General features: G+C 36.7%; 1 protein-coding gene and 1 long non-coding RNA gene across 3 annotated transcripts; one reads left to right on the top strand and one right to left on the bottom strand.

Moving 5' to 3' along the window:
- Window positions 1-18199: 18199 nt before the first annotated feature.
- On the top strand, window positions 18200-37240 carry LOC141608474 (uncharacterized). 2 transcript variants are annotated; one of them, XR_012527004.1, is made up of 4 exons: window positions 18200-18375; window positions 34407-34541; window positions 34624-34697; window positions 36968-37240. It is a non-coding gene; the product is annotated as an uncharacterized LOC141608474 (long non-coding RNA). The 2 variants fall into 2 exon arrangements; XR_012527005.1 differs by lacking the exon at window positions 34407-34541 and having other exon boundaries at window positions 18214-18375; window positions 36968-37196.
- A 19581-nt stretch (window positions 37241-56821) lies between these two features.
- Window positions 56822-57208, bottom strand: LOC141653206 (uncharacterized). Its single transcript, XM_074460896.1, has one exon. It carries the CDS (start codon window positions 57206-57208, stop codon window positions 56822-56824), a length of 387 nt encoding a protein of 128 aa, XP_074316997.1.
- Between the last annotated feature and the right edge of the window lie 14881 nt (window positions 57209-72089).

Here is a 72089-nt window from a genome sequence, read left to right as displayed (position 1 = left end):
GGAGACGAATTTATGGATTTCTATGAGAGCGATGAATCACAAGCGCAATGGGATAGTGATCTTGGAGGAGATGATAGTAACCAATGAAGATGTTTATAGGCTTGGTGGAGCGGGCATGAGGAATCCACTATGGCTTTGGTAAATCTCTTTATTTCCCCCTCATTTTTCTTGTCAAAAATTTCATGCTTTTCTAACTTGGTTAATGATTAATTGTTTCAAACTCTAGAGGTGTCCTTGTAAAAATTAAGGACTATTTTCCCACCTTAGCAACATCAAGGTGATGATAAATTTATTGTTCCCGCTTTGAAAATCCAAAATGACAATTAGGATTCATGCATTTCATCCTTTCCTTGTGCATGAACTCCCCATATTTTTTAACTATAAATAGTGTCATACTTGGTTTGGGGAAGTTCAAACACAAGGGATGCGAGTTAATTCAAATTAGCTTTCCGAACAATAGAAAGCATGCATCATATAGAATAGATTAGAATACATCACTTATGTATATATGTCATATAGCTTGCATATTAGTGTAGAAATCATGCATATTCATTTAGCTTGCATTGCATAATTTGCTATCGTTTTGGCCATTGAGGACAATGCCCATACTAGTGTGGGGATGGGAAATTCTAACTTAACTTTTAAAATTAAAAATGATAAAAATTGAAATTTTTTGAAAAAATCAAAAACATGTTCTTTCATTTAACAAAAACAAAAACCATAAAAATTTGAAAATTTTAAAAATACCAAAAACACGTCCTTTCCTTTATAGTATAGAATTGTATATTGTGTATATACTTGTGTTTGTTTGTCCTTTTATCACATTGGATCGACTACGCCATATCCGAGGCATGAGGAATATGAAGACCACATGGTATGATCTTTCCAATTTCCTTTTTCCTCTCTATGTTAATGACTATGTGGCTTTATTTTGATTGATGCGGTACAAACCAATGTGATCTTAGGAGTTGCATGAAATTTATATGGCATACCAGTTGATAGAAGCATATGCATTAGGTTGTATAAATGTTAGTTGCATCATGGCATGTAGTTGCATTTTAGAAAAATTTTGTGAAAACATCTATTTGAGAAACTTGACAAGTGTATATAAGGCCCTTGTAGATACTTTTTCTTCTTGAGACTTTGCTTATTAGAATATATCTAAAACACCCTAGGATGTGTCATGCTAGTATCCTATGACCCATGGAATAACGCCTAGTCAAGAGTACCTTGTAATGTGATGACTCCTTGACTACCATTTATTCCAAGGTGACCCTTGAAACCATGCAACCATGTTCCACTTATATCATCATTTTTTTCAACAAAAAGGGAATGGGCACAAAAATTATCAACTTGAGTTCAAGTACCAAAATGAAAAACAAGAAGTTTGCACAAATTTGCATCAAAGAAAAGAGGAGTACAAAAATAAGAACTCTTATGCTTCAAATAAAAGCACCCTTGTTACAAATTAGAGTGACTTTAAAAATGTTCAAAAAAAATGCAAAAGTTGAAAATTGTCAAGCCTCAAATTGCCAAACATCAAAGAAATGGCAAAGAAAATTGTTCTAAAAAATGTCAAATGCCACAAGAATTTGGGGGGAATAACAAAACCAAAATCAAACTCCCCTTACGAAACTCAAACTACACTGATCCCTTTTTCCATTGAACCCACTTTTGTGCATGGTAGAGAGGGGACGACCCTTCTTCTTGTCTAGGTAAGAGGGGGAATTCCGTGATCCTACAGTGTTTCTAACATCATAAGGAGTCTACTCTTGACGAAAGCATTTAGCAATTGAGGACGAAGGTACCCTAGCTTGACACAACTTGGATGTGATTTATTGGTATCCTTCTAGGCTTAGTAACTTGAAGAAACCATATCTATAATGGACTGTTTACCCTTAGATTGCTTCCCTTCTAGATAATTTCCGCCACTTACATGAGGAAAGTGGCTATTCTTTTGTATATGCATCCATTACCTTCTTTTGTATGCTTAATGAATGGATGTATCGCCATTTTGGCAAGCCCCACCTTACCTTGCAAGGAGGCATCTTACCTCATGGATGTCTTGTTGTGAGTTGAAGAGGCGGAGTGAGACCCGCCAATTGTCTAATATCGGCTATATAAGTAGGTTAGTTTAAATAAAGGTCATAGTTTTAGTCACCTATTTACTCGGTATGAGCAAAGGTTTGGTTTGGGAATGTTTGATGTGACTCATATTTGAGCACATTTAGTCCTCTAATTAACCTCGTACGCATGATTTCTAGCATATTTTAGGGCCATTTCTTATCTTTAGTTTCCCATTTTGCATATTCTTTGAGGTTTGTGTCCTTCGTAGGAGAGGATCGCTAACCTTGCATTTATGAGGTGAAATGGAGCTAAATGGATCGCATCTAATAACCAAGCATCCAACAGGAGACCAACACTAGAGGCCTAAGCAAATAAATAGAGTGAAATGGGAAATGACGAAAAGATCCTTGCATCCCCAACACAATCCTCGCGGATTATTAAGGAGCCAAACAAGAGAACAACTCTGTCACACGAACCCAGCGGCCCGAGCTCAGGACGAGCAGACTAGAGCAATGATCCGAGCATCCCTGAGCATGATCCGAGCGGACCAGAGCAATGATACGAACGTCCCGACTTCCAGGACGAGCGGATCCTCTTATAGGACAACCCGTGCTTCAGGTGATCCGAGCGGATCCTGGTGAGAGTTGCAAGCATGATCCGCGCATGTCCCTCGGGAGTTGCATATTCTCAAGCTTCTCTTAGGGTCTTAATAGTCATTTAAGCCCTTAGTAACCCTAATCCTTGTACTTAATTTTAGTATAAATACCCCTTTGTACTACCTAAATTGGAATCAAGTTTGACTTAAGCTTTAGTCTCATTTTAATCAACTCTTAATCCTCTCTTAATTTAGTTGTAATACATTTTCCAATATTAATCACATCTTAATCTTTCCTTAATTTCTCAATTGTTCTTAGTTTTATTTGGGTAATTAGAAGATCATTTGGGTTTATTGGAGGATTGACAACCTTCCATCAATCATCAAGTACTTATATTATTCTTTACTTAATTATTTGGATCATCTCCATAGGTATAATTCCTTTTTGCCCTTGTTTAATTATTGTTAATCACATCATTTATTCATCATGTTTTGCTTTATTAGTATGATTGACAACCTTATTAGCATGCTAAATTTGATCATGAGTGAGTAGTTCTTTAGCTAGGGTTAATGGGGAATTAGGGAAAACAAACATGGGAATTAATCTATGCTTAATCTAATATGTTCATAATTAATTTGCTTGCTTGTTGTGATTTCAACCTATGCACATGTTATGTTTGATTAAATGGGAGCCTATGAATCCTTGCATTTTTTACCCATCTCCTGTCTTTTCAATGAGGCTTGTAAGACATAAACCAACTCGAGCGTCATTAGACCATGCATAAGAGTTGAATAGGAGGAGACTAAGTCGACTTGTAGGTGTTGTACTGTCTAGACGACTCGGCTCTGGGACCTAAATTCTCCCAGGGATTGTAAGATATACACTAACTCGATCCCATCACAACAATAAGTGCTTGCATCTATTTGAGAACATGTTTGTATAATCTATTCCCATGAATCCTCTATGAACCCATGACACCCTAGTGCTTTTAATCAATTGTTTACAACCCCTTTAATTGCTTTACTTAATTTACATTCATCTTGTTCATTAGTTTAGACCACATCTCATCTCAACTCAATTTGTGACACCCTAAGACATAGCTACTTGCAATTGAAAATCCTACATCAATGCCCGTCCCTTGGGATCCGACCTTTACTTACCTCTTTGCTAAGAGTAGTTTGTGAAGTTATAAATATTGTTTTGGTTGGTAGCTTTTGACGACGAGTTTTAGACCACACCACATGACTAAGCTTAAATGTACTAACATGACTATTCAATTGGCTGACAGGTCCATTAAGCACCCAATGGGTATTTTAGAGGATGTCCCAGTTAAGATAGGGAAATTTTTCATTCAAGTCGACTTTGTAGTGATAGATATAGCTGAAGATTCTCGTGTTCCTATTATTCTAGGACGGCCATTCTTGCATACTGCAGGGGCGGTTATAGATGTTAGACATGGGAGTCTTACGTTCAATATTGGGGAAGATGCTATCACTTTTGGTCTTAACAAAGCACCACGTCCTCCTGATTTAAAAGCTTCTTGTCATATGATTAATGCTCTTGATCCTACTTATGATGATTGTTTTGCTTTATGTTTTGACAGGAATCCATCTGATGCCCCTGCTGCTGCGTCATATCCATAGAGCAAGGAAGTTGATAAAATAGAGAGGTTGATTTATGGAGATGATCCTCCTCCTGAGATGATCTATAGCTGTGATAGGGATGTTGACATAGAAGCTGAGTTGGATGCTTTAGAGGCAGAAATATTGAAAGAGGAGTCAGTCAAAGTCCTTGATGAAGCTCCTATGACGGATGAACTGCCCTATCTTCTACCAAGTCAAGATGACATGGAAAACAATGAATATTGCTCTTATTTTACTTTAGATTTTGAGTTTTATGAGCAAGAACTTTATTTGTCATTTATTTTCTCTTGGACTATTTATTGGTGCTACTTATGCTTGTGTGTAGCACATGCGCTACTTTTTGATTTACTGTTACGAGTTTTAACTTGTATTGATTATGATTTGTGTGCACATTTATTTTAAATGAAGAATTCTTGCTCGACAGTAGGTTCCTCGATCGAGTGTCATGGGGCTCGATCGAGTAACCAGGCTTTTGGGTCAGTAACGTAGCCAGACAATGATAGGATTTGCGCGGTTGATATTTTCCCCTGTATTGCAGCTGGTTTGGGGGATTTCTAAGTTCTTACCCGATATTCTCTTCCCTTGTACCTTCTTTTATTGTATTGTCTATTTTTTTCCCATTCCTCTTGTTAGTTGTGTCCTCTAGGTTGCTGGATTTGTGTGTGATTGCTATGCTGTAGGCGTCACAATGAGGACACTGTGACATTTAGGTTTGGGGGAGGAGTTTAATTATGTTGTGTGATTTAATGTTGTTGTGTACTTTTATATCAAAAATCCATAAAAATTAAAAATTTCAAAATACAAAAAACATGTTTTTCCTTTGTTTTTAGGTCAAGTCTTTGTGAATTTTAATAACAATGATGTTAAATTGCATTGTTTTTTGCATTTGAATCCCAAATGGTTGTCCATGTACATTGTTTTGACTCATTCGCCATGAAAACAAAGCTCATAATTCAAGTCTTAACCGTATTGACATGCTTTATATTGATTAGATTTGACAAATTATGTTGGTAAACTACTTAAATTCTGAGGTCTATAAAGCTTCCAAGGCCAGGAACATCAATAAACTGGTCTTATTTGTCAATTAGGCTTGAGTGTGGTTTCTCCTTGTGGAATATGTTATATCGAATTGCATAAGTGTGACATTGCTTTCTTGATACTTTTATTGCTTTCATTTGACTAAGTACATGTGGATAGGCGGTTCTTACTGATACCCGTCGTTGTGAGTACCAAAGATAAAATTTATAATCTCCTATTAAGACTAACCTAGGCTAGTGGTAACAGGGTCGAACCACAAGGAGGCAGTTGTAAACTTTAGTTGATTTATGTTCAGTCTGAGGTAACTATTATGGGGGTTGATTTGAATTGGTCTATAGCTAATAACAATAAAAAGAAAATAAACTAAAAATATGATTTAAACAGATAAAAGAAGGGTACTAGGATGGTCGGGTCATTATAGCTTCGGCAAAGACAAACTAAGTCGGTCTGAATCAAACACAGGTAAGGCGGGAAATAAGAGGTCCTCTCGGTCCACTCCTAACAAATAGCATCTCTCGATCTCGCTATAGGTCCCTAATGTCACTAATACTAACTTTCGTCCTGAAAAGTGACTAATGATCTAAACTATACCTATCTTTCGATCTTAGCACAGTTTAGTCGATTCAATTGATGGTCAAACAACCTTCCCTATCTTTCGATCTAATGGGTCGGTCACAAAATAGGTATCTAACTGGTCGCATGCATTCGATTTGTTAAATACGAGATTAAAACCAATTAAAACGAAGGATAACCTTACAAGGTCAGTCGATCGACCAACAATGTCAGTCGATCGACTGACACGCGGGTTCAGTCCGTGTTCAATCTAGTGCCGCCTATGCCATAAATCGCCTACATCCTAGCACTATAGATTTAGCTACTCATGCTAAGGGCAGAAACAACAACATAAACGATAAAACTAGCTACTGAATTCATGCTTAAAACAGGAAAGGAAACAATTAACATGCAATAATCAAGACGGTTTCGGGAATCTACTAGCAATTCTAATCTATTAGCAAAATAAATAAACTGAAAATAAACAGGAAAAATACCGAATTGCAGGGGAAAGATTGATTATTAAGAACCGAAATTCCGATGCTCACAATAAACCCAAACCCTAACTATTCGATAGAGAACTTCAATGAAAACTTAATGTAAAACTTGATGTCTAATTCGATAAAAGCTAGATGGAAACTAGATACCTATTCTGATGTTTCTAGGTTACGTTATATAGCAAACTAACGTAACAATTATTTCCTAAACCTAAACTTCACGGGCTTCAAGTTTCTCAAACTTTTAATTCCCGTCTGGAGTAGCGATGTGGTCGATCGACTAAGCAGGGCGGTCGATCGACTGGATCTCAAGCAAAGTAGCACGGATCCCGATAGTTGGTCGATCGACTGATGGGACTAGTCGATCGACTGCTTGAGCTGCTAATTGACTTCTTTAAACTCGTGGATTCGTCCTTTGGGCCTCGGATTGCGCACCAAGCTCGTTCCTTAAGCAGTTCCTTTACGTCATTTGCAATGCAGATTACTCGGGGGCGGATTTGGCTTGATTTCCCGTCGAATTCTTCACATTTCTGCAATAAAGTACAAAATACGGAAGTAGACGGAAATAGGGAGAAATGTAGCATAAACTAAACAAATGAGCTCTGAAATGCGTGTAAAAAGAGATGTAAAACATCATATAAATGACACGCATCACTTACCGTTCAAATAAGCCTTACATTACCTTTTTTTAGCCCGTTTGAACCTTTGTAGCGGTTCTCTATCCTAGATACAATCCAAGAATTTGCCTACCTTATCGGGACAGTCGCAGTTGCTTGTTTATCATGTTTATTCTGCTATTATGGTTGGGTTGGGACCTATTATTGTCTATTGTGGGTGTAGTAGAATTATTTAGCAATTGTGTTGTATCCTTGTGTTGGAAAAAGAAAAAATATGAAGCAAAATAAAAAGAAGAAAAGAAATGAAAAAGAGAAAAAAAAATCAAAAAAGAATTGAAAAATAAGAAAAAGAAAAGAAAATTGATTGCTTCATTTGGTTTTATCAAGGTTCAAAAGGATGTTTTTTGGAGTCTATTGCATATTTGGAGAGTACTTCATTCGCTCTCATGTGTTGTAAAGTTGAGATCATTTCTCGAAGTTGGGTTCATTTGTTATTTTAAGATTTGGTTTTGGTATTGGTTTAGCGCTGCGACTACCGTCTTAGCTCCACATATCCATAACGTGCTCTTGCTCAAACCATTTCTATCCCTTTAACCCATTTACCACCCTTAATGTCCTTGATACATGTAATTTTGTCTACATATGGTGATTGCATATTAGTTGGGGAAATCCCTATCACATTAGATTGCATGCATGTTTCATAAGTCGAGTGAGTGTTTCTACTTCTTTCTATCTTCACATATAACTCACCCTTACATACTTATGAGTGCATGAGTGAATCCGCGAGAATCCGACTAATTTGTCCTGCAAAGATCGAAAGGTATTTGGCATTTGTCTATAGCATGGTGACTTGAAACTTGAGTTGCGTTTTCTATTTCCCGTGCCTTTGAATTTGTTTTATTGGTACACCTTGGTCATTGCTTTGTTACAGATATGGATAGCTTGGGATTTGTATGTGCATCAACATTAGCTCTGAGTTGTTTATTCGCCATTTGTATGATTGCCTTATTTATTGTGTGATGCTTTGCTTGAGGACAAGCAAAGAGATGGTTTGGGGGAGTTTGATGAGTCATAAATATATGCATATTTATGCCTCCCCTTAATTGCTTTTGATACGGTTTTCGTGCTAATTTATATTATTTACATGCCTTTTATGTTAGAATGTCGATACATTCGCTTTTTGATGATTAATGCAGGAATGATGCATTTGAGGAGCAAAGGAATGAAATGGGCATCGCAGAGTAGGCATGAAGGAACACACGAAGCATGACACGGAAATCCATAAGAATGAAGGAAGAGAAGTTAAGAAGAAACCACGAAAAAAGAGCTATAAAGAGTTGATGCCTCGATCGAGCCTGTTCTTACTCGATCGAGGAAGTTGGTGACTCGATCGAGTAACCCCAGGCTCGATTGAGGAACCAATATAATCTATAATTTCCGCAATTTCCTTAAGTCGGTTATGTTTTACTATAAATACCTAAAATCGTACCCTAGGTTAATTAATTACGCTTTATTATGCTTTTATTTCCGTACTTTAATATAGCTACCTTAGAAAACTCTCTCAAATACTTAGTTTAGTTTAATTATTGTTCTTATTTTCGGATCTAGCTATTTACGGTATTGTTCTTAATCTTTCCTCGTTAATTATTAATTCAATTCATGCTATTATTTCTTTGTTCTTATTTATTGTCTTCAATTATGTCTTTCATTCATATTATTGTTGTTATTCTCTTTAATATGAGTAGATAAATTCTTAATCTAGGGTGAAAGGAGATCTAGGTTGTTAGAAAAGGGATTTATTATGAATTGTTTGTTAAATCGCTTTCTATTGTTGTTTAATTATCGTTTTACATCTAGTTAATTGATTACTGATCAAAATTGATTAATTTAGTCTAGCATAAACTAAGATTTTCACCGACCGGGTTAACAGTAGTATAGGCCACGATAATTAAATAGAGATAATTTAATGCTAGCGACAGCATGTTAAATTAGATCTAAAAGAAATATTGAATCGACTGATCATATGACTTTCAACAATATAAATTGCTCAATCAATGAATTAATTCTTACCCTTGGATGACGACCTAGTGAACCCGATCCCTAGACTCTTTAATATTATTGTTTATCATCTTTATTTAAATTGCTATTAGTTGTTAGAAAACAAACTCAATCATACCCCATAAAATTGTTACCTTTAAGACAGATTTAAATAAAAACAAACAAGATATTCACCGCCTCCCTTTGGATTCGACCCTGACTTACCACTAGCTATATTGTTAGTACTAGTATAGGAATTATTTTGATTAAGGCCAACGACTGAAAAGAACATTTTCACAGTCGACTATTAAGGACTCACTCGACCGAATGCTCGACATACTTGGTCGAGTAACCACAAATCAGAACAAGGCTCGAACGCCAACTCACTCCGTCAATCGCCCTCGCCCGATTACGACCCACGACCGAGTACCTAACCCAGAAATACGGAGTATTATAGTCCCCCCTCCTTAAAAATGAACTTTATCCTCGAAGTTCGCATCTGCCTTTACATAACTCAAACTCTTTTCCTGCATTCTCAACAGCAACTCAACCAACAACGCCTACCTCAACAACATAACCCACAATATTGCATCAACCAGAGCTAATTGAATGCACCAAGCAAGAACAACTACCAAAATGAAATGTTCCATTCTACCACCCTTAAAATGAACTTCGTCTTCGAAGTTTGCTTACACTCATAACCATCACTACCCTAAATCGTCAACACTATGGCAATCATAATATATACAACATTACTTTATATCCATTCATTTCAAATACATAATACCAGTAGCACAACCATTACTTTTAACGATATCAAACCACAAGTCCACCCTTAATTCTACAATGAACACTTAAAACCTCAAAATATACTGCAACATGTAGAACTATCAAACTCTCTTTCTCGCATCCTACTCCTCTTAATATAAATGTTACGTCCTCGTATCCTAACCAATACAAGATCTTTAGCTATTCCTTTCCATTATTATCATTTCGTGTCACCAATAACTGGTTATCGCCTTACCATCAACACTGATAACTACTACATATCCAATACTCTCTCTAAAAATTTCCATGTCTCCCACCACCTAAGATTTACCATATAATTTTAAATATAATCCACTAATTTAACTCTTCAACATTACCGCACAACAATATCCTCCGCAATTCATGCACCTATCCAAAATACATAACACACGGCCCAAAATTCTTACACACCAGTGAGATCCTCAAAAGTTCTTCTATCGCTACCAAACTCGTCCATACGCTAACTTGGTATTCATCCCCAACACCCCATCCCTACTGCGCCAAAAAAGATTACGCACCACTTATAGCTTCTAACTCAATATGACACAATACTCCGCTAACTACTTGTCATTACTAAGTCTATAAATGATTCATCCATTCAAGCTCGAAAGTACTCCCACAACTATGCCTCATTAACACAATATCTAAGGAAATATGAAAACAAAACCACCGCAGCTGAAATTCCCATCCATTATATACTCTACTCTCTCACCCACAAGTCAAAAATTAAAGGAAATAACAGTATTAAAACCCCAAAACAATCCATATGCCAAAAATAGAAGGAACATAATATTTCAAAACTCGTTTCTCAACTATTCTCTCTCCCCCACCACAACCGATGATGGCATCACAACATCGCCACCAACAGCCGCACCGCAGCACGAAGGTATATGTACCACAACACAGAATACCGTGCCCAGAACGCAACCCGGAACAAAATATCACATCTGTTCATTACACCCTATACAGTCTCATAAGCACTATCCCAGTACAACATCCTTGACAAGGAATAATAACAATCCGACAACTCATCCCAACCATCCATTACACCTTCTTAATATCGCCTTACTAGATCACAATACACAACATTGGTATTACACACAACAATGAGATGACCACCTCATGAACAACATCCTATACTACGATCCACAAGGTCGAAATCCCACACAATCACGTATATACATCATAAATAAGAACTCGAATTAGGCGATCATTATAGATAACATAAGTAATTAATTACTATATCTCTAAGAAGAAGATTAAACTCATATTCATTCGATATTCTCTAATTCACGTAATTATCACCAACAAACTAATGTGGCTACATAACTAATACTCAAATCACTACCAAACGGCTTCTATTTTAACATCTTATGGTTCCTCGCACTCATGAATTCCAATCCCCACCTCCACATAATTAACCTCTTTAGAACGATTGACTTTTCATTTGACGACATTACACTGAGCCCCTAACGGAAACACCACGACACATCCATCATTCATATAAATTCCCTCTTACACTCACCTTTAAATATAACAATCTCCTTTTCTATATTAAGTTACCATCCCAAATAACGAACTCCACTAGATAAACCAACGAAATTATCTCAATATCTATTCCAATTCCGCCTTTGATTACTCTGCCACCTAAGCCATGCTAATAACAATCACAAGTCACCAAGCACTTATAACCATACCTCATATCGCTACCAAAATAGCGCTGAAAGTCCTTAAACACCTCACATGATTCTCCTCCTAGCTTACCACCAAAGTCCTCATACTATGTCATTACTCTCTTAAATCCTTACTCCTTTAATTACTCGAATCTCCTTACTAACATGCCATCTCACATAACTTATATAACCTTTAACTCACCTCCTCTTTATAGCACCTACATCACCATACTTCCTTATCTTTTTTTTTTGAAGAAAAAACGCCGGTGAACAATCACTTAGCTCATATCAATCTTTCTGTTACCATTACACTTGCGCACACTATTTAACAACCCAAGTCATCACTCTTACTACTTAGCCCTTCGGTAATTCAGTTATCCTCTTATTGCTCCAAAAGTCAAATCCCATTAATTCGTATAAATAACTTCTCATTCACTCTTATCAATAATCTCATGTAACATTCAACTCAATCTCACTCCTTATCAACAAGTCCAAACAACCAATGATTACTCTTTAATTAATTACCTTTAACACCTTCGGAACACAAAAATCAACCTCCTACCGTTACCTTCCCAAAGAATGACACAAACTAGGTTCACCTCTTAGTAATTGATACGTGCATTTTATATAGTCTTTTAAAGCCTTTTATGCACGTATTTCTATGCTATTCTCGTAGTTTTATATTACGAAATGCCCCGAATAGTCTACTTTGGTTTGTTTGGCTTTGCTTGCAGGAATGGACCCAAAAGTAGCAGAATCATGCCTTTTATTGCCCCTTTAGCTTGCATTTATGGAGATGGAAGAATCGAAGCGGAATTACTACTGCCTCGAGAAGCGTGAAGTGATCTCAGAAGCTAAATCAATGAAGCAAGGAGCTGGTTCAGTGGTGATTGACTCGATCGAAGGCTTTTGTTAGCCTAACTGTTCGATCGACTGCCTAGGGTGAAGAGAAGACCTCGATCGAAGGGTTTACTGTCCTCGATCGAGAGGTGCTATAATGGAGGTCCTCGATCGAGTAGTCTAAGTACTCGGCCGAGAGGTATTTGTTAGGAAGTGTTCGATCGAGAAGAATCAAGTTGCTCGATCGACCACTTTTCTATCTGAACGCGAGATTTTATCTTTTAAGTTGTGTGTTTAATAAATATCTTTCCTATATAAAGGAAAGACATCATTAGGTTTAGGTTATCTTTTAATCACATACTTTACTCTTAATCATTCAGTTTTCCAGCGTTAATCTTGTTCGACGTTACTTTGCTCTATATTTCCGGATCTCAACTTTTGTAATCTTCTTACTCTCTTTATTCAATTTAATTCTCCTTTTTCATACCTTTAATTCTTGCTTTTAATTTCTGTTTAATTAGTGTTGTTATTAAGTTTATGTTATTTCATCTTATTCATCTTTATATCATGTTTTCTATTGCTTTATCATCTGTTATCGTTTTATTTACCGTAATGAGTAGCTAAATCCCTTAGTGCTAGGATTAAGGGAGCCATGATAGTAAAATGATGATGTTATAATTAGATTAGGAGGTTTATTTGTGAGAATTGATTTATAGCAATTTAATTGTAATTAGTTAGTTGAGTGCATGCTTCTAAATTAATTAACTCGATTAAGTTCAGACCTAGATCGGAAGATTGGAATGAATATACCTGCTATGAATGATAGATTACTCTAATGAGGGAGGAAGCTAAGTTAGTAGTATTTTAGGGCAGATAGCGGACCGGAAGAACCTTTCCTTTACCCTTCTCACATCAGACCGACTGACCTACCCTTAACAGAATTGTGTGATATAATGGTGAACCGACATCCTAGCATCTTTCTCTCTATTTGATTACATCTTATTTCACTCTTACTAGGTTTTTTTGTTATTTCTCTTATTGCTTTATTTTCAGTTCAGTAGTTTAGAAATCAAATCAAAACACCCCAATTTTTTACCGTGACAGACTAGAATTACAAGTAGATACAATAGCCTCCCTGTGGAGTACGATACCCGACTTACCTCTACTGCATTAGTTAGAGCCAGATAGGTTTATTTTTGACAGGGTTGCGACAGCCATCTTATTGGGGTTGTGTTACGACGGTGGCGGGTTGGGTTGTTATACTTAGAGGACATACCTGTCAAGAACGGGAAGATCTTTATTCACGTTGACTTCGCAGTCTTAGATATCCCCGAAGACTCATATACTCCTATTATTTTAGGACAACTATTTCTATTTACCGCTCGTGCAGTAATAGATGTCGGGGGGCATACGTTGACTTTTCAGGTAGGCGATGAGGAATTGACCTTTTACCATTCCAGTATTCGCAGGGCGCCTGTGCAAGTTAAGCCCTGCAATGCCATTCCCTCTAAAGACCCTAATACGGAATCTCCATATGCTGATATAGAGTCATATATTGCCGTATTGACACCTCCGCCCCAAATTGGGAGCAAAATGGAGGACCATTCTGTCATTTCCGCCCCAGTACCTTAGAACGCGAGCTCATTACTAAAGACGGAGTCAAAGACAAAGACATTCAAGAAGAAGAGAAGGACAGGCCCGACAAAGTAAAGAATAAAGTAAAGGCATATGTAGATGCGGACTACTCTCATTTGATCAATTCAAGTGTAGGGAGGCATAAAGAGATGGTCCGCGATGCTGAAGGGACCTCCTACAGTCAGAAGCCCTCTTTCGGGCTGTTCAAGTATTTTAAAGGATGAGGCGTAGTGTTATTCGGCTTGTAAAAACAATTTGTAATTTGGGATTTGTTAGACAATTTTTCTTGCTTTCAGACATTTAGGAATAGTTTAATTAATTTCACTAACTTAGACTGAATATTGACTGCGGATTCTTGGTTTGCTGCTGGTATTCTTGTGGGATATATTTTGTATGCCTTGCAGTTTGTGGTGGACAAAAGGAGATGCGTGCCATAGAGAGGAAGTTCTCGATCGAGCTATTACTATTGCTCGATCGAGAGGATTGCTCAAGGGAAGCTCTTGATCGAGCCATTACTGTTGCTCGATCGAGCAGATTGCACACGAAAAGACCTCGATCGAGCTATTACTGTTGCTCGATCGAGCATTTACTACACGCCACAGGGAAACCGGACTCGAGAAGCTTCCTGTCATCACTGCCGCTGCTTCTTCGACCCCTTCTTCAAAAGTGGTCCCTGCTGCCGCCGCTATTGCTCATGCTGTTACTGCTAAAGCTATTACTTCGGTAGTGTCGACTCCTCCTGTGTCGACACCCAACACTGCCTCTGTACCCCTACTGGTGATGAGTAGTGTGCTGGCTACTCACTTCCCCAGTCTGCTGACTGTTTGGGGAAGTTCGTCTTGTAAGTATTTTTGCTTTATTTCTTTTTATCTCCTTTAATTTTATTTCATTTGTTTGCATTTGAGTTTGTATTTTCCCTTTCCCCTATTATTCTGCTGGTGTATGCTGGGGGACAATGAGGGCATTGTCTGTTTGGGTTTGGGGAGGGTAATGCATCCTTTGAGTCTGCATTTGCATTTGTTTTGCATTCATGTTTATTGCATTTTCTGTTTGCAATGTTTTTATTTTCAAAAATGAAAAATTCCAAAAATATTCAATAAAATATTCACATTTACTTTTGCATATAGGTTGAGTCAGAACGGTAGATTTCAATGATGAAATTGCACTTCTTTTTGTCCTTTTTACTTAAGCCTTGCAAAAATTAATATCTTTTAGCTTTGTCTTTCTGCGTATCTACGAGTTAATGTTAAAATTTAGCTGAACGAATAGACTTGACCTGAAATTTTGGCAATCTACTCATATTTTCTAAGTTTTAGAGCCTTAAAACTAGTGTCATTCATGACCAGTTCATGTAGGATTGTGAGTAGTATACTCCACATGTATCATTAATTTGCACAAGTATGAAATTCAATTGCTTATTGCCTGCATACATTCGGGTTAGTGGTTGGTGTCACATGCAGGGAGGTGCTTATATTTCCCTTTTCTTCCATTTTACCCATTAACTCCACAATTAGCCAAATTTGCCATTTGACCCCTTAACTACATCCCAAACATAGCCTGCCTTGTCAAGCTAGTTAGTGATTGTTTTGCGGTATATTGTCTATTGCACCGAATTTGGTTTGTATTTGATAATCAGAGTTGGTAATATATGGAGAAGGAGGATGAAATGATGAAAAAAAAAAGAAGTTGAAAAATGAAAAAAAGAAAGAAAAAAACCGAGAAAGAAGAAAAAAAATAAAAAAAATTGAAAAATTGAAAAAAGATTGAATAAAGTCGGTTTTACTCCCATGCTCTTATCTTTATCTTATGAGGAGTTGTTTGTGTTCGGTTAAGTGAGCTTTTATGCCAAATTAAGGGCGTTGTGCTTAATTTTGATGGATTAAAAGCGGATATTGTTTAATTTGGTTCTGTTTAGGTAGCTAGCTTGGCTTATTACCTCACATATCTAAAAATGTTTTGCCCTTCTTACCCATTACCTCACTTTTACATGCTTTTGTAAGCCCACCTTGTTTGGTTGGAATGTATGTACGGTAGTCAGAATTGTCTATCATATTAGTTGGATGCATGTTTATGTCGGTCGTAGTTTAGGTGAGCGGCTATATTTCTTTCTCTCTTACATTCATATGCTTACCCTTTGCTTTATGAGAGAAGAGTGACCCGTGAGAGTCCATTTTTAAAGGTCCTGCAAGGTCGCGGTTCAGCTTTATTATAAACATCTTACAACTCATTTGCATTTGACAAATTTGCTATAAGTGTCAGTTTGTTTGCATTAAACCAGTTTAAGTGGACAACTAGTAGCTAGCTCTGAGTTTTATATTCCGTTCCATTAGTTAGTTGCATATAGTTTGCTTGGGGACAAACAAAGGTTTGATTTGGGGAGATTTGATACGTGCATTTTATATAGTCTTTTTAAGCCTTTTATGCACGTATTTCTATGCAATTCTCGTAGTTTTATATTACGAAATGCCCCGAATAGTCTACTTTGGGTTGTTTGGCTTTACTTGCAGGAATGGACCCGAAAGTAGCGGAATCATGTCTTTTATTGGCCTTTTAGCTTGCATTTATGGAGATGGAAGAATCGGAGCGGAATTACTACTCCCTCGAGAAGCGTGAAGTGATCTCGGAAGCTAAATCAACGAAGCAAGGAGCTGGTTCAGTGGTGATTGACTCGATCGAAGGCTTTTGTTGGCCTAACTGTTCGATCGAGTGCCTAGGGTGAAGAGTTGACCTCGATCGAAGGGTTTACTGTCCTCGATCGAGAGGTGCTATAATAGAGGTCCTCGATCGAGTAGTTTAAGTACTCGACCGAGAGGTATTTGTTGGGAAGTGTTCGATCGAGAAGAATCAAGTTGCTTGATCGACTACTTTTCTATCTGAACGCGAGATTTTATCTTTTAAGTTGTGTGTTTAATAAATATCTTTCCTATATAAAGGAAAGACGTCATTAGGTTTAGGTTATCTTTTAATCACATACTTTACTCTTAATCATTCAGTTTTCCAGCGTTAATCTTGTTCGACGTTACTTTGCTCTATATTTCCGGATCTCAACTTTTGTAATCTTCTTACTCTCTTTATTCAATTTAATTCTCCTTTTTCATACCTTTAATTCTTGCTTTTAATTTCTGTTTAATTAGTGTTGTTATTAAGTTTATGTTATTTCATTTTATTCATCTTTATATCATGTTTTCTATTGCTTTATCATCTGTTATCGTTTTACTTACCGTAATGAGTAGCTAAATCCCTTAGTGCTAGGATTAGGGGAGGCATGATAGTAAAATGATGATGTTATAATTAGATTAGGAGGTTTATTTGTGAGAATTGATTCATAGCAATTTAATTGTAATTCTTTAGTTGAGTGCACGCTTCTAAATTAATTAACCCGGGTAAGTTCAGACCTAAATCGGAAGATTAGAATGAATAGACCTGCTATGAACGATATATTATTCTAATGAGGGCGGAAGCTAAGTTAGTAGTATTTTAGGGCGGATAGCAGACAGGAAGGACCTTTCCTTTACCCTTCTCACATCAGACCGACTGACCTACCCTTAATAGAATTGTGTGATATCATGGTGAACCGACATTCTAACATCTTTCTCTCTATTTGATTACATCTTATTTCACTCTTACTAGGTTTATCTGTTATTTCTCTTATTGCTTTATTTTCAGTTCAGTAGTTTAGAAATCAAATCAAAACACTCCAATTTGTTACCGTGACAGACTAGAATAACAAGTAGATACAATAGCCTTCCTGTGGAGTACGATACCCGACCTACCTCTACTGCATTAGTTAGAGCCGGTTAGGTTTATTTTTGATAGGGTTGCGACAGCCGTGTCAGTAATCCAAATTTCTAAAGACAACAACTATGTACAAACCCATGTTGCGGCATAAATTGATCTACGCTCATCAGATACCATTCTTTTCCATTCTTCTATAACGACTTTCCATTACATATATCCTTAGCCAACATAGATATAACCATTTCTGTAATACCTCGCATTTTTAGTGATGTTCAACGTGGTCAAAGGTCAAGTCAACAGTAGAAATATGCATTTTTAATAAATATTGATATGGGTTAATTATGAGTCGAAAAAATTCCGGACAGTTTAGGCGTGGAAAGGGGGATAACAAGAGAAGGGAGTAGTTGTCTAGGGAAGGCTTATTCCACTACATATTTTAATAAAGAAACTAATATAATAAGGTGACTTCCTCGAAACTTCCTACATCTCACCTAATTTTATATATAAATCTCCACCACCCTTCACATATTGGTTATTTGCCTCATACAAACTCACATAAAATCTGAGAGAGAAACTAGGAGAGAAAAGAGAAGGAATTAGAAGAGCATTCATCTTTTTCATCTTAAGACCAATTGGTAAGTCCTTTAATGACATCTTAGAAATCAAGTGTTTATGCTTTAATTATCAAGCACCGCTGACCGCCATGACCTCACTGTTGTCGAAGTCCGAGACCGAGGTACACAACTCTGACGTCCCACCAACTCCTGGCCAAGGGATAAACAATAATGATATCCCATTCCGAGATTGAGGATAACTCATCAAAATCAACAGTAACCACTACAGGTTTAACATGATAACTGATTCAAGAGAACAATATACCAATTTTAATTAAACTTTCACAATAATCATAAGAGTATATGCATATCAACTCATCTTATAAAACCGTCTGAATAAATTAACAAATCACTTTAAGATGCCAATTACTCATCCAACATATCAATTCGAGACAATAACGAATAAGAGGCATAAAGATTGAGTTGTTATTCTACCTTGTAAGGAAATCTCACAATTCAAGCAAATAAGAATTAAAAATGCTCCTCTTCAAATCCTTCACCTAAACAATTAAAATATTGCATATAATTACTAACCAACCCTATAACATAATTTAAGATGCGAAACTACCCAAATCCATCACCAAAAACCGTCCCAAACTCACGGCAACCCCAAGGTCAATGCCGGTCAACGGCTCCGATCAGTCACGGTGGTGGTCGGTCAACGTCATTATTGGTTTTCCCCGGGCCAGGAGTTGGCGGGATGTCGGAGTAGTGGAGCCTTGGTCTTGAACCGGGACGACATAATGGTTATTTAATCATGTTTTATAGATTATTCATTGCACTTGTTATTTTATTGAGTTGGTATTATTATTGTTTAGAGTTATTCTACTAAACAATTGGTTGAGGGTGTTGTATTTCTCATGACAAAATAAAATTTGTCGCCTGCTTTAATTGATGGTCACTGACTCGGTGAAACTAGGTGTCGTAATATACTAGAATTAACCTATCAAATTAACAATTTATAAACCAAACTCAACTCTACACTATGCTATTAAGGATAGTAGTAAAGGGAAGTAAGGGTCGAACCCAAGAGAAGGGATTTCAGACTAAAAACTTGAATTGTAAACTATTGACTACTAAGTAGGTCTCTACTACTAATCAAGATCCTAATAACAATTTAAACTTAACAAAAGGCAATAATCACAAACAATGGGTATTAACAAAGATCAACTAGTAGGAAACATAGATGGAAAACGATTGGTTTTGGGAAACAAACATGGGAATATGAGTGAAAATTGAAGATCTTCCTATTGAGACAATTCCACAAACAACTAGTATGCAAGATTTAATATAGAGGGGAAAACTTGATGTAATTCTCTCTTAGTAACCCAAAAATGGTAAAGCTTGACTTTTTTTACTCTCTCACAAATATCTACCCAATACTATCACCTCAAGTTGTTGATACATGTAAATTAAACCATCTACATATACCCTTCAAGCTTAAGCAACAAATCATTAAACCATGAAAAGAGACTAAGCATGAGCATTAAGACTTTACCAAAAGATGAAGCTAGGATCAATTCCTCATAAGATTAAACCATACAAATGAGCAAAAGACATGGACTTTCCTATTTGTTGTATGAATCCTTTAAACCAAATCAACAAACAACAAAATTGCTTCAACAATCCCAACTAAATTAAACCATTTCCTTAGGATTTGCACTAGTCAAGTAAATAACATGTAAGGATGCTCAAACAAAACATTCAATTACTCAACATAAGAAATTAAGCCCAAGAAAAGAGCATTAGATAAATTAAGAGAGGTTTAAGAGTCTTACAATATCAAAGTTGGATACTTTTATCACATTACATCAAGCAAAGGAAAGATTAGCCTTCCATCTTCTTAGAAAAACTAAAGAAATGAGGAAAGATTAACATCCAAAGCCAAAAGATTACAACTTTTACCCAAAACAAAGTGTTCTTGCTACTACAAGTTTCTAGAGATTATTCAATAATTAGGTGATAACTAGGTCTTCAAAATGAGGAGTATATATAGGGGTGCACTCCTTTCTAGGTTAAACCCTCCAAAAACAAGCCCAAAAAACACGGTTTGCTTAACTAAGCCCGTGTTTAAACCAGACTTGCGCAGGATACTCTGATGGTGGTGCAGGCTGCACAAGGTGCGCAGGCTGCGCCCCAGTTCGGGACTCCCCTATAAACTTCCAAGTTTTGCTTGCTTCTTTACTTTCCAAACTTCACTCGTCATTGCTTGCTTGAGACGGACTTCTTGTCTTGGTTGAAACAACATGAAATCTTCATCTTGACTCTTTGATATGGTCGCTTCCTTTGCCTCAAAAGGTGATCAATCCAAGACTAAGTCCTTTGTGACCCAAACTACAAAGAAATAGAGTAAGCAGGTATGTCCGAGATTAACGTATAATTTGGCTCCAACATTTGAATAAACAACCTAAAATTATCATACTAGACACGACATATTTGATACTATCAAATACCCCCCACACTTAGACTTTTGCTCGTCCCAAGCAAAACCCGAAACAAGCAATTGCACAAGCCCAAAGGTGAGTATGAGGGTAAATGACCGCTCTTCCCTCACCACGACCTCCTTATGTCTCCCTCATTGACAACAACCTATGAAAAGAAAAACAAAGACTCAAATTTTACACACTCTCTCTTCTCTCACACGCCCTCCTTATGTCATCCCTCTAAACAAGACACAACACACCTCCAACTCCGACTCATCAACTTCACCCCCTTCTTGTCTCTCCAAAATAGCAATGGTCACCCTTGCCTTATCCCAAGGCAAAAGCAAGGTGACCTACACAATCCTCTAAATCATTCATCCTCCCCTTATATCACCCCCTTATCACTCCAAGCAATGCAAGTCATGCTACTAAGTTGGCCAAACACCAATAAAGATCAACAACTTAGTAGCCAACACGAAAACCACCAATTTGAAACAATTTTCTTTGACTCAAAAAGAAATTAAATCCTAAATCTAGCCTCCTTCCTAAATCCTCCTTATCGCTCCCTTCTTATCTCTCCATCTTTTTGGTGGTGCATTTTTTCAATTTTTCAATTTGTTTGGTGAAAATTCCTCATTTTGCCTAAGGTGCCCTTTCGGATTTTCACCTTAGCTTTTCCTTTCCTCTCATCGGTGGCTCGCAACTCGATTCTTCATTTTGCCCGGAATGCCCTTTCGGGTTTTCATTCCGTCCTCGGCCACCTTTCCCAATCTTGCCTAGGCGCCCACCCTTGTGGGTTTTCACGTAGCCGGGATTTTCATTTTCATTTTTTTTTTTTTTCAAGCACACATTCAATGGAAACGTAAGGAAATGTACATATATTACAAATTCAATCATCTTACTCCCCCACACTTAGATTCCACATTGCCCTCAATGTGGAGGAGTACTCTCATTCTCTCATGGTTGGTAGTTGGAGGGACCCGAGCCTTCCCCTTGCTCATATGTCCCTTGATTCCTCCTTCTCCTTTCTCTTGCTTGCCTTACTCTCTTGGCCCTCTCATAGGCCTCCTCCACTTGTGGCTCGGTGATGGTTGGTTCGTAGTGGGGGTCATTTTGGTGGAGGGTCATGCCGAAAAGGCCACGGATGAGCCCAAAAGAATCCTCTTGAGCTTGAGCATCTTCAAAGGAGTCTTCAACATATTGGTGGTGCCTCTCATTTTGCACCTCGAATTGTTGAGTTGCTTGCTCTCTCCATGCATTTTGGGCCCTCCACATGGCTTGGTTTTCTTCCATGTACTTGGCTTGTTGTTGTTGCCAAGCATAGGCCTCATCTTGCCTTTTAGCCATCTCTTGAAGCATCTTCATTTGGGCCCTTTCGGCCTCCGCACTCAATCTTTGGTGCTCCATGCTAGCTACCCTCCATTAATCTAAACTCTCAAGTCTTGGCGTTTGTTGTTGTTGCCAAGCATGAGAGCTATCAACTCTCCCACTAATTGCCTCCAAAGTCCCTCGGGTCTCCGTGAAGTAATCAACCATTTGTTGTTGCCATGGGGCGATTGGTGGATTAGAGCTTCCCCCCGCCTCAAACATCGGTCTGTCATGGATGGGTGGGTCACGCTCTATATTCCCTATCTCCCTCTCCTCTTCACTATCAAGATGGACAACCGAGGGTGTTTCTACCCTTCTCCTTTGTACCCCTCTTTGCTCCGGCGTGTCGGCCGGGCAATAAAAGTGAATGGCATGGGTACCATGAGGAATCGGGCCATTCTTTGGTAGAATCATGTAAGGAGCTTTCCCCACTCCCAACCAATTGCATCGAAAATTCATGTTATCAAGGACTTTGATCATGTGTGTTTCCTCAAGTCCTTGGGTGTTGTAAAAATGATTTCCCCAAACGGGGAGTTGGTCATCCGACGTCGAGCCCACAAACTTCTCCACAAAAAGGGTGATTAAACCCCCACTATTGATGTTACCTCCCCTCCTCTTCTTATGCTTCAAACAAGAATCAACAAAAAGTCTTGCCCAATCCGGCACACCACTCCCTTCCGGGAGCATGGTCCAAATGCACTCCCTCACCGCATCACTAACTTTTGTTGGCTCTCCCATGGAGAAGAATCAACAAGCCAAACTTCTTGTCAAAAGACGGATCGCGGGATTGGTGATGGCGGAAAGTTTGTCATTATGATCTTGTGCTCGCCTCCCCGTGAGATGACACCACACCTCATTTAGCTTGCCCTTGGGTGGGTTAACCGGGGAAGGCAATTTTGTGATTCGTAAAATCTCTCTCACCTCATCAAAAGAAATAGAGTGCCACACTTTATGAAGACGGAAATTCACTCTCTCATTTGCCCCCTCCTCCGTTTTTGAGATGGTGGACAAGAATTCATATGTGAAAGATCGGTAGGTGTCATCATAAAGGTCCATGTATTGCTCTAACCCTACCCGACTCAAAAGTTGAAAGGTGAGTTCCTCTATTCCTAGTTCTTGAAGGGTGTCACGGTGGAGGAATTTTGTGATGGGGACGGGGTTTTCTTTTTCAAGTTTTGAAAAAATTTTCTTTTGTTCGGCATTGAGTCCCTCGTTCCCATTAAACACTTTGGGGTTACTTCCCTCCCCTTGTTGAGTTTTCCTCTTTCCAAAAACCATGGTACCTAGCAAGCAAGAGTACAAATAGACCAACAAAAACACTCAAAACAGTTTTGATCTCTTTGAGGCAATTCAACAAACACCTTCTAGGCACAAACTCAAGAAGGTAGAATTGAGTGATGTTTGTTGAATACCTTTCCCCTTTCTCAGAAAATAAGTTTATCCCAGCAATTTTAGACTACAATCAATCAATAATATCCAAAAGTTCAATGTATAACCACCAAAATTTCGGATAAATGCAAGGTAATTAAAGAGAAAGATTGGAAAAGTTGTTATACCTCCCCGAATCCACTTAAAATGCTTGGTGATCGAAGTATAATGCTAAAAACCCCTCCAAGAATGCTCCAATGGCCCAGAAATCTCTTGAAATGACTTGAATCCAAAGCTTGGAATGTTAGGGTTTGGGATGAAATTTGGGAAAATCAGATTTTTGAAGGGTAAAGTGAGTATTTGAGTTGTTGTGTTGGGTTGAGAGATGAATTTGATGATGGAAAAGGAGTTTGTTGAAGGTTTGAATGTAGTGTGATGGGGTTTGGGATGGTTTGGGGGAAGTTGGATGGTGGAGATGTCGAAATAATGAAGAAGGGAGAATGAATTGTTCTTTGTAAATAGCCCTTTTACTACCCCGTAGCTGCTAACTGCGCAGGCTGCGCCAAATTGTGCAGGCTGCGCTTTTTGGCGCAGGCTGCGCTTCCTGGCGGGTTGTCGTGTAAAATGCTTGCTCTCAACTTCTTTCTTGTTGGGATTTTTGGCCGTCTTTTAGTGCTTTTCCTTCATTTGACTCGTGTAGATGGTGTCCCGAGTCATTTTACCTCCCATTACGACTTGTGGCACGCTTCCCAAGGAACTTCATCCTACTTCCTTCAAACACTTCAACAAACTATCAAAAGAGTCCATAATGTATGCTTCTAAAACATGTTAAAGGTAATTAAATTGACAAGAAAGCAGTAAATTCTATGCTACAAAGAGAGAATATTTACAAAGGTTGCCGTATGTTTAACGTCGATGGCTCGACTTAGTGCTTCTCATGATCATGCTTGGTAAATGGGGTCTTCCAAATTGACTTGTTCAACGATTTGTGCTTCCATGCCTTCATGATACTCTTTAAGTCATTGTCCATTCACCTTAATTGTCTTTCCCGTGCTTGGGTTCTCAACTTCGACCGCTCCATGGGGGTGGACTTTGCTTACAATGAACGGTCCAACCCATCTTGATCTTAGCTTCCCGGAGAACAACTTTAAACGGTTTTGAAAAACAAGAACCTTGGTGCCTTCCTTGAAAACTCGTCGGCTTATCATTCGATCATGCCATATTATAGCTTTCTCTTTGTATATGGCGGCATTGTCATAAGAGTCAAGACGGATTTCTTCAATTTCTTGAAGTTGAAGCTTCCGATGGAGGCCTGCATCATCTATGCTTTGGTTGAAGGATTTGATGGCCCAATAGGCTCTATGCTCCACTTCCAAAGAAAGATGACATGCCTTTCCATAAATGAGTCGGTACGGGGACATACCAATTGGTGTCTTGTAAGCGGTGCGGTACGCCCAAAGAGCGTCATTTAACCTTTGACTCCAATCTTTCCTATCGGGGTTCACTGTTTTTTGTAAGATGTTCTTGATCTCCCGATTGGATACTTCCGCTTGCCCATTGGTTTGTGGGTAGTAGGCGGTGGAGACTTTGTGCACGACCCCGTACTTCTTTAACAACCCTTCCAAAATCCGATTACAAAAATGAGACCCTCGATCGCTTATTAACGCCCTAGGATAGCCAAACCTTGAGAAGATATTGTTGTGAACAAAGCTTGAGACCGTCCTTGCGTCATCATTCCTAGTTGGTATAGCCTCGACCCATTTTGAAACATAGTCCATCGCCAATAAGATATAAAGATACCCATCCGACTTGGGGAATGGACCCATGAAATCTATCCCCCATACATCAAAAACCTCCAAATAAAGCTTCGGTTGTTGGGGCATTTCGTTCCGTCGTGAGATGTTGCCAACCCGTTGGCATTTGTCACAAGTATTGACGAAAACGTGAGCATCTTTGAACAACTTTGGCCAATAGAACCCGCACTCAAGGATCTTACGTGCCGTTCTATGAGGCCCAAAGTGACCCCCACAAGCGTACTCGTGGCAATGTTTGAGGGTAGACGGGATTTCTACATCCGGCACACAACGTCGAATGACTTGATCTTGACACATTTTCCATAGATATGGGTCATCCCATATGTAGAATCTAGAATCGGCCTTTACCTTGTTTCTTTGACTTGATGAGAGTGAGGTGGGAAACTTCTTTGTTACCATGTAGTTGACAAGGTTAGCATACCAAGGCTCAACGGCCTTCATGGAATATAGAGATTCATGTGGTAAGCTACCGTCCACTACTCCCATGGTCTTCACTAGATCCTCATTGATGTGAAGCCTACTCAAATGGTCGGCTACCACATTAGCACTCCCTTGCTTGTCCTCGATCTCGATATCAAACTCGCTCAACAAAAGAACCCATCTCATTAGCCTTGCTTTGGTGTCTTTCTTGTCTACAAGTTGTCTTATAGACTTGTGGTCGGCATAAATGATGACCTTGGCACCCAAGAGATAAGCCCGGAACTTTTCAATGGCATACACCACCGCCAAGAATTCCTTTTCCGTGGTTGTGTAATTCCGTTGAGCATCATTCAAAAGTGAGGAAGCATATTGTATCACATGAGCAACCTTCCTTTCCCTTTGGCCTAAAACCGCGCCAAGGGCATAATCACTACCATCGGTCATGATTTCAAACGGCATGTCCCATTTTGGAGCTTGAATTATCGGGGCCGTCACAAGCTTTTCCTTCAAAGAATCGAATGCCAACCTACAAGCATCATCAAAAACAAACTCCATATCCTTGTGCAAAAGCTTGCACAAGGGGTAAGCAATCTTGGAAAAGTCCTTAATAAATCGACGGTAGAAGCCCGCGTGTCCTAGGAACGACCTTATCTCTCGAGTATTAGTGGGATATGGCAAGGTTTTTTATTACTTCAACCTTAGCCACATCCACCTCAATCCCTCTCTTTGAGACTATGTGACCTAACACGATGCCGCTTTTAACCATAAAGTGACATTATTCGGAATTCAACACAAGGTGTGACTCCGTACATCGTGATAGGACCATAGTTAGGTGGTCCAAGCAAGCTTCAAAATTGTCTCCATGGACGGTGAAGTCGTCCATGAAGACCTCTAAGACTCTTTCTACTAGATCCGAGAAAAGACTCACCATGCAACGTTGAAATGTACCCGGAGCGTTACACAAACCGAAGGGCATCCTTCGGTATGCATATGTTCCGAAAGGGCATGTGAATGTTGTCTTGGATTGATCCTCCGGATGTATGGGAATTTGAAAGTATCCGGAATATCCGTCCAAGAAACAATAGAATTCCTTCCCCCCTAGCCTCTCTAGCATTTGGTTTGATAAGGGTAAAGGGAAATGGTCTTTGAATGTCACGGTATTTAGGCGGCGATAATCGATGCAAACTCGCCACCCGGTTTGAATCCGGGTGGGAATTAAAGCTCCTTCTTTGCCCTCGATTACCGTCACACCACCCTTTTTAGGTACACATTGAGTGGGACTTACCCATTGAGAATCGCTAATGGGGTAGATGATTCCCATTTGAAGCAATTTGATGATCTCTTCCTTCACGACCTCCATCATTAGTGGGTTCAATCTTCTTTGTGGTTGCCTCACCGGTTTTGCCTCTCCCTCCAACCGGATCTTATGCATGCAAATGCTTGGGCTTATCCCTTTGAGATCCGCAATGCTCCACCCAAAAGCTTCGTTGTATTTGTGCAATACACCCACCAATTTCCCTCATTTCTTCCTCTTCCTTGAATTCTTCCAAGGGTTCTTCCTTCTCCAATTTTTCTATACTTTCCTGCACATCATGAGACAACAAAAACCGCAACCCTCTTTCTAGACATTGTTAGTGAGGGCCACTTCAAGTGGGTCCCTATGATTCAATTGGTAAACTCGGTTTGCCAAAGGTTCAATTTTATCAAGAAAGTAGCAACAGCTCAAATCATCGGCCTTTTTCATCGTCTCATACACATTATACTTCAAAACTTTCCCTTCAAATTCCATGGTCAAAGTTCCATCATACATGTCAAGTTTGGTTTTGGAGGTTCTCATAAAAGGCCTCCTTAGCAAGAGGGGTGTAGCCTTAGAGTCCGGTTCCATGTCCAAAACATAAAAATCGGCCGGAAATATGAATTTATCAACCTCTACCAACACATCTTCTACAAGGCCTTTGGGGTGAATTGTAGAGCGATCCGCCAATTGGATCACAACATTGGTCTTAGACAAGGGAGGCAATTCTAAGGTCTCATAAATGGAATAAGGCATGACATTAATAGAGGACCCCGAGTCTAGCATAGCTCTAGCAAAAGCTTTGCCTCCAATTGAGCACGGTATAGTTAGCATGCCCGAGTCATCGCACTTTTTGGGAAGATTTTGTTTGAAAATTGCCGAGACATGCCTACTAACCGTGACTCTTTCAACTCCTTTCCTTAGCTTCCGTTTAAGGGTGCAAAGTTCTTTGAGAAACTTTGCATACCTAGGAACGGTTTTGATGATAGTAAAAAGAGGAATTTTGACCTCACATTTCCTAAAAGTTTCATAAAGATCGGAGTCTTTATCAAACTTCTTGGAATTTGTGAGGGCACTTGGAAATGGTACCTCCGGTTCATATTCCTTTTCAATTTCTTCAAGTTGATCCTTTGTGTTGGTGCTTCCTTCCTTTCCTTTGTCAATGCTCAAATGACTCTTTTCTTTTTCCTCATTAGCTTTTGAAGATGACCCTTTCTCTTGTTCAACCACAAGCTCTGCTTCAATTTGCTCTTCAATGTCAATAACCCTTTCATGTGACTTGCCCCTTCTATTCTTCTTGGGAGGGGATTCTAAAGTTCTCCCCTTTCTCAATGTCATAACACTAGCATTCTCTCTAGGAGGACATGTACTGGAGGGGATAGAAGTGGAATTCCTTTGGTTTTGCTTGGCAAGTTCTTGGGCAATTTGTCCAAGTTGGACCTCAAGGTTGGCAACCTTGGCATCACTAACACCCTTGTCGGCATCAATCTTGTCAAACCTCTTATTTGTTTTGACTTGCTCTTGCAAAATGTTTTTAAGCAAGTCTTGCACACTTGGTTCCTTTTGAGAATTGGTGTTGTTGCCTTGATTGCCAAATTGGGATGATTGACCTTGGTTTTGGTTTCTACCTTGGTTGTTGAAATTCCCATTCCTATTTTCTTGAGAATTTGAGCCTTGACCTTGTTGGGAGTTTTAGTCCCTCAAGTGGTTGAATTGGCCATTCACAAAGCTCTTTGAGGTGTCACCACCCCAACCAAGTCGAGGGTTGTCTCTACTCCCAACATTGTAAGTGTTGCCACTAGGATCATAGTTGTAATACCCTCCCCCGGAAGGATTCCTAGCATTGTAATTCCCATAGCCCATTGCACTTACATTCTCCACACCAATTCCTTCTTCAATCATAATGGGGCAAGCTTCCTCCAAATGAGGACCTTGGAAATAGTTGCATTCCACTTGATTCCCTTTACCCCCATCTTTGTTTGGATTTTTCAGCAACATATTCTTCACTAGGTGAGTTAAGTCATTCACACTTTGCTCAAGATTTTGAGTAGATGAGGAAGAGGTTCCCATTGAAGATGTATTCCTTGTTCCCCTTTGAGTTCTTCCATAATCCCTCGTAGTTGAGGCAAGCCTCTCAATGATTTCCTTGGCATCCACTATGGAAAAATTCTCCAAACCTCCTCCGGTAGCGGAATTGACCATTCTTTGATCGTCTTGGCCTAACCCTTCATAAAAGTTCACAAGGAGATCGTCATCACTCAACCCGTGGTATGGGCATTGAGCTACCAACTTCTTAAACCTCTCCCAATACTCATACATTGTTTCACCATTGGGGTCTTGTTCTATGGTGGTAATGGCCTTCTTTGCCCGGTTGTGGCTTGAATCGGGGTAAAATTTTTCAAGGAAGGCTGCCTTCATTTCCTTCCAAGTTCTTATAGAACCCGGAGTAAGATAAAAGAGCCAATCTTTGGCCGAATCCAACAAGGAAAATGGGAAGGCCCGTAGTTTGAATTGATCCTCCGTCACCCCATTCGGAATTGCACCTTCACACATCATGTGAAATTCCGAAAGGTGGCGGTTTGGGTCATTTCCCGCATGGCCGTGAAACTTAGGCAAATTATGAATAAAGAAGCCTTTGAGTTCGAAATTTGCATTGGCTCCTAAAGGGGGATAGGTGATACACAAGGGTTGCTCATCATAATTCCTTGCTCTTATCTCCCGGATAGTTCTCTTGTCATTTGCCATAGAGGGATACTCTACTTCAATCGGATTTACTTCAATAGGATCTTCCGAAATTGCTTCTTCTACTCGATGTTCCCTTTTTGCTCTTTGGTACCAAGGATTGGTAAATAACCACGAATATGCACCAAAAGAGACCTCTTCAACGGGGGTTGATTCACCGTTGTGTGGAGAACTATACATAAACCTTTGCACTACACACAAAAGTTAGAACTTCCACTTACTTTCAAAAACAAAGAGAAGAAAAATAACTAACATGTAATTAACAATCAAGCCTTTAGCTATGTTGCCCTTCCCCGGCAACGGCGCCAAAATTTGACTCGGTGAAACTAGGTGTCGTAATATACTAGAATTAACCTATCAATTAACAATTTATAAACCAAACTCAACTCTACACTATGCTATTAAGGATAGTAGTAAAGGGAAGTAAGGGTCGAACCCAAGAGAAGGGATTTAAGACTAAAAACTTGAATTGTAAACTATTGACTACTAAGTAGGTCTCTACTACTAATCAAGATCAAAATAACAATTTAAACTTAACAAAAGGCAATAATCACAAACAATGGGTATTAACAAAGATCAACTAGTAGGAAACATAGATGGAAAAGGATTGGTTTTGGGAAACAAACATGGGAATATGAGTGAAAATTGAAGATCTTCCTATTGAGACAATTCCACAAACAACTAGTATGCAAGATTCAATGTAGAGGGGAAAACTTGATGTAATTCTCTCTTAGTAACCCAACAATGGTAAAGCTTGACTCTTTTTACTCTCTCACAAATATCTACCCAATACTATCACCTCAAGTTGTTGATACATGTAAATTAAACCATCTACATATACCCTTCAAGCTTAAGCAACAAATCATTAAATCATGAAAAGAGACTAAGCATGAGCACTAAAACTTTACCAAAAGATGAAGCTAGGATCAATTCCTCATAAGATTAAACCATACACATGAGCAAAAGACATGGACTTTCCTATTTGTTGTATGAATCCTTTAAACCAAATCAACAAACAACAAACTTGCTTCAACAATCCCAACTAAATTAAACCATTTCCTTAGGATTTGCACTAGTCAAGTAAATAACATGCAAGGATGATCAAACCAAACATTCAATTACTCAACATAAGAAATTAAGCCCAAGAAAAGAGCATTAGATAAATTAAGAGAGGTTTAAGAGTCTTACAATACCAAAGTTGGATACTTTGATCAAATTACATCAAGCAAAGGAAAGATTAGCCTTCCATCTTCTTAGAAAAACCCAAGAAATGAGGAAAGATTAACATCCAAAGCCAAAAGATTACAACTTTTACCCAAAATAAAGTGTTCTTGCTACTACAAGTTTCTAGAGATTATTCAATAATTAGGTGATAACTAGGTCTTCAAAATGAGGAGTATATATAGGGGTGCACTCCTTTCTAGGTTAAACCCTCAAAAAACAAGCCCAAAAAACACGGTTTGCTTAACTAAGCCCGTGTTTAAAACAGACTTGCGCAGGATACTCTGATGGTGGCGCAGGTTGCGCAGGGTGCGCAGGCTGCGCCCCAGTTCGGGACTCCCCTATAAACTTCCAAGTTTTGCTTGCTTCTTTACTTTCCAAACTTCACTCGTCATTGCTTGCTTGAGACGGACTTCTTGTCTTGGTTGAAACAACATGAAATCTTCACCTTGACTCTTTGATATGGTCGCTTCCTTTGCCTCAAATGGTGATCAATCCAAGACTAAGTCCTTTGTGACCCAAACTACAAAGAAATAGAGTAAGCCGGTATGTCCGAGATTAACGTATAATTTGGCTCCAACATTTGAATAAACAACCTAAAATTATCATACTAGACACGACATATTTGATACTATCAAATACCCCCACACTTAGACTTTTGCTCGTCCCGAGCAAAACCCGAAACAAGCAATTGCACAAGCCCAAAGGTGAGTACGAGGGTAAATGACCGATCTTCCCTCACCACGACCTCCTTATGTCTCCCTCATTGACAACCACCTATGAAAAGAAAAACAAAGACTCAAAGTTGACACACTCTCTCTTCTCTCACACGCCCTCCTTATGTCATCCCTCTAAACAAGACACAACACATCTCCAACTCCGACTCATCAACTTCACCCCCTTCTTGTCTCTCCAAAATAGCAATGGTCACCCTTGCCTTATCCCAAGGCAAAAGCAAGGTGACCTACACAATCCTCTAAATCATTCATGCTCCCCTTATATCACCCCCTTATCACTCCAAGCAATGCAAGTCATGCTACTAAGTTGGCCAAACACCAATAAAGATCAACAACTTAGTAGCCAACACGAAAACCACCAATTTGAAACAATTTTCTTTGACTCAAAAAGAAATTAAATCCTAAATCTAGCCTCCTTCCTAAATCCTCCTTATCGCTCCCTTCTTATCCCTCCATCTTTTTGGTGGTGGTTTTTTTCAATTTTTCAATTTTTTTGGTGAAAATCCCTCATTTTGCCTAAGGTGCCCTTTCGGATTTTCACCTTAGCTTTGTAAGTCCCCAGGGACATGCGCGGATCATGTAGCAACTCCCAAGGAGATCTGCGCGGATGGGCCTGAAGCATGCTTGGTCCTGTGAGGTGATCCGCTCGGGATGGCATCGGGATTATCTCATAGGGTTTTCTGAAATGGCAAAGCAGTTCTGGGATGCACGGATTGAGTTCGGGACGCTCGGATCCTGGGACAGCTTGTCTATTTGAGCTCGGATTGTAAAACGGACGTCATTTCCTCATCCGGACTCCTATTGGAGTGATTCAAAACCCTAGACCACTTAATTTTTCGACGCCGTTTCATCTAGCATATTTTCAGAGCCAAACAAGCCACTCTTGTTTTGGTCCTGAGTAATTTATTCTTGTAATGGCTCCCTCCCAATCCTTGGGTATCCTTCATGGGTTGTGGGGATCCTTAGTCATTGCCCAATTACTTGTTTTATTGACTTAGGCCTTTAGTATTGGTCTCCTCTTTGGTGCTTGGTCGTTATATGTTATCAATTCAGCTCCTCTTCACTCCACTAGGGCATGGTTGTTGGAGTATGTGTCTTCAACAATACTGCGATCACATTATTAAGTCTCATAATAAGAATAAATAAGGGATGATTCAATTATATAGTCAACTGATCAACATTAATTGGTAATGATTGGCTAACTAGAGTTTGACATTACTGTCGTTTGACGGTGGTGATCAGTTGATCCCTTAAGGTCACACCTATAGGACGATTCCTAAACTGTAAAGTTAATTAATCGTATATTGATACGGATTAATTAAATCCTTAAATTGAACAAATTTATTTATAAGTGAGAATTTTATATCTTATTGTAACAGAATTAAATAAGATTTATTTTAGTAAATAATATGTTATATTACTAAAATTGGTTAATGTTCATGAATCATTTGAGATAAGAGTAATTAGTTAGTTATAATTACGAGATATTGTAGATTATAATAACTAGACTTAATGTGACCCATTTTATGTACATGTAATTGTGAATTACTTGTTAATTTGTTAAATATAATTTATTTAATATATAATGATATTTAATTTGTTAAATATGCATTATTATGCCTAATGACATGTTACATGTCACATGTCATAACATATTATAAATGACAAATTACAAAGATAAAATGGAGTCCATTTTATGAAGGGTGGACCGATTTTATGGGTAGTGTGTTAGGGCATTGTGAAGTTGATTATTTTTATGAGATAAATATAATCATCACTCTTACACACCTAAACACTAGCCTATTGTTTTGATAAGACAAAAAAGCAAGAGTAGGCTTGCTTTTCCCAAAGGCTAAAACCGACACCCCCCCTTCCCCATTATGATGAGATTGGTTCTCATTTTTCAATTCTAGAAAAACTCTTATGCTCTCTCTCTCTTATCTTCTCTCATAAAATGGTTTTATGTATATTTTGTTCTAGATCTAATAAAACCTCTAAAAATACTATAGTACTAATGAAAATAATATTAGATCCAAATTTAAGGTTACTAATTCATAATACCTAGTTAGTATATGAATTAGTGTTATGGGAATGTCTTGGGTGCAACCGATTGGAGTGTTCCTACACTTGAAACTTGATGATTTTTGGAAATCATCCTTGTAACACCCGCGAATTTTCCATTTTGACATTTGAAATTTATTTAACCGTTCAATTACCTTATTTTATATTTTTAAATTATTTATTTAATTAATTCATTTTAAGCACGATTTTAATAAAAAGAATATTTTAAAGTTTAATTTATATAAAAATACGTATTTTGGTCGGACAATAATAGTGACAATAGTAATAATAACTTTCGTCTTAATTTTCATCTAGCTATAGACCGTCACATTTCCACTGGTGAGACTAATCTTTTCTCGACCTATCCTATATCGACAACACACCACTTACTTTCTCACCTAACTAGTCTAATAATTGTCCACTCATACACTCACCCTACACACACTACATTTATATATTATTATTATGATTAATATTATATATTACTATTAGTATTATATGTTATTATTATTGTTGTTACTATATATTATTGTTATTACACAAAATTACTGTGATCCACCTCTTACTCCCCTTTCTTCTTCTTCTTTCTGTCGAAAAACAAAAGCAACAGCAGCAACAAGTAACAACCGTACGCCATTGTTTTCCCGTCCTTTCAAACCAAGATCCCTCCTCCATTTCTCAACCAAACTCCATTATTTTTGTACCATTAGCTTCCTCGTCCCTTCCTCGTTCTTTTAAGGTAAGAAAGTTTTGGTTTTGGATTAAATTTCGAAAATGTCGTCTTTCCAACTCGGTTTCTTGACTCGTTTTCTTGCTCCTAGTGATGAGCCTGAAGACCCGGAGGGAAGCTCATGCTCTTGTGGACGTCTCTACTCTGAAATTTGAGAATTTAAAGGTAACGGTGATAGGTTACTCGACAATGAGTCTATATTTTCCCCCTTTCTTACTCGGCTTTCCTTATTCATCGCAAAGTTTGAGTCTTTTCTGTGTTTCTCATGTATGAGGTCAAGTTTTAATGCTCGTGGTTAATTCCCATGGTTGTTGTGGGTCGAAATTGTGGCTGTCTTGGGCGGTTTCCTGCTCTGTTTTGGGATGGTCGATGTGGTGGTTGTGAGCAGTCAGTATGGTGGTTGTGGGCAGTCTTGAGTCGGGTCTGGAACGGACTTCTAGGACCGGGTTTTATGCTGCGAAAGTTGGCATGTCACCTCTGTTTTGGGACGGGTGTGAATGGTACTTATGGTAGTATGCGTAACTTATTTGAATAGGGTCGTGTTGACGATAACCTTTTCGTCTAAATTTCCGTTTCCAAAATGATTGTTTATGACGGGTTTATGAGAACCCACAACGGGACTGTTTTGAGTCGTGTTGGTGACGGTCTTGTTTATATTCGGTAATCTCGTGTTAAATGGCTTCATATAGACCGCGTTGGGTACCGTTTTGGTGGCTGTTCATCGGTGGTTTGGGCAGCCGCGGAGTAGTGGGCATGTTGGTTTCTGTTGGCGAGCTGATGGCTGGCCGTGGGTGGGTGGTTTGGTCACGGCTGGCTGCTTGTTGGTGTGTAGCTTACACGCTTGTCATGTGTATGGGTGTATGACAACACCCCTTTATTTCCTTGTCTTTCTTCTTATTCTTCCTTGTTGATGGTTACTTAGTTGTCTTATTTGTTGGATTGAACACTCACCATTTATTTGGCTTTGCTTGCTTGTTCTAATCATTGGGCTTAATATGCTTAAATTCTTGGATCTCCCATGACTTATTTGTTGGAATTTCCTCAACTTAATGGTTGGACTTTATTTGATTCATTTATTGGTTTATTCGAATGGTTTAATTTCCGTCTCGTATTTTATATAACTTAATTCGCTAAATATCGTTCATTATATACATTTTTCTCACATGATCAAATTGTAGGGTTTCACCTGACTTAATAGTTGGACTGGTTATGTTCTATATGTTGATTTGTTATGTTCTAGGTGACGGGTTTATTATGCTCTATAGGATGGACTAATTGTGTTTTACATGTTGGACTTAAATGGACTAAATTATTTGGGCCTCTTATAACTTATTTGTTGGGCTCATAAATGAGTCACTTGAGTTGGCCACATTTTATTCCGTAATTTCACATAACGTAAATTATTCATTGTCACTCATTATATTTTGTTTAACCGGCATGATAAATTATAAAAGAGAATAGTTACTAATATAATACAAGTATGAGATATCTATTATAAGCACTTGTAAGAGTCATATTCTTGATCACATCTTGTATTGTTCTGTTATGAGAGTCTCGGTCCTGTCGGATACTAGAGGTGAGCTATAAGCCCTCTAGTTGCGATATGATCGTCGGGATTAATGTTCCCATCCGTACTTATGGTGAGATGCAAGCCATAAGTATGAATGTGACATTAGTGATTCCGTGATATGTGACATTTTATCGTGTTTATGCTTGCATTATCATTCTTACTCTTATTGTGACTCAAGTGTGACGTTTTACATTGTGTGACGACTTGACATTCCTTATTTACCCCTTTCGGACCTTTGGTTACGAGTGCGTGCCATGTTTCCGGATTGGGTTATCTTTCCTTCTTTGGACCTTTGGTACGGGTGCGTGCCATGTTTCCGAACTAGGATATCCTTCCGCCTTTCTTTGGACCTTTGGTTATGAGTGCATGCCATGTTTCAGATTAGAAGTTACTCGACCTTTGGTTACGAGTGCGTGCCATGTTTCGAGTCTTCGATACGATTTGTTATCGTATGTCGAATCGGGTGTCGCCCATCCCGAGAGTCTGGATCCAGGTTTAGACTAGGACCGTATTATGATCGTCGTCCTACCAAGAGGTTGGTGTCTAGATGGTTTGTCTTGTGAGTTCATACTAAGTATATGTCTTACACTTGTTGAGTCGGTCAATATGAGTTGGTCGACTTGGTTATTCTATTTCCTTGAATGCATATTCATTCTAATGTATCATGCCTATTTCATTAAGAAAGTATTATGTCTATCTCATCATGATTATCCATTATATTCTCTTGTTCTTCATTGTTCGAATATGTTGTATGATCAATATGTTTAATTAAGTGTTTGTTTACTTGCATTTCGACATATTGTGGTTGGGAGAACCTTGAGTTACTCCCCACTGACTGTGGCGTTCATGTTTACATGAATGACAGGTGGTGAAGATGCTTACGTGGGGAAGACATGTGGGCTAGCGAGAACTAAACCCTTGGACCTTAGTTGCTAGTTTAGAAACCCCTTATCTGTTTATTCGTGAGATATCTTTTCCCCGCTTTCTAGACTTGGGTTGTAATAACCTAAGTTTGTCTATTGCAGTATCTGTTTCATTTCTTTTGGCACCCGCGTGTTAATCTTTAGCTAATAATAAAAAAAGTTTTTAAAATATCACAAATTTCCACGTTAATTTATTAGTTATATTTTTCGCTTTATCGCGGGGTGTCACAATCCTAACATATTAAGCTCAAGAACAAGTGAAGGTAGGAGACCTTACTTGTGCCCATTTCGAACCATTTAACAATGTAAGGAACATTGTTTTCTTCTTTATCTTTTATCTCTTTTATTTTGTTATGCATGCAACTAGATCCACTAGTTCTAAATCAAGAAGTTATTTAGATCACCATTACAAGAGTCTTATAAGGGTATATGAACCTAACAATTGGCATCAAGAGCTTTGGTGTTGCATGCATAATCGGTTTGGTTTTTCCGAGTTAAATGTAACTTAATTAAACTAGTTATTTTGTGATTTATGTGATAAAAGCCACGAAATTTTTTTTGCATGTTATACATTCTGGTTCTAAAATATTTTTAGGTCATATTGATGATTTATCGATGATTATTGCTTATTTTAATGATTTTTAGTGAAATAATTACATTTTATTGATTAAAATGAACTTTTATTTGCTAAAATAGTTAAACTTCACTACTGGCAGTAATTTTTTAGTATGACCTCACATGAATATTTTATGTATTGCATGTAAAATTTCGTATTAATGTGATTAATATTGCATGATTTATGATTTTTATGTGATAAAAATGCTAAAAATGGAGGTTAAATGACTAAAATAGTTAAACTTCGAAATAGGCCATGAAATTTTAATATGATGTCACATGCATATTGTAAATATTGTATGTAAAATTTTAGATAAATGTGATTTATTATGCATGATTTATAATTTTAATGGTTAAAATGATATAAATAGTGACTATTTTTAGCAAAAATAGCTAAAATAAATTTTATGGCATGAAATTTTTCCCTTATATTGTAGATATTATATGAACATCAGATCTAAAGTTGCATGATTAATTTTGATTGATTTGGTATGTTTAATGAATTTTATGTGATAAAATCGATAAAAGGGCAACTTCATTAGTCATAAAAATAAATTCGAAATTTTTGCTTTAAATTTTGCCTTTTCCAGGTTCTGGAAATTATAAAAGAATGTTCAAAATTTTGATTTTGATTTTTCCATAATTTTTATGTTTAATTTGGAATAAATGGTAAGAGTTATGTTTTAACCGATTTATTAATGAAGTAAATTATAAATATTTTGTGGGCAAATTTTATTGAGTTTTTGGAATCTTGATAATATTCCAGTATTTACAAAAATGTGATTTCAAATTTTACCAAATTTTTATGATTTGTTGGGAATTATTTCATAATTGTTATTAAAGAAGTTTAATAAGCAATAATTGAAAACCAGGTTGAATTATAGTCAAAAATTGAGTAAGGACTAATTTTTGAGTCCTAATTGAGTTAGGGTAATTAACTTGAGCTTAAATTTGATTTAAGTATTGATTTGTGATTTTAATAAGTTATTATCATGCATTTCCATAAAACCGGATTATATACGATATAAGGTTTAAGTAGGGCGATTTGGCATATTAATTTGGCATGTTAGACACATATAATAATGCTGCATTTTTATTGATAAATGTCATAATTTATTTATGTAATTTTGAATTATGTAATTTTATCTTAGTATGGCCTTAGTTTTAATCGGTATTACCCGCAATGTAAGGGAATACCGATTCGGTTGTAATTTTAACGTGATCTCGTATCACTTTTATTTTACTAGTTTTTCATATTACAAATGTATAATAGGAATAGCTTTGTATTTTTATTATTATTTGTAATTCCGGAGTTCCTTGAAGACGGTGCCATGTGGAAAGGCGTTCCGATCAAGACGGTGTTACCTTGGGAAGCGTGCCACTTGAAGTTCTAGGGACCAATGGAGTTGGTTTCTGAATTTGTAATAGATTATTTGATTTTCTATTTTAGGAAGGCCATACTAGGAAGTTTATTTATTGCTTTGCATTTATTTTTATATGTTGCATGCATTGCCAAATCGCCATAAACAACACATGCATATCATATCGAGTATTCGACCGTGTCAATTATAATTATCGTTAGTTCGAAAATTTAGTGCACTTAAATTTGATAGATAATAAATTGACAAGACCTTCATTTTAAAAGATTGAGACTTAGCCTTACCAAATAGTTGGAACCCATGAATCCCAATTTCATTAGGGGTACAATACGGTATTGAAATATTATACCGGGGTGCTTTCTTTGACGTTGGGTAAGTGGGGTAATAAATAGTTATTACACTTCGAAATTTGGTTGATCTCAACGAAAGTATTAGAGGGACCGTTGTTCCAATAGGTTCGGGCTAAAGATGAACTTAACGTAAATTCATCGACCGAGAGTTCTAATTGTAGAATCTGTTAAAAGGGTTAACCCATCAAGATTATATTAGCAAGAGGTGTAGAGGGCCCGTAGGCTCACATCAAAGATTTAATATGAATTTTTGGGTCTCGGAATCGTTTATATAATTGGGTGGAGGTCATTATATAAATGGTAAAACATACTTAAATGTTTTATATATATTACGATGAATGTTGTTTTTTCCCACTATTTCGTTGTTTTTTAATGATTTCATTACTCCTACTCATATGCGATATCATTCGATTGTAATACAAGTCTCTGCTAAACCACTATTGCTAACGACAAAGAATATCTTTCTAAAAATTGAACCGTATCATATATTATGGACTAGCTCCATAGGAATCGTTCTATTCCATAGAACTCTATAGGAGTTGTCCTATGTCATATAAGATTAGCATCTTAAAATTCCTAACATACCTATGTATTATTTCTTATGAAGAAATATGACTAGAGGTAATGATTAGTCAAAATATGTTTTGATTATATCTTCTATGCATCCATGGTTCAAAAGTCTTATTGCTCAACCTAAACACTTGTCATCAAGCACTTAAGTTGTTAAGAATATGACAATGTTAAATTGGTAAATTGATTTGTTAGAAATTTTGATTGACCAAATACCACAATAGAGTTCATCCTTGTGAAGGATTAACTAGAAATTTATATGAAGATAAGTCTTCATCAAGTAGAAATTCTTGAAGTGAATGGGAGCAATATGAAGTAAAGTTCATATCTTAATTGTTAAGGATAGAACTAGGCTCGAAAGAGAAGGTGTTAGACACTAAAATAGAGACAAACCCCAAACAAGTAAAGGTCAAGGAAGTTGGTCGTGTGACTCCAACATATTCCTTCTTGAATATCTATGTCAATGACATTGCATTTTTGCCAAATACCACATCATGAGTATTTGATACAAATTTATGGATTTCATAAAATTTGGCATTATCATGTGATGACTAGCAAGAATAAATTCATAAATTTACATGAATGGAACTAGGGTAGTTGCCATTTTATCCATGGACATATAAGTGTTATAGTGTACTCATTTTAGTTTTGTATTTTGAAATGTACCTCAATAATTGTTATGATGTACATTAAGTCTAAATAAGAATATAATTCAATTTTTTTGTCTAAAACGCAAAGGGTTTCTCTATTATGCAATTAAAACAAGCGTTGTGCCCTAACATACCACGATTAAATTTATGGTGAGACCATACAAATCAAGGTAATTATATTCAAACTAGAAATAAAATGTCATATATACAAGACTCAAGTTGGTGACCCCAATCCTTTCTTAATTCTCGATTGAAAATCATATTTAGAAACTAGTTTTGACTAAAATCCCACTTCATTTGATTGTGAATCTCATAAAATGTGCGAATCTTGTATTCAAAACAAGATGTTTCGTGACTTTTATTGAAAAGTATAGCGAATAGAATAAGTTATTCACCAAATTACACTTCTATGTGTATGGTCAAACATATTTTCAATCTGAGAAAGTCATTATTACTTCTTCTCTTTTATCGACAAACTAGGTAGATACTTGGTATCCACTTAATAAGGTAAGAAGAGAAATTCTTTGAATGAATTCAATGAATTTTCATATGAAGTATAAAAACCAAAGTATTAGTACTTTGCTAAAATAGGAAACAATAAAGTGAGGACTTTGATTTACACCAAATAGAGTGTGATATGGTATCACAAGATCATTATCATAATCACACCCTATAAAGATAAGGTGTGTTATAAGGATACGAAGAATCCTATACGATATGATTGAATCTTTACTAAAAAGTTGGAAGTAGTTTCTATCACAATTTGTCTAGTATTTATTTTTCCCACTTAAACAGAATATAGTTAAAGCAATCAAGTACAATTCATATGAGATATGGTTAGGCCAGGCACCTAAGTTGTAGCTTGTTTCGATAGTAAACATGTGTCATTTTCACTACATGATCACGAAAATAAGGGGTTTGTGGCTCGTGATGTTGTCTGTTAAGGAAATGAGGAGTATTTCTTAAAGACATAGTGGGAGAAAAAGTTCAAGAGCCATAAACTGAGAATAAGACGTAGGAAGATGTTCCTTCTTGGTCAAAATCAGTAATTATTTCTTCGAAATCTTAAATGGACAGGAGTCATGTTATATTTGAAAGTAACAAGCCTGTAACTTATTAAGATGCTTTATCTAGTTTCAACTCCGCAAAAGTCCAAAATGAGCATAAACATGAAAATGTTTATTAGCCTGGTTGGTTGGTGGCAAAGGGTTTTGCACGCAACAACAACGCTTCATTAAAATTCGGATTTTATAGTTGGATTTAAAAATCATCTTGTATGAGTTTTTAAAATCGCAACTATCCTAAGGTAGGAAGAAGTCTTAAGTAGAAGTAAAGGAGTTGAATTGTATGTTTTGATCATGTGATAAACTTTACTCGAATTGTGGAGTAGTTCTGTTTATACATGGAGTTTAGTGGGAGTAATATGGTGTTACTAGTCTTATGTGTAAGGGACATATTGATCATTTTGAATGATGGAAGACTTAGGAGAAGAATAATACATTTCTAAGGTAACCAGACCTATAAGGATAGTTCTAAGAGGATATTAGCGTTTAATGAATATTCTTATGTTAATAAGAATCTTGACAAGTTCAAAAGTATTGAACATGTAGAAATTGAATCCACATGCTTCCGCTGCGGGATTAATTCATTACGCCAAGATGTATCACCATTCTTAAACTTCGTATACTTGGAGTATGACGAGAGGTTATAAATCGAATCTTTGAGAGAAGTCTCTATATAGCCACATAGTTCATTAGATAGTACTCAGGAAGTACTAAAGATATGAAGCTAAGCATTTAGAATTGAGATGGATCTATGTGCAAGGAGTTACACAAAAACCATATTCTAAACACATAAGGATGGTTAGAGAACCACCTTGGCTATATTATTTAAGGAGGATATCTGCTAGAAACACCCTAGGCAGTTGAAAATGAGATATACACAACGGAAATTGAGTACACTTGTAATAATGGCATATGCAAGAAGGAAGGGATCATATTAGGATTCGGTTTTATGAATTGGAGGAACTATGGTAGTTCGTTCCATTAACCGAAGGTCCTACCCCTACACACTATGAGGACAGTGGTAGTTATTCAAAGGCAAGAGAACCTATGTCCAGATTGGATCTAGACACGTACTCAAAGAAGTTTTTATAATACAAGATTATTCATAAGAATGGGAAATAGTATATAGTAAGGTTAGGGAAAGTGCAAAGTATTTCTAAAACTTTCTAACCAAGGCTTTTTCATAGGCTAAGCATGATAAGTCATGTCATTTCAATTGAGTTGAGATGTATAGTTATATACAATATTAAGTATGGATTATAGATTATGTAGTAATTGATATGGTATCAAGTTTACATATGTGATAATGCATTCATCATTTAAGTTTTATTAAAAAAAAACTCTTTTATTACTTTGTTATATCCAAATAGGTTGTAGGGACAATGTTGAACCCTATTAAAGTGAACTGGATTAACACAGTATTGGCCCCTAGTTGCTTATATAAGGTGACGTCTCGAAGTGACTAGAGTGTGATTCGATTGATGGCAAGTTCGAGTGCCATAGAGTCATATGGGTTGACTAGTCGATCACATAGGCAGACTGTATGGGACACTCTGTCGGGCAGTGACCGCTTATAGAGTTCTGGTAATTTGTATAAAGCTTGGTCGTGGCGAGAGCTACAATAGTATTCTTTAGAGTCAATTCTTTGACTAGAGACTGTTTGCCCAAGGTGGCACAGTTTCTGAGTGACTTTGATGTATGCCCTACGATTTTCGTAACTGAGGTCAAATGAGCATCTTTTGGGTCATGATGAGCTGTGGCTATTCAAAGGGAATAGTGCGATAGGAATCGTCCACCCCCTTGTCAGGGTTAACTTAAATCTCAGGGCCACTCGAGGAGTAGTGAACTGAAAATGCGTGGCCACGCTCGGAAGGTATCTACGGTAGATAATTCCGGTCAGACAGTTACTCTCCAGATCAAGGAAACCACTCAAGATATGATCAAATACAAGTACGACATGCAAGACACCTTGCATTGAGTGGGAGATTGTAATAGGACAAGAGAATTGGTGACGCACACTTGTCTCGGACAAGTGGGAGATTGTTGGAGTATGTGTCCTCAACAATAGTGCGATCACATTATTAAATCTCATAATAAAAATACATAAGGGATGATTCAATTATATAATCAACTGATCAATATTAATCGGTAATGATTGGCTAACTAGAGTTTGACATTACTGTCGTTTGACGGTGGTGATCAGTTGATCCCTTAAGGTCACACCTATAGGACGATTCCCAAACTGTAAAGTTAATTAATCGTATATTGATACGGATTAATTAAATCCTTAAATTGAACAAATTTATTTATAAGTGAGAATTTTATATCTTATTGTAACAGGATTAAATAAGATTTATTTTAGTAAATAATATGTTATATTACTAAAATTGGTTAATGTTCATGAAACATTTGAGATAAGAGTAATTAGTTAGTTATAATTACAATATGTTGTAGATTATATTACCTAGACTTAATGTGACCCATTTTATATACATGTAATTGTGAATTACTTGTTAATTTATTAAATGTAATTTATTTAATATAATGATATTTAATTTGTTAAATATGCATTATTATGCCTAATGACATGTTACATGTCACATGTCACGACATATTACAAATGACAAATTACGAAGATAAAATGGAGTCCATTTTATGAAGGGTGGACCGATTTTATGGGTAGTGTGTTGGGGCTTTCTGAAGTTGATTATTTTTATGAGATAAAGATAATCATCACTCTTACACACCTAAACACTAGCCTATTGTTTTGATAACACAAAAAAGCAAGAGTAGGCTTGCCTTTCCCAAAGGCTAAAAACGGCACCCCCCCTTCCTCATTTTGATGAGATTGGTTCTCATTTTTCAATTGTAGAAAAACTCTTATGCTCTCTCTCTTATCTTCTCTCATAAAATGGTTTTATGTATATTTTGTTCTAGATCTAATAAAACCTCTAAAAATACTATAGTAGTAATGAAAATAATAGTAGATCCAAATTTAAGGTTACTAATTCATAATACCTAGTTCGTATATAAATTAGTGTTATGGGAATAACTTGGGTGCAACCGATTTGAGTGTTCCTACACTTGGAACTTGAAGATTTTTTGAAATCATCCTAACATATTAAGCTCAAGAACAAGTGAAGGTAGGAGACCTTACTTGTGCCCATTTCGAACCATTTAACAAAGTAAGGAACATTGTTTTCTTCTTTATCTCTTTTATTTTGTTATGCATGCAACTAGATCCACTAGTTCTAAATCAACAAGTTAATTAGATCACCATTAGAAGAGTCTGATAAGGGTATATGAACCTAACAATGGTTAGTGCTCCTCTCCTACCAAGTACACCAAACCTCATAGAATATGCATAATAGGAATCTAAAGACAAGAAATGACCCTAATACACACTAAAAAGCATAGGAACTAGGCTAGTTAGGGGACCAAATGTGCGTAAATATGAGTCATATCAATAGTAATCCATCTTACAACAACGGTGCAATAATAACAATCCAAGTAATTAAATAAACAAGCAAGTATAACTGAGTAGATATCCTATCTTTAGCAAATCTTCAAAAATCTAATCAATTAATTGAATAGAAAGCATCTTCCATAAATTCCCCACCTAAACCACAATTAAATTGTATACAATTATAAACTACTCTTATTAATTAAATTAATATGTAAACTACCCATATAGACACCTAGAATGTAATACCCCGTATTTTAGAGGATAATCAAAGGTTTGGTCAACATCATTTTATTAAAATGTGATTTATAGAAATGGATATTTTATATTAATTATTTATTAATTATTGAGACGTGTAATTATGAGACGGGAAATAATAATTAAATAATACATAATAATATTTGACGGAGGATAAGTATACATATGACGCATACTAGTATAATTATATATGGTGACGGTATTATACGATAAATAAGGTAACAAGTATGTTATACGGTATTAATACGATATCAATATGAGATAATAATAATATTACCTAATAAGATAAGGAAAGTTCCTCCACCTACCTATTAGTATAAATATGAGCTTCTAGCTATTTTTTTGTCACTTGTATTCACATAAATCACAACTATAAGTAAGAGAGAAATATAAGAAGAAAAGGGAGCTTCACATCTATCTTACAACCATGTTAAGGTAACCGTCTCATAAACTCTTTCTTATAATTTAATTAATAAAATAATATATTGACCCGACCTTGACCTAGATTGACCTTGACCCGACCTTGACCACATTGACTTTGACCCGTTGACCCCAATTTGACCCAAAATAAAATTGGGTTTAGTTTATCGTATATATACCTTGTTAAAGTGAACCATCTTAAGACTATTGAATCAGACCCAAATAGTGACTCGACCCGACTGACTTGTGGACATGGGTTAGGGTGTTCTGTGGGGGTCGTCTTGGTGGTGTTGATGGCGGGGATAGGGGTGGCAGTCAGTGGTGGCGTGTTGATTTGCAGGAGGGGTCGTGGCTGTTGTTGCTATTTAAACCGGGATGTTGCACCAGTTGCTAGCCGTGAATGTGCTCGACTAACCAAGGGGGGTTGTGGGCGGTTGTCATGGTGGTCGAGGGTAGGTGTAGGGCGACTGTTAGGGCAGAAACGTGGTGGTTATTCGTGGTTTCAGACCGTGTTGGGTATTGTTGTCAGGCTGCTGCTGTTATTGCTGCGTTGTGGTTGTTGTGATGGCGTTAGGACAAGGAGAGACTGGGCGTGGTGGCTATGGGTGGTATGTGGGGTGACTGTGAGAGGTTTTGGTGGTGCTGCTAGTTGTCCGTGTGGTGATTGCCGGGTAAAGAGAAAAGCGGGTTTTCGGTGTTGTTGTCGGGCATTGTGGTTGTGTTGAGAGAGGAAAGGGAATTGAGGAGGGAGTGTCGCTGCTGGTGGTGGACGCGGTGGTCTGACCAGGGCGTTGTGGTGGCAGGCGTGGCTGGGGTTGCTGCCACGGCCTGTTATGGTGGTGGATGTCGGGTGCAAAGGGGGGAACACGGGTGTGTGGGTAGTGGTTGATTGTTGTGATGGGTTTTACGAGTTATTTATTTAATTTGAGTGTCGTAATTATATATTACTAATACACTTGCTAGATTGATGGGTTTTGCCTTGGGTAAGACAGAACCTAATTAAATTAATTATGGAATATTATAATTAGTTAATCGTTTATTATATTACGTAATGCATTATAATTAAACATTAATTGGGTATTTAGTACTTAATCATAATGGTTATTATTATTTATTTAGGTGTCGACCTTGTGAGACGGTAATATTATTACTACTTGGTTCGCGTGCTTGTTATTCGTATTTGTTGAAGGAAGGTTTTGGCATTATTATTTCGCTTGCTTGACTCGGATTTGCTATTGAGGTAGGATAGCTACTCAATCACTTTAATGTTTACTAGAATGGTATTATCTGATTTTATTGGTTGAATTATTTGGAATTGTGATGGATGATAGGTGATTGTTGGTTGGTTGCATTGAGATAAATTGTTTAGTGACTACCTCAGCTCGTGACTGAGATGATTATATTATTGACTACCTCAGCTCGTGACTGAGATGATTATATTGATTATTGGATTCCTCAGCTTCGTGTCTGAGATGGTAAGAAATTGTGTTGCTCAATTGTTTGCATTTTCATATCATGAGCACTTGCATTGGATACCTCGGAACTGGTTTTGCAGGACTTGTTTCTGGGATGATGAGACTACCTCAACTTCGGTTGGGATGATCAGACTACCCCGGCCAGGGATTGGCGGGATGAACGGGAGCGTCGGAGGATTGATCATGAGCATGCATTGCATTCGCATTTAATATTGTTCTTGTATCCATTTATGGTGGTTGTTTGGCTATTCCTACTTAACCTCGTGGTTGACAGTGTATTCGTGAACACCTGTGGTGGACCATAATGGGGAGCAGATTTGACAGGTACTAAAGATTAGCTGACTTGGGAGCTTATGGGAATGCGTGAGGACTTGGCCAATCTACCTAGAAGTCTAGACCACATAGAATATTTAATCACTTTATTTATTTCCGCTGCGAGTTGTAATTATTTTATATTAAGTTTTAGTTGGTAAAGTTGTAATGAACATGTAATCGCTAAGTTTTAATTTATTGTACTTTGGTGAGTTGGACTTTGTTATTCACTACCTCGAAAACCGAGATGCTAACAGTCCTATTTATTTGGGAATGTCTAGCTAAAGGCTCCTGAATAAATGGGGGTGTTACAAAGTGGTATCAGAGTAAAACGATCCTCAAGCCTAACCAATGAACAATAATGAATGTAGGATGTGTCTAATAAAATGAACCCCGGGTAGAAACTGTTAGGAGCCCCTCTTGGTACGGTTAGGAAAGCGCGCCTAATTCGTACCTTGGCCCTTACAGTTTTGAACTGGATATCTTGAGAGATATTACACTGTGGGGTAATTTAAAATGAATATTATTTATTTTATCTTAGGAGTTTTGTTTGCCTTGTTTGAATATTGCTTTGATAATTGCGGTTATGGGGACGTAACCTTGCTTTTACGGAGAAGGGATGTGATACAATTTTTAAGCATTGTTATAACATGTGGTTATGAGAAAATTATGTTGGAATATATTTGGGAGGCGTAATTATGTAAAGTATTACGGAAATTGCATAGAATTGAGAAGAATGTGACTTGGTTGATTTCTCGTAATTTTATCCTTAATTGTTTTGGCTGTAATTTACTGCCTGTTTAATATTCTTGCACGAAATTTTTATGTGTGATAGACTTTTGAGTTAAATTTCATATGCCACTCGTCTCATGCCTAAATAATATACATTTTAGGAGAAATAAATATTTTAGTGGACAGTGGTCAGAATATTCATGTACAGTTATGTTTTCGTCTCATGTTTTTGTAAAAATCGCCATGTAAAAGTTACTTATTGATTAGGTATGATTTTTAACTCCACTATTTAAAAGATTTGTAAATGTTTCTAAAATGATAAGCCACATTGTAATAAAATATTTTGGCATTTTATAATGATTTTTACAAGTTAACCAAAGTTTTGACAAGTTGCTGTAAAATTCCTGTTTCGACCAAATAATTTGTAAAATGCATTATAAATTGACCTTATGAGTTTTTGACTTGATTCTTTCTCTCGTGGTTTACTAAATCTCTGCATTTTCTAAAAAGTATAAGTGGTAAAAGAGAAATTATGTTATTATTTATTAATAATTTTTGGAAGTTGTAACATGTTTTCCTTATCCTTGAAAATGTAAGTTGTGCTAAAATTTCTAAAGAACTGTTTCTTATCTCTTTCACCTTGATATTTTGATAATCTAAATTATGTGAAGTAGATTACCATGTCTAGTGATATGCGGAATGTGTTGCCCTAAGCCTATGTATATATGTTCACAATAATTGCATCCATGTTGAAGTTAGACTCGTTAGTAGGAAATAAACGCGCAAGTAAAAAAAAAAAGAGTTATTCATTCGAAGATTGTTGTTATTAATTAATCCATCAATCAATGTTGTATTAAAAATAATATTTGTCTTATGTGTATTACATGTTTTTGAGAGGTTGCCATAAATGGTTTGTTTATTCTTGTTGTTTGATATCTCGAACTTCAAGGACGAAGTTTATTTTTAGGGGGAAGGAATGTAATACTACAAATGTTTTGAGTTATTATTATGATATCTTGTGATAAGATTGGCTTGATTGATAATCGTAAATGGATAATTGTGTTGTCATAAGTTGGATAGTGTTTAATTATGTGGATGTTTATAAGTGTTGTGGTAGTAGTTATGGGCGAACTTCGGGACGAAGTTCATTTTAAGGAGGGAAGACTGTAATACCCCGTATTTTAGAGGATAATCAAAGGTTTGGTCAACATCATTTTATTAAAATGTGATTTATAGAAATGGATATTTTATATTAATTATTTATTAATTATTGAGACGTGTAATTATGAGACGGGAAATAATAATTAAATAATACATAATAATATTTGACGGAGGATATGTATACATATGACGCATACTAGTATAGGTATATATGGTGACGGTATTATACGATAAATAAGGTAACAAGTATTTTATACGGTATTAATATGATATCAATATGAGATAATAATAATATTATCTAATAAGATAAGGAAAGTTCCTCCACCTACCTATTAGTATAAATAGGAGCCTCTAGCTATTCTTTTGTCACTTGTATTCACATAAATCACAATTAAAAGTAAGAGAGAAACATAAGAAGAAAAGGGAGCTTTACATCTATCTTACAATCGTCTTAAGGTAACTGTCTCATAAACTCTTTCTTATAATTTAATTAATAAAATAATATATTGACCCGACCTTGACCTAGATTGACCTTGACCCGACCTTGACCATGTTTGACCTTGACCACGTTGACTTTGACCCGTTGACCCCAATTTGACCCAAAATAAAATTGGGTTTAGTTTATCGTATATATACCTTGTTAAAGTGAACCATCTTAAGACTATTGAATCGGACCCAAATAGTGACTCGACCCGACTGACTTGTGGACAGAGGTTAGGGTGTTCTGTGGGGGTCGTCTTGGTGGTGTTGATGGCGGGGACAGGGGTGGTAGTCGGTGGTGGCGTGTTGATTTGCGGGAGGGGTCGTGGATTGTTGTTGCTATTTAAACCGGAATGTTGCACCGGTTGCTAGCCGTGAATGTGCTCGACCGACCAAGGGGGTTGTGGGTGGTTGTCATGGTGGTCGAGGGTAGGTGTAGGGTGGTTGTTAGGGCAGAAACGTGGTGGTTGTTGGTGGTTTTAGGCCGTGTTTGGTGTTGTTGTCGTCGTTTCTTTGTTATTCTTTGCGTTGTGGTTGTTGTGATGGCGTTAGGACAAGGAGAGGCTGAGCATGGTGGCTATGGGTGGTATGTGGGGTGACCGTGAGAGGTTTTGGTGGTCTTGCTAGTTGTCCGTGTGGTGATTGGCGGGTAAAGAGAAAAGCGGGTTTTCGGTGTTGTTGTCAGGCGTTGTGGTTGTGTCGAGAGAGGAAAGGGAATTGAGGTGGGACTGTCGGCTGCTTGGTGGTGGACGCGGTGGTCCGACCCGGGCGTTGTGGTGGCGGCGTGGTGGGGTGGCTGCCACGGCCTGTTATGGTGGTGGATGTCGGGTGCAAAGGGGGGAACACATGTGTGTGGGTAGTGGTTGATTGTTGTGACGGGTTTTACGAGTTATTTATTTAAATTGAATGTCGTAATTATTTATAACTAATACACTTACTAGATTGATGGGTTTTGACTTGGGTAAGACGGAACCTAATTAAATTAATTATGGAATATTATAATTAGTTAATCGTTTATTATATTACGTAATGTATTCTAATTAAACATTAATTGGGTATTTAGTAGTTAATCATAATGGTTATTATTATATATTTAGGAGTCGACCTTGTGAGACGGTAATATTATTACGACTTGGTTCGCGTGCTTGTTATTCGGATTTGTTGAAGGAAGGTTTTGGCATTATTATTTCGCTTGCTTGATTCTGATTTGGTATTGAGGTAGGATAGCTACTCAATCACTTTAATGTTTACTTGAATGGTATTATCTTATTTTATTGGTTGAATTATTTGGAATTGTGATGGATGATAGGTGATTGTTGGTTGGTTGCATTGAGATAAATTGTTTAATGACTACCTCAGCTCGTGACTGAGATGATTATATTGATTATTGGATTCCTTAGCTTCGTGTCTGAGATGGTAAGAAATTGTGTTGCTTAATTGTTTGCATTTTCATATCATGAGCACTTGCATTGGATACCTCGGAACTGGTTCTGTAGGACTTGTTTCTGGGATGATGAGACTACCTCAACTTCGGTTGGGATGATCAGACTACCCCGGCCAGGGATTGGCGGGATGAACGGGAGCGTCGGAGGATTGAACATGAGCATGCATTGCATTCGCATTTAATATTGTTCTTGTATCCATTTATGGTGGTTGTTTGGCTATTCCTACTTAACCTCGTGGTTGACAGTGTATTCGTGAACACCTGTGGTGGACCATAATGGGGAGCAGATTTGACAGGTACTAAAGATTAGCTGACTTGGGAGCTTATGGGAATGCGTGAGGACTTGGCCAATCTACCTAGAAGTCTATACCACATAGAATATTTAATCACTTTATTTATTTCCGCTGCGAGTTGTAATTATTTTATATTAAGTTTTAGTTGGTAAAGTTGTAATGAACATGTAATCGCTAAGTTTTAATTTATTGTACTTTGGTGAGTTGGACTTTGTTATTCACTACCTCGAAAACCGAGATGCTAACAGTCCTATTTATTTGGGAATGTCTAGCTAAAGGCTCCTGAATAAATGGGGGTGTTACAAAGTGGTATCAGAGTAAAACGATCCTCAAGCCTAACCAATGAACAATAATGAATGTAGGATGTGTCTAATAAAATGAACCCCGGGTAGAAACTGTTAGGAGCCCCTCTTGGTACGGTTAGGAAAGCGCGCCTAATTCGTACCTTGGCCCTTACAGTTTTGAACTGGATATCTTGAGAGATATTACACTGTGGGGTAATTTAAAATGAATATTATTTATTTTATCTTAGGAGTTTTGTTTGCCTTGTTTGAATATTGCTTTGATAATTGCGGTTATGGGGACGTAACCTTGCTTTTACGGAGAAGGGATGTGATACAATTTTTAAGCATTGTTATAACATGTGGTTATGAGAAAATTATGTTGGAATATATTTGGGAGGCGTAATTATGTAAAGTATTACGGAAATTGCATAGAATTGAGAAGAATGTGACTTGGTTGATTTCTCGTAATTTTATCCTTAATTGTTTTGGCTGTAATTTACTGCCTGTTTAATATTCTTGCACGAAATTTTTATGTGTGATAGACTTTTGAGTTAAATTTCATATGCCACTCGTCTCATGCCTAAATAATATACATTTTAGGAGAAATAAATATTTTAGTGGACAGTGGTCAGAATATTCATGTACAGTTATGTTTTCGTCTCATGTTTTTGTAAAAATCGCCATGTAAAAGTTACTTATTGATTAGGTATGATTTTTAACTCCACTATTTAAAAGATTTGTAAATGTTTCTAAAATGATAAGCCACATTGTAATAAAATATTTTGGCATTTTATAATGATTTTTACAAGTTAACCAAAGTTTTGACAAGTTGCTGTAAAATTCCTGTTTCGACCAAATAATTTGTAAAATGCATTATAAATTGACCTTATGAGTTTTTGACTTGATTCTTTCTCTCGTGGTTTACTAAATCTCTGCATTTTCTAAAAAGTATAAGTGGTAAAAGAGAAATTATGTTATTATTTATTAATAATTTTTGGAAGTTGTAACATGTTTTCCTTATCCTTGAAAATGTAAGTTGTGCTAAAATTTCTAAAGAACTGTTTCTTATCTCTTTCACCTTGATATTTTGATAATCTAAATTATGTGAAGTAGATTACCATGTCTAGTGATATGCGGAATGTGTTGCCCTAAGCCTATGTATATATGTTCACAATAATTGCATCCATGTTGAAGTTAGACTCGTTAGTAGGAAATAAACGCGCAAAAAAAAAAAAAAAAAAGAGTTATTCATTCGAAGATTGTTGTTATTAATTAATCCATCAATCAATGTTGTATTAAAAATAATATTTGTCTTATGTGTATTACATGTTTTTGAGAGGTTGCCATAAATGGTTTGTTTATTCTTGTTGTTTGATATCTCGAACTTCAAGGACGAAGTTTATTTTTAGGGGGAAGGAATGTAATACTACAAATGTTTTGAGTTATTATTATGATATCTTGTGATAAGATTGGCTTGATTGATAATCGTAAATGGATAATTGTGTTGTCATAAGTTGGATAGTGTTTAATTATGTGGATGTTTATAAGTGTTGTGGTAGTAGTTATGGGCGAACTTCGGGACGAAGTTCATTTTAAGGAGGGAAGACTGTAATACCCCGTATTTTAGAGGATAATCAAAGGTTTGGTCAACATCATTTTATTAAAATGTGATTTATAGAAATGGATATTTTATATTAATTATTTATTAATTATTGAGACGTGTAATTATGAGACGGGAAATAATAATTAAATAATACATAATAATATTTGACGGAGGATATGTATACATATGACGCATACTAGTATAGGTATATATGGTGACGGTATTATACGATAAATAAGGTAACAAGTATTTTATACGGTATTAATATGATATCAATATGAGATAATAATAATATTATCTAATAAGATAAGGAAAGTTCCTCCACCTACCTATTAGTATAAATAGGAGCCTCTAGCTATTCTTTTGTCACTTGTATTCACATAAATCACAATTAAAAGTAAGAGAGAAACATAAGAAGAAAAGGGAGCTTTACATCTATCTTACAATCGTCTTAAGGTAACTGTCTCATAAACTCTTTCTTATAATTTAATTAATAAAATAATATATTGACCCGACCTTGACCTAGATTGACCTTGACCCGACCTTGACCATGTTTGACCTTGACCACGTTGACTTTGACCCGTTGACCCCAATTTGACCCAAAATAAAATTGGGTTTAGTTTATCGTATATATACCTTGTTAAAGTGAACCATCTTAAGACTATTGAATCGGACCCAAATAGTGACTCGACCCGACTGACTTGTGGACAGAGGTTAGGGTGTTCTGTGGGGGTCGTCTTGGTGGTGTTGATGGCGGGGACAGGGGTGGTAGTCGGTGGTGGCGTGTTGATTTGCAGGAGGGGTCGTGACTGTTGTTGCTATTTAAACCGGAATGTTGCACCAGTTGCTAGCCGTGAATGTGCTCGACTGACCAAGGGGGTTGTGGGTGGTTGTCATGGTGGTCGAGGGTAGGTGTAGGGTGGTTGTTAGGGCAGAAACGTGGTGGTTGTTGGTGGTTTTAGGCCGTGTTTGGTGTTGTTGTCAGGCTGTTGCTGTTATTGCTGCGTTGTGGTTGTTGTGATGGCGTTAGGACAAGGAGAGGCTGAGCATAGTGGCTATGGGTGGTATGTGGGGTGACCGTGAGAGGTTTTGGTGGTGCTGCTAGTTGTCCGTGTGGTGATTGGCGGGTAAAGAGAAAAGCGGGTTTTCGGTGTTGTTGTCAGGCGTTGTGGTTGTGTCGAGAGAGGAAAGGGAATTGAGGTGGGACTGTCGCTGCTGGTGGTGGACGCGGTGGTCTGACCAGGGCGTTGTGGTGGCAGGCGTGGCTGGGGTGGCTGCCACGGCCTGTTATGGTGGTGGATGTCGGGTGCAAAGGGGGGAACACATGTGTGTGGGTAGTGGTTGATTGTTGTGACGGGTTTTACGAGTTATTTATTTAAATTGAATGTCGTAATTATTTATAACTAATACACTTACTAGATTGATGGGTTTTGACTTGGGTAAGACGGAACCTAATTAAATTAATTATGGAATATTATAATTAGTTAATCGTTTATTATATTACGTAATGTATTCTAATTAAACATTAATTGGGTATTTAGTAGTTAATCATAATGGTTATTATTATATATTTAGGAGTCGACCTTGTGAGACGGTAATATTATTACGACTTGGTTCGCGTGCTTGTTATTCGGATTTGTTGAAGGAAGGTTTTGGCATTATTATTTCGCTTGCTTGATTCTGATTTGGTATTGAGGTAGGATAGCTACTCAATCACTTTAATGTTTACTTGAATGGTATTATCTTATTTTATTGGTTGAATTATTTGGAATTGTGATGGATGATAGGTGATTGTTGGTTGGTTGCATTGAGATAAATTGTTTAATGACTACCTCAGCTCGTGACTGAGATGATTATATTGATTATTGGATTCCTTAGCTTCGTGTCTGAGATGGTAAGAAATTGTGTTGCTTAATTGTTTGCATTTTCATATCATGAGCACTTGCATTGGATACCTCGGAACTGGTTCTGTAGGACTTGTTTCTGGGATGATGAGACTACCTCAACTTCGGTTGGGATGATCAGACTACCCCGGCCAGGGATTGGCGGGATGAACGGGAGCGTCGGAGGATTGAACATGAGCATGCATTGCATTCGCATTTAATATTGTTATTGTATCCATTTATGGTGGTTGTTTGGCTATTCCTACTCAACCTCGTGGTTGACAGTGTATTCGTGAACACCTGTGGTGAACCATAATGGGGAGCAGATTTGACAGGTACTAATGATTAGCTGACTTGGGAGCTAATGGGAATGCGTGAGGACTTGGCCAATCTACCTAGAAGTCTAGACCACATAGAATATTTAATCACTTTATTTATTTCCGCTACGAGTTGTAATTATTTTATATTAAGTTTTAGTTGGTTAAGTTGTAATGAACATATAATCGCTAAGTTTTAATTAATGTACTTTGGTGAGTTGGGTTTTGTTATTCACTACCTCGGGAAACCGAGATGGTAACAGTCCTATTTATTTGGGAATGTCTAGCTAAAGGCTCCTGAATAAATGGGGGTGTTACATAGAACCACTCCCAATGACACCCGTACACGACCAACACCCACGGTAGTCCACGTTACCATTCACGGTGGTCCACCCGTTGGTCAACGGGTCACGGCAGTGGTCAACAGTCTCGGTGGTGGTCAACGATAGGTCTTGGTCCAATGTAAATAATTGATGTAAAGCGGGCTTAGATATCGTACCATAATTAGGATTAATGTGAGGTGAAAAATCCGTCATAAATTTGTCTCACAAAACTACTCTCTTTCTCTCAAGTTATAGATTTGTGTGTTTGATGTAAAATAAAAAGTGATAGTAACGCATGACCTTGGTATTTAAAATAGCAAGGTAGGTGGTAGGAAGGTTCTAGGAACGTGTATATATTAATTAAATGACCAAAATATCTAGGTAGTATAGGTAACACCCAAACCAAATACACCTCCCTCCCACTATGGTCAAAACCGGCGGTCAACTTCCCCATATTATTTTTTTAAATTTTTTTATTTTATGACGATAACTAATTATTTATTCACACCTTATAAAAAATACTTAAAATTATGGAGTATTACATTCTTCCCTCCTTAAAAGGAACTTCGTCCCGAAGTTCACCACACTTCACCACCCAATTAACACGATAACTTCTAAGTAACTCAATTACATTATTTCATACTCTTAAGATCAAAATAAATGCAGTAATATATTCTACCCCCATAAAAGAAAAGGTTACGTCCCCGTAACCAACATAGCTTAAGCAAATAAATGGGGATACTTATCTTTCATCTCAGCCTTAGCTTCCCAAGTAGCTTCTTCTACATTATGATTATAGCAAAAAACCTTTACTAATGCTGTCTCGCCATTTCTAGTCTTTCTTACTTTTCTGCCTAATATTTCCTTAGCCACCTCCAAATAAGATAAATTCCCATCCATCTCAACTGTCTCAGCTGCTAACACGTGAGTAGGATCATTTACATATTTCCTCAATTGCGAGACATGAAAAACATTATGAACTCTGGCCAAGGATGAAGGTAGTGCAAGACGGTACGCCACTTCCCCAACTCTATCTAAAATCTCATAAGGCCCATTGTATTTCTGACTCAAATTCCTCCTCTTGCCAAAACGCATCACTCCCTTCATTGGAGACACTTTCAATAACACTTTGTCCCCTTCAACAACTCAATATCACTTCTCTTCAAGTCAGCATAACTCTTATGTCGGTACTGTGCAGCTCTCATCTTCTGTCTGATCACATGTACTTGCTCAATCATCTTCTAGATCATCTCTGAACTTAGAGTCACGGAATCTATTACATCGTCCCAAAAAACTGAACTCCTACACTTCCTTCCATACAAAGCTTCAAAAGGCGTCATGCCAATGCTAGCATGGTAACTGTTATTAAAAGAAAATTCTATCAGATCCAGCCTTTCCTCCCAAGATCCTTCAAACTCCATCACATATGCCCTTAACATATCCTCCAATGTCTGAAAAGTCCTATCAGTCTGCCCGTCTGTCGCTGGATGGAATGCAATACTCATCTTCAGCGTTGTACTCATACAATCTTACAGCTCTTGCCAAAAAATGGAAATAAATCTGAGTCACAGTCGGAAACTATATCTTTTGGAGTTCCATGCAACTTAACGATATTTCTTACATAAGCTTTAGCCAACTCAGCCTTACTCCAAATATCTTTCATAGGAATAAAATGTGCAGTCTTAGTCAGACGATCTACTATTACCTAAATCATATTATCGCCCTTCTGAGTTCGAGGCAAACCAACTATAAAGTCCATAGAAATGCTTTCCCACTTCCATTCAGACACATCTAAAGACTGAACCTTACCGTGTGGTCTTTTATGCTCACCTTTCACCCTTTGATAAGTCAGGCATCTTGAGACAAATTCAGCAACCTCCTTCTTCATCCCAGGCCACCAGAATGTCTTCTTTAAGTCTTTATACAACTTATCTCCTCCAGGATGTACAGAATATGGTGTAGAATGTGCTTTAGTCAAAATCTTCCTTTTCAGTCACTCGTCATCAGGGACACACCACCTCCTATCAAATCTCAAGCTGTCATCCTCACGCACGAAAAAACGCGACGCCACTCCGTCTTACACGGCCGTGCGCCACCTCTCAATCTTCGAGTCCACTTTTTTGCTTTTCTCTAATCTCAGCATATAACTCTAGTTCAATGGCTAATTCCCCAACTGAATCCCCTTTTTTATCACACAAATTCCCATTTTCTGTATCTCACCTTGCAAATTCACGCGCGACACATAGCTGAGCATAGAGCATGAATGGACTTCCTACTTAATGCATCAAACAACACATTAGCCTTTCCCTCATGATATATTATCTCCATATCATAATCTCTAATCAACTCTATCCACCTTCTCTGTCTCATATTAAGCTCCTTTTGAGTATATATATACTTAAGGCTCTTATGATTATAAAATACCTTAAAAGTAGCTGCATAAAGATAATGTTCGTTGGAGTAGGTGTACTCCACAATAGTGCGTATACATAATAAATCTCACGTAAGGAATATACTCGGGATATTCGTTGGCAATATTAGTCAACTGATCAACGTATATCGGTAAATGTTGGCCAACTAGGGTTTGACGTTACTGTCGTTTGACGACGGTGTTCAGTTGATCCCATTTGGTCACCCCTAAAGGAACGAGCCCCAATATAAAAGCTAATTTGTATGTACATCATACGATTAATTAGTCCCTTAATAAATTGACTAAAAGTTAGTCGATTGATTTAATTTAGGGAGAACGAGTTAGGAACTCGTGCCAACGAAAGTTATTATTTAATTATGCTATAATTGAATAATAAATTTACCGAGACGGGTTTTAGTAATTAATAGTTAATTTACTAAAAATTGTACTACTTGAATAATGTGATTAGTGCTAGTACATATTATAACTATAACTATAACTATAACTATAACTATAACTATATATATATATATATATATATATATATATATATATATATATATATATATATATATATATATATATATATATATATATAGGTTTGAGATCCTATGAGAACCTCCTTCCCATGAGAACTGTGAGAACCTCAGGTTCAGAACTTTTGTACCAAAAGTACAACAATATTATACTAATGGTTCAGAACCTTTGTACCAAAGATACATGGGGCATTGGATAAGACAATCTCAATCAATCTTTTTAATATTTTGTAGATTCTTTTAGTTAATTACGAAATCCTCTCAAAAATGAATATTCTCATTAATATAGAGTACCATGAATATATCAAGAATTTCTTAGAAGTGTATTAGTCCAAATTAATATATAAATTTTCAATTTAAAATGGAAGGGGACAAAATGGAAAATCTTATCGCAAGAGTAAAGAACATTGTTTATAAAATGTCAGGTATCAAGTAATGATTTATAGGAATGGTAAGAGAATTTTTCAGAATTGGGAATCATTAGAATGAAGATGGTATCTGGCTATATGGTAAAATGGTATAGTGCACAAGAGCCGAGCGAGTTGCCGAAGGATATTCAATGTGAAGTTCATTACTTTTCATCCCATTACTATCCATCCTATAACAAGCAAGCTTTTAAAGCATTAAGCCGACTCCAGGTATAGTGCACATGAGCCGAGTTAGTAACATCATAAATCAATTAATATTTGCGGGACTACGAATGACCTTATAACTTAGTTTTGATCACCTTACTACTTTGATCACTTTCGTGGGCCATTTAGTCCATCAAACCTAATACCTAATGTGGTTTGATTAAATTTGAAGTGTAATGTATCACTTACACCCTTTATCATGTTTGGGCATCTTTTTGGTGACTTAGCATGGAATTTAGTAGTGAACTTGCGAATGTGGATGAGTTTGTCACTTGTATGAGACCTTATTTATCTCATCCGTTATCACGACGTTATGCTAAAATGCGTTTTTTAGTTTGTATAAGACAATTTTTCCGTAATAAGTATTTCTTTATTAGTTATAACATTAAAACAATAAAATGTTGAACTTATAATATCGTTGTACCATTGGTACAAAAGTTCTGAAGAGTTAATATAATACTGTTGTACCTTTGGTACAAAGGTTCTGAACCTGAGGTTCTCATGGTTCGAACCGCATGAACTAGCTTATTCATACTTTTTTTTTTACTTTTTTTTTTTCTCAGATACATTTTATTACCTTACCAGAGACACTCCTTATTCATAATCAGATACATTTTATAACATAGGTAGATATACTTTTTCCACACTAAAATTCTAGATGCACACTTACACTTTTTTAATACTAATTTTTTATGCTATTTATGGATACATTTTATATTTTTTGCGGATACACATGTCATTAAGCCAGATACACATCTTATCAAACCCAGATACACATGTCATTAAAGTCAGATACGCATTTTATCATAAATCTATGAGAAACGCATTTCCAGATACACTAGCTAGTACCTCTAGATACACATGGTATTAATACGGGATACACATGTATCCAGTATTTAATACGAAGTGTATCCCGTATCAATACCATGTGTATCTGGGGTGGTATTTTGTGTATCAACTTCCACCACCGTCATCACGGCCCCCACCACCACCGGCACCACCACCACTACCCCCACCACTGCCACCACCACCACTGCCCCCAACCACCGCCACCACTGCTGCCACCACCATTACCAAGCTGACCCGAATAACACCACACCACACCACTACCACTACCACCACCATCACCACCGCCACACAACTGCAACCAGATAAACACCAATACCACGACCACGGCTACAAACCCATACATTAACACCTCGATCAGATTCGAAATTTCACCAGGAGTACAACTATATGATTATTTGGTCGAAAGTACTTGAATATTTGTGTAGATCTAGCAATTGCCATATGAATCGCCGACTACCATACTTTATCATTACCATCTGAATGTTGTCTCTGCTCCGACGGCGATGGACTACGCAAGCTGACGGAGATCCATTAAAGCCGACCACCATTACTCACCCCATTAACAAGACCCACGACTATCACCCGTCACCCATTAATCACCCTCGCACCACTCCCGAGTCCCCACCATAGCTGACCATCATTACTCACCCCACGAGTACCACCAGACACCCAAAGGCCACCCAACCCAGATCCGCAATACCACGACTCACCCCACCACAAGCCAACCCGCAATACCCGACCACAATTCCACGAACCTCCTTATCAGGATTTCCAACCATTGTTACTTGCAAATTTGTAGATCTAGTGGAGGTAGAGGACATTTGATTGTCGACGGTGGGGTTAAGGTGGCGTGCTCGCGATGAGGAAGAGATTGGAGAACAAGAACGGTCGTTGATAGCTTGCGACATCTAATCTATTAGCCGGTGGTACGATAACGTCGGGATCGACGAACTGGCTGAGTGGTGTTTGTAGATGAGGAGAGAGGAAGGATGAAGGGACGATCAGAGTCGTTGGTCGGCGTTGGTGGTTGCCGGAGTTTTTATGCCGGCGTCAGTTAGTTGGGGATGGGAGTGAAGTTACAGGTGAGAGTAGTGATGTAGTGTGGGGTACCATGACTTATGAGTGAGATTTGGGTGTTTTAAAGACGTAATCTTGTCCACTGATTATTTAATCAGTTGTTTTTTATTAGTTCGTACGACTCGCATCGTAATTTAGTTCGTATGGGATCTTGATTCTCTCTCTCTCTCTCTCTCTCTCTCTCTCTCTCTCTCTCTCTCTCTTTCTCTCTCTCTCTCTCTGTCTATCTATATATATATATATATATATATATATATATATATATATATATATATATATATATATATATATATATATATATATATATATATATATATATATAGGGTCGGGATCCGGTGAGAACCACTAACATAATGAGAACCGTGAGAACCCTTACTAAATCATCATCAAATCTTGTTCTGAAAGTTTTGATGGATCATTTACCCTTAGTTTAGTTTATTCTAACATATTTTTAGTATAGCTAAACAAAAAAATTTGATTTTATTAACAAAATGTAAACTTAATATACAAAAATACAATTAGGTATAATAAATGGCTATAGATGCACGAAACCCAATACTAGGTGCATGAAAATTGTTACAAGCATGAAAATGATTACTAGGTGCATGAAAATAGCAGGCTCTAGGTGCACGAAAACGAGTTCTAGGTGCGTGAAAATTGTTGGATACATGAAAAATGAGTACTAGGTGCATCAAAATTAATAAAATGTTTCTCTTCTCGATTCCGGTCAATAAATTATACTTTTTGGACCAAGAATTATGTTATCTAGACATAAAATTCTATGCTGAATCCAAATATGTCATTATTTTTTAGAAATAAAATCATTAAGGTGGAGTTCTCACGGTTCTCACTATGTAGGTGGTTCTCAGGATCCAGAAATATATATAGATATATATATATATATATATATATATATATATATATATATATATATATATATATATATATATATATATATATATAGAGGCAAGATCCGGTGAGTCCACCTATATTTTTGAGTCCCATGAGTCCACTTATATATCACACGTTGTACACAAGAATATCACTTGTTAATTTTTGAACCAAACAACGTCCGTACTGTTGAATTATCGCGAGTTCATATCGGACCCAATCAACAATCGCATACTCGCATATTTCCGAGTACGTCATCCTTTTATTCCCCTCTAGATCGATTTGCCACTCAAAATGGACAACTTGATTTGCCATATGAAACCTTATTAAATTTTGTTGGGTTCTTTTCCGTATCCCGACTCCCTAGTATTCAAAGATGATGAGCTTAAGGTGATGTAAGCAAGCATCTTCTCCGTATAGAATTTTGCCAGGAAGAATTTTTACAAGTTTATACCAGCACAGTTTTGCAATCTTTGCTAATTAGTTCTGAATTTCTTTATACACATTCACACTCCAGTGATTCAATATATTGCAAAACTAATCTTTGTAGATAGTTTATATATAATCGACTTTTTTTTATTTCTTGATGCAGCTGTTTTGCCCTTTTCTTGATCAATTTTGGTTGCTTGAATGCTCAAGATTCCATAATCTAATGGTTTAATCACAGTTAATGTTCTAAGCCCAATGCTATGCTGTAACAAATACGGAGCATGATAAGAACACTTACACATCTTAGTACAACAGTAATGGCTATCCTTAATGGTATTTGCAACATCTCTTAACTTAACAAAGTCGTGTTCGACTTGCTCGTACTACTTCAGGGTCATAATATACAGCGTTTTGCAGATCCACATTATGCCAACACTATAGCCTGACATTAAGCTTAACATTTACTGAAACACGATTTGGGGAAAAGACAAAGATACCAGTAAGTAAGCACCTTTTCCGAGAGCCCCTGAGTTTAAGTTCGAAAATGAGATGCGGTCATCAATAATGAAGAGAAGTTACGGACGCCATCCCGTTGCTATTATTTCTCAAGTCTTGTTGGTTTGAGTAACCATCGAAGCTGTCATAGCTGCACATACATGTCAGTAAAAGGACTGGACAGATCTTGAAAGCCGAACGAAGATGGTGAAAGGCAGAATGAAAGGCGGAGTTAGGTTCAGTGGTGTGATATTGTATAGTATAACCCGTGATATTGTTTAGTACAATCAGTGATATTGTTTATTTTAAGGTGTGATATTGTTTTGTATAACTTATGATACTCTTTTACTGGACTCACATGCTAGATACAATATCACAGGTTATACTAAAAAATATCACAGCTTTGATTTTTTTTTTTTTTTTTTTTTTTTTTTTTTAAAAAAAAAAAATTAATATTTTTTTTTTACTCATAAAAAAAATCATGATACTTTTGTTTAGAGTGTGTGATACATAAGTGGACTCACGGGACTCAAAAAGATAGGGTGGACTCATGTGATCCTAATTATATATATATATATATATATATATATATATATATATATATATATATATATATATATATATATATATATATATATATATATATATATATATATATATATATATATATATAAAGTCGGGATCCGGTGAGAACTCCTAAATATTTGAGGATTGAGTAACGAATGAAATATCACACTATATACAAAACAATATCGCGAAGGAAATTTGACAAACAAAACCACCTAAAACTCCCAAAATCAGACAATCGTTTCTCTCTCTAAAAAATCCAAAATCAATCTAAAACATTTCAAACAAAAATTTATCACAATCCTCTCAAAAATCTCACTGAAAATCTGCGAAAACCTAAAAATTCAAACTCGATTTCAACTGTATTTCAACATCCTAGATTTATTCATTCATTAGATTGAATACTCTCACTAAAAATTGCGCAAAAATTGTTGAGGTACATTTGTTTCTCGTTTTCTTTTATTTTTGCGATTTTATTTCAACTTATGTAGTGTTAAATTGATTTTACATGTTAATTAGGTTCGAAATTAGTGTATGTATGTTGAATTACATGAATTTAATAGGATTAAATCAAAAAAATTGAACTAATCGTCAAGTTATTTAGTGTACTTTCATGTCCTTGCTGTAAATTTCTAAATATTTTACTTATAAATGATTTTAAACGTTTTTCGTTCATAATATCGACACATTGAATCAATTATTATCATCAATTGAAGTTGTAGTTGTTTATAAGATATCTTTTTTTGTTTTAATCGCTAAAATTAGGGTTTAATATTGATCGATTGTGAAAAATAGTGTTCAACATTGTTTAATTGTGAAAATTAGGATTTCATATAGTTTGAATCGCAAAAATTAGGGTTTAACATTGTTTAATTGTGCAAAATTACAGTTTCATATAATAGAATTAAAGTAATCGTTTGTGTTCAGTAAAATGAGTAATGTCGAATTACATGTTGGCTATGATAACGGAAAACGTGTGATATTGTTGTTTGTATGATGTGATACTGAATGTGAAGATTAGTGGTACTCTATTTTCATACATTTTGGCAGGTTGACTACATAATTTAGTTGTAAAATGTCATCAAGGCACTAAAACGCTAGAGTATGGTGTTTTCGCAGTAAAATGTCACTGATTTGCAGTAAAATAATGTAAAATATTGCTGTAAATGTTGTAATATGGTGTGTTTTTCATATTTGTTGTCTTTTCTTTTGTCTGAAAGATGATACTAAGATGATGTTTTGTACTTTGTTTTCCTTTTTTAGCAGATTTCTTCGCTTTTAATTTGGAGGTTACTTAAGAGTATGTGTGCATGCTAGCGGAGTCTATAGTGCATGATCAACTAAACAAATCATGTTTTTTTATTCATTTCTCTTATAAAGACAAATTCTTTATTCTTAAATATCGTTCCAAGCGGTTGTAAATTTGTATTATTTTTCCATTTTTAAGTTGGAATGTAAAATAATGGTAACAAAATTATAGTTGTATCAGGATTTGCCTCTTTTTTTATGTAATTAAATGGAAAATATATGGTTTCTAAAGTATTTCATTTTTTTGGTAAACAATATCACACGTTTGTTTTAACAATATCACAAGTTTTAGTAAACAATATCACGCTTAATTATAAAAAATATCACCTTTCATGACACAATATCAAATGACTTTGAGAACAATATCACACTATTAGTTTAACAATATCACAAGATGTGGTAAACAATACCACATTATTGGCTTAACAATATCACAAGATGTGGTACACAATATCACACTACGGGCTTAACAATATCACAAGATGTGGTGAACAATATCACCCTTATTGTGTTAATAATATCAAATGATTTACTTCTTTCAAAAAAAAAAATCAAATGATATGGTAGACAATATCAAGTTATTGTGCTAATAATATCTCACTATGGTATTAACAATATCATATATCTATCTCTATTTCCTAGTTTCCAAACAGTTATAAGAAACAATATATATCTTCATAAGTATCAAGTCATATTGTTCTAGAAGCATTATCGAACAATATCAAACTTCACGCACAACAGTATCACACTTTAGCCAAAACAATATCACTTCACATGGAATCTTGAAACGCTCCAACTTTTTGCTATTGAGAAATAATATCACAGCATATAAGATAAAATATCATTGCTGATTCTAAACAATATCACAAACTTACAACAACAATATTAATTTATAACGACTACAGCAGATTACTATCCTTCCAAAATTACATCAATCTGTGCATATTCAATTAAAGTTCTGTCAACACAATCTGAGTACACAGATTAGTTCCTTTCTCTTTCTCTACCTTTACCAATTTCTTTTTATTATCCTTTTTGGCATCTTTTTTCAGCACAATCTTCAACTTCTTACTTGACGGTTGTTCAACCTCATCTTGTTTTAAACACTAGTACAACCGTTTCATACAACCATTTCATGACCATGACTCAAGTTAATGCAGCCACCTGACTATCTACTCAACTTTCAGGAACTCAATTACATCAAACCATTAGTACGACACCAATGAAGAATATCATGAGACTTCATATCCCCTTGGAAAGTAACACTGATCCATAGCTTCATTTCTGACTTGGTTTAATCAATTAGCTTCTCTGGACGCATCATGAGACTTCATATCCCCTTCAAAGTGGATATGCCATTCCCAGTAAGCAAACATGTGAGAGATATACAAGGATGCAAAGTAAAGCTCGTCAAGTGCAATGAACCATACTGTGCCGTAGCGTCTATTTCCACTTCATCGATGATCCATCTCAAAGAAAGAAAAGATGGCCGACACATTTTCTCCGCAGGATTCTTCACCTTTAAGCCGCTTAAATAACCTGGTCTATGCAACCAACAATCTAGTGGGACAAAGTCCAACCTATTATACCAATAGAAGAAAATGGATTAATAAAAACTCGAAATAACAACAATTACAACATCAGACAACATAATTACAGTGATTACAGCAGAAAAACAACAACATTCACTACATTTTACAGCAAAACAACAACATTATATAGCAAAAGAACTATATTACAGCATTTGCATCAACATTTTACAGCATTTTACTTCAAAGCAACGACATTTTACAACAAAAATACCAGATTACAGCATTTAGAACAACGTTTTACATCATTTTACTGCAAAACAACAACATTTTACTGAATTTTACAGTACTTTACAACATTACACAGAAAATTGGCATCGTTTTAACAAAAATTCGGAGCATAAACAATGAGACCTTAATTTCCCGAAATACAACATACATAATTATAACGTGTGATACTGTTAAACATAACATGTGATACTAATAAGTATAAGGTGTGATACTAATTTACATTAATTAGCTAAACAACCATGTATTATATTATATTTCAATCCGTGATGCTATTAAGAATGACATGTGATACTATTAAGGATAACGTGTGATACGGATTTACACTAATTAGTTGAACAATATTAGGTAGTTAGAAAAGGATGAACAACAAAGATAACTCATACAGAAATTGTTAATCGGTAATACTTGAATGAAAACTTGATTAAAACACAAATCCGAAGAAAATAATGCTAAATATAGTGAATATACAAAGAGAAATAGAAGAAGAAAGAATGAACATTAAACGAGATGATAAGAATACATCAATTAAAAGAATATAGGATCAATTAAAACAAAAATTATAATAGTTATGTTCAAATCATAGAAAAAGAGATCATAAAAAGACATCAATTAAAACGAAATGAGATGATAAAATTACATCAATCAATTAAATTAAAACGAAAAAGTTGATAAAAATAGACCTGTTAAAAAAGAAAATAATGTTGATCAAAACAAACTTAAGTGCATATAATTCAATAACAAAATTAAAATTTTCAATAAAAAGGAGAGTGAATCATACCTGAAAATTCAATTGCTAGAAGCAATGAAGAAAAAATCAAATTGTATAGCTTTTGTATAAGAGGGAAAAAGTTGACGGCGAACAATTAGGTCGACGGAGGAACAACATCGCATAGAAAGAGAAAGAGAAAGAGTAGAGAGAGAAAGTGATTGAAAAAGAATGAATGAATGAATGGTTGCTGGCTATTAAAGTATATATATCAAATTGTAAAATGACGAATATACCCTTACTATTCCGCGCACATCCCAGCCATTGATCTCTTAGACTTGACGGTTGTTATTTAATCCTCAATCCTCAATTATATGACTTATACTCACATGATCTCATTCCTATATATATATATATAGTATTAGGATCATGTAAGTCCTCCTCCTTCCCTTGAGTCCATAAGTCTTCCTTAGAGCCCTTGGATGAGGGAGATGGAGGGCTGAGATTGGAAGCTAAAAATGGTGGTTATTAGTCTAATTAACACTCTATCTCTCTACTCACCCTAATTAATCACACCATCCTAATTAACTACTAATCTAATATATCTATTTTTCTACTCTCTCACTTCTCTCTCAACCCACATAATTCATTCATCTCATCCATTTCTCTCTAAAAATATCCAAATAAATTCAAATCAAAAACCAAAATAATTCCCATACCACACCACCCCCACCGCAACCCACCACCAGCCACCTACCCCCACCACCACCACGACCCACCACCAGCCACCTACCCCACCGCCTAATACCGCCACTACCACCCACATCACAACCGCCCCCACTAACACCCACACCACAACCCCGACACCACCACCACACCACCCCCACGCAACCACCAGATCTGTCGCCCACCTCCCCCTGCCGCCACCTGCTCACGACGCACGCTGCCTCCACCAGCCCACCACCCCCGTCCTCTTTCTGCTGCCTCCTTCAACGAACAACACCCCACCCCTCTTCTCCCTCCTCTACCGTGTTCTTTGTTGTTGTTCTATATTTTTTTGTTTTTTTATTTTTTTTTCCAGTTGTTCAAATCTGTTTGTTTTTTTATTTTTTTTCTTCTTCTTCTTCTAAACTCACGTTACCCTTTTTTTTCTTCTTCTTCTAAACCCACGTTTCTTTTTCCCCACCAGCCAGATCTAATGCTCCTTTTTTTTTTCAAAAACTGGCAGATCTGACTTCTTTTTTTTTTGTTTTTTTTTTAGTAAAATTGTGTCGGTGTTATTGTCGATGGTGGTGGTGTTGACTTGTTTTTTATGTATGTGGTTTTGATTTTTTTAATCTCGTTTTTAAATATATGGTTGTTTGTTTTCAGATTTGTAGATGTGTTCCTTTTCTTTAGATGTCGTTCCTTTTTTTTCAGATGTCGTTCTTTTTTTTTTTCTTTTTCAAAGTTAATATTTTTGTTATTTATATTGTTTTGTTTTTTTTTCCTTTTTTTTTCTGTGTTTTGTTTTTAGTTTCAAATATCGTCTTGTTTTTTTTAAATCCCGTCTTGTTTAAATTCATTATGTTCTAGTTTTTTTTAGATCTCATTTTTATGTATAGTTGATGTGACCATAATTGGCGCATATTTAGCCCCCGAATTACCCTTGTTTCCATGCTTTTTAGTGCTTATTTGGGTCATTTCTTATCTTTAGTTCTTTGTTTTGCATATTCTTTGAGATTTTGATCCCTTGGTAGGAAAGGAGTAAGAATCTTGCATTTTCATGGCAAATCAAGACTAAATTGATCAAATTCAATGACCAAGCATCAAGGAGAGACAAGATTAGAAGGCCTTTGTACATATCATAGTAGAAGAGCAATGTTGAGAAAGGATCCTTGAGTCCCCAAGGAAATCCCCAAGGAATTTATGAAGAAAAGGGAAGAAAAAGAAGAAGTATCACGCCGATCGGCAATCCGAGCGGATTGTCGCAATCCGCCCGTCCCGCCTATCCACAATCCGAGCGTCCCGGGCTGAATCCGCTCGGATTCCCCTCAAACAATCCGCCGGATTCCCTGAATCCGCTCGGATTCCATCGACCAAATCCGCCGTCCCGACCCTAATCCGCCCGGATTCCTTCACGTGCTGGGTTGTCTTCTTAAAGCTACGAAAAGAGAAGCCCTTCTCTCCAAAAATACCGGCTTCTCCTTGCTCTACTTAAAAAGTGTAATTACTAGTTTAGCCCTTAGTTAACCCTAATGCATCCTCCCTAATTTTCACTATAAATACCCCATTAGTCTAATTAGAGGAGCATGTTCTTCTTATCAATAATTAGTGTAGTTAATATCAATCAAATCTCTCTTCAATATTGTAATCAAGTATTAATCAAGTTTTAATCCAAGTTTTAGTTCTTTAATCTCTCTTTTGTTCATCCTTTATTTTGGGTAATTGAAGATTATTTGGGTTATTATTGGGAGATTGACAACCTCTCAATCTAGCATTCAAGTACTTCTATTATTCTTGCTTTATTATTGGAATCATTAGTAGGTATAATCTCTTAATCCCTTTTTAATTATTGTTAATTACTTTCATTTATTCATCATGTTTCATATTGTTGGTATGATTGACAACCTTGCTAGCATGATTAACATGATAATGAGTGAGTAGTCTCTTAGCTAGGGTTAATGGGTGATTAGAGGAAACCAACATGGGGAATGATTCATGCTTAAATTAATATGCTTTCATATCTTATTTGCTTGCTTGTTTTGATCTCAACTCATGCACATGTTATATTTGATGAAATGCTAAGCTTATGAATCCTTGCATTTACTATCATCTCCTATCTTTTCAATGAGACTTGTAAGACATAACCCAACTTGAGTCTCATTAGACCATGCATGTTGTTGAGTAGGGAAGATTAAGTCGACTTGTAGGTGTTGTACAATCTAATCGATTCGGCTCCGGGACCCAAACTTTCCTAGGATTGTAAGATATAACCCAACTCGATCCATCACAATAATAATTGCTTGCTTATAATTTGAGAACATGTTTGTATGATCATATCCCATGATTCCCCTATGATCCCATGACACCCTAGTGCCTTTAATCAATTGTTTACACCCCTTTATTTCATCTTGCTTGTTTATTTTCATTGTTATTCTAGTTTAGTAACCTTCTACATCAACCCAATTTGTGACACCCCTTAGACACCACTAGTTACAATAGAAATCTCATTTCAACTCCCGTCCCTTGGGATCCGACCTTTACTTGCCTCTTTACTAATTGTAGAGTTGCTTGTTAAGCTATAAATTGTGTTTTGATTCGACCGTGACCAACGACCACATCTATTTATTTGTGAATACTAAACGGACCGATCAAAAATGGCGCCGTTGCCGGGGACGGTGTTTGTTTGATTTAGATTTCCTTTTTGTTATTAGTTGTGTCTTTCTTCGCCTTGAGGAAGTAAAAATCCTCAAGGTTTGTTCTAATCATTTTTCGAGTTGTTTGATATTTTGCGAGATGGATTTCATAGACTGTTTTGTAGAGGACCATTTGAGTATCCCCTACTTCAAGGATCCCATGCAAGCATTAGAAGCCTTAGAAGCAAGTAAGGCTAAGAGCATGTATTGGGAGTTGGAGGTGGATCTCTTCGAGGCCGCTCTAGCTAACAAGGAACTCACTCATGCACAATCCGAGTTGGTGCATAATATTCTAGTAGAAGCATGTCAACCCGTAGAGGATGAGCAATCCATCCTAGAGGATATTTTGCAAACTCAAGAGCAAGAGGAACCCATCATGGGATTTGAATATGATGAGGTTGATGAAAGTGAAGTTGAGTATGCTATGAGAATGGAATGTTTAATGGAGATGGAGCAAATTCTCAATGAAACTCCAAAGGAAGAAAGTAAGGTACAAACTCCTACTTTGAAACCCCTTCCCCCAAATTTGAAATATGCTTACCTTGATGAATCAAAGACCAAACCCGTGATTGTTAATGATAGACTTGATGATAATCAATTGGGAAAATTTCTTAATGTGTTGAAACAACATGAGAAGGCTATAGGTTATAGCCTAGATGACCTTAAGGGGATAAGTCCCGACTTTTGCATGCATAGAATTCATCTAGAGGACGACCATAGACCTACCATTCAACCCCAAAGAAGATTGAACCCCCACATGCAAGAAGTTGTCAAAGGAGAAGTTATGAAATTACTTGATGCGGGAATCATATACCCCATATCGGATTCTTTGTGGGTTAGCCCCGTTCAAGTGGTACCTAAGAAAAGAGG

This window comes from Silene latifolia, chromosome 1 (assembly GCF_048544455.1).
Source record: "Silene latifolia isolate original U9 population chromosome 1, ASM4854445v1, whole genome shotgun sequence".
NCBI classification, from domain to species: Eukaryota; Viridiplantae; Streptophyta; class Magnoliopsida; order Caryophyllales; family Caryophyllaceae; genus Silene; species Silene latifolia.
The sequence above is the reverse complement of the archived record's forward strand: the minus strand, read 5'-3'. Positions and strand labels throughout refer to the sequence as shown.

Excerpts from the sequence above, each read along its gene's own strand:
- LOC141653206 (XM_074460896.1), bottom strand. The coding sequence starts at position 57,208 with ATGAAGGGAGTGATGCGTTTTGGCAAGAGGAGGAATTTGAGTCAGAAA.